Below are 62,431 nucleotides of genomic sequence, written 5' to 3' on the forward strand. Positions count from 1 at the left end.
AATGAGGTCAATGACATTGGACATGTGACTGGCAGAAACTTCCTTACATGAGGCATTTATATACAAAGTATGAAGCATCCAGGTCTTCAACCTTCTAAAATATAAAGCTTTTAAGAAGTTGGCTAAAGCCACTGCCACCAGATCACCACCCCTATGTCCAGCTTTCTGCAACAAAAGTTGCAGGCTTGGCAAAAGTACTCTTATAAACAAATGTAAGAAATGAAAATTGTAATGAACTAAGAGTATTTATTTATCAACTAGATTTGATTTGTATGTGGTAAAGATTTAAGTCATTGTTAGGTAAACTAGCTGGAGATTTGCTCATCAAGTCCTGTCCTTCTCCTGCCTTAGGGAAAGCTATCACATCTCTAATTGATGGTGTTCTACATACCACTGCTAACAATCTGTCTAAACCTACAAAAAAGTGAGGGATTAAGAATTAGTATTTAGTTTAAAATCAATGTGTGTGTGCTATTTTTTATTTAATGTAATTTTACCTTTTTAATTTTTCGTTATTTAGGCAATATTGATGGGGCTTTGATCATCATAACTTAATAGATATCAAGCATCGTCTGCGCTATGAAGCAGCTAATCTGACTTCAAGGATCATATATGTAAATTATTACTTATATTCTAAGTCATTTCTTTGTACATGTTTTAACCAAAGCTCGATTACATTTGTGACAAGGAATGGAAGGGGTTGATATACATGTAACTTGGTTAAATTGTCTATTTTAACTTTATCGTTATTTTGTAAATGTCAACAGTTCTTTTGGATAACTAAAATAAAAAAATTAACACAGAGTCCTGATTCCTAAATATTTCTAAGCTAGTCAGGCATTTCTTCAGATTCATTTTAAAACTTTTTTTAACTCACTGTAATGCACAAACTGTTGAAGGCAATAAGCTCAAGTCAATTAAGTAGCTAAGTTCCGAATTGAATATTTGCATTTGGACACAGATTCTTTAACTGACAACACAAGAATTGAAATGAAAACATTATTTGTAAGAAGATGGTGACATTTTCATTATAATTCCAATAAAACAGAGTTCCTACATACTTTCAGTTCTCAAAATTCTGAGTTGAAAAGGTTAACTTTGTTTCTGAAACTGAAATTTGATATTGAAGAGAGAAACAAAACATTCCTTTCAGCTTTATCATATATGTGCAGAAATACTCACAACATTGACAATGTGCAGCAGTAAAAATGAATATAGAGGAAGGATATTATTGAATACTTCTAGACTTCTTCAAATATCATTTCAAAATATAAAGAATAATATTTTCAAATTATAATTTAAATAAGAGCTAAATAGGCTGTTCTGCTTCACTTTTTTTCATAAAACATGGTATGATATTAAAATTTATGTTTTATAATTGCTGCAATTACTTTTTCCTTTGTGACTCATCACTCACCTAAAGCAATGCCACCATGAGGAGGGCAACCATAGCTAAGTGCTTCAAGCAGATGTTCTAAATCATCAGTTTTTTCCTGCAGCAAAAATAAAAATAAGAAATTACATTCAATAACACTTTGTAACCATGGTAACATCTTATCTTTCATCAGATTTCAATAATTTGCAGATTTTTAATTACATGTTTGAGGACACTTTATTTGCAATACTTATCCTATATCAATTTCTTATTTTGCAAATGATATTGCCTGGTTGATTATGTTGCAAAGTCGTGTGTTAGTAAATACTCCTCTTATATACTAATAACTAATGTAATCACAGAAACTATGGTCTATTAATTTATTATTTGTGTAAAAACACCTCTTGTGAAGTAGGTCAGAGAACAGAGGGCGAACCATGATCTTCCCCAGGAAAACTGGCCATTCATGTCAATAAAGATGGAAGTCAAAACACTTTTTCACATAAGCAGGGTTCGAAACTCACAACCACTGTGTTGATAGTCAAGTAATCACCTTAGACAAACTCAGATTACATGTCATTGAGTCCCAAAAACTTAATGTTGAATATTTCAATTTGACAATAACATGTTTCCCTTAAATCAGTTGAAACAGCATTATAGTATCTTCCTTAACATAATGTTTTGAACAAAGAGTTATGCTGGCTGCTTTCTCTGCTACCAAATTATCCCTATGTTTCACATCATGTGACATTTACTTCAGGTGAGTAAAAAACATCACATGATAATGTACTTATGGGACCATATGACCTGTGAATTTAAATATGTTAATTTATTAAAATTAAAACTCTATCTGGGATCTCTTAAAATTGTAAATATCATTTGACATCAAATATGATATGAGGTAAGTATAACAAGAGACTGTCAAAATGAAAACAGCCGAAATCAAAAGTTTTTAACTGCATATATGTAACACTCCCAAACGTGTCCTTTCCCCCGAACGTGTCTGATTCCCCCAAACGTGTCTATTTCCCCCAAACATGTCCGTAAAATTCAATATCCCCAAACGTGTCTGATTTCAGAACCCCCAAACATGTCCAATAATTGATATTCGCCAAAACACGTCCACTATTACACGCCAGAACGTCTCACGTCTTTTAGCGCTAATACATGTATCTCCTAAATGAAATCGCTGATAACATTTACAGCAATCCTATTGTGGGGGACACAGGTGATGAAGTTGTCATTTATTAGCATTAGTTAGTGCAATGCCGGTTTATAATGATTACTATATAGTATCAAAATTCCAAATTTAATCTGTAATTGTAAATTAACTTTAAGACTGAAATTGCTTATTGTTCAGTTGCAAGTATTTCATACTCATTTAGAGCGAACATACAAATAATTCTAGAGTTGAATTAATTGTTAACCTTGTAAATTATTTTGTACTTATAAACTCTGATGATGCTTTTTATATTGATCCAAATATTGCACGGCTGGCTTTCTGCAGCATTTTTTTTCACTTTTATCAACAGTTATCAATTTGAATTATGTATATTTTAAAAGCTCACCAAACCATATACAAATGTACGGTTTTTAATAAATTTTAATAAATTTTAGGTTTCCACCATCACTAAAGACACGATCAAGAGGCAAAACGTCCAGTGCCATATATTTCATGCATTGGTTTTATAAATTCTTTTTATTAATATGATTGTTATGTGATCAACGTCGATTGTTGATGATTACCGTAATTGCAAATTTAATTTGTACTGCTTAAATTAATTTTAGACTGTTGATTGTGTATTGTCCAGTTGCAAGTACTTTATGTATATTTAGAGCGAACATATAGTTTTACAAGTTTTAATGTTTTTACATTTGCTGTATAGATTAACTTTAGACTGTTGATGGCGTATTTCCAGTTGCAAGTATTTCAAAAAATTGAGAATGGAAATGGGGAATGTGTCAAAGAGACAACAACCCGACCATAGAAAAAAACAATGAGGGGCCTTTAATACTGATATAATTTTGTAGGATTATCTATTTTCCTGGGCCTGCCTTAAGGTCAATTAGTTTAAACATATTTATTTATTCATTCATACTCTCTGGACATTTCTGCTTCCTTCATAATTTAAGCTGGCCGACATGACAAACTGTAAATTCAGAATTTATGTGTGAGGTTTTTATTAATGCAAATAATGCAGCTCTGATATCAGATACCTATATATTTCTGTATGGATATATTCCTAAAATTGCAGTAATTAATCTCACAATTTTGTACAGTAATTCTGTAAATGTAATCATGGTGAAAATTATAAATAACAGTTAAACTTTATTTTTATTTTGTCATCAGATACAACATACCAATCGGAAGGAGATCTGTCATTGAGGAAGTAAAGAGGGGTATCTGCACGGAACGTAAAATAAAATTGCCATTTCACAATGAACAAACATTTAAAAATTTCTTGCACGTTAATCTTTTTACTTATTTCACGAAACACAGTGAATAACGAACCTATTTCACAACTGAATGTAAAATAAAAATGGCAAACATGTGCACAAATATAACCCTTTACCACCCTAATTATTACGGACATGGTTGATTAATCACATAAACATTTTGGTGTATACTTTTGAAAATATTACCACGAATGCATTTGATTCTGAAACTCTGAATTTTGTTTTTCTATTATTTAGACCAAATTCAGTTTCTATTACATAAAATTCAACCATAACTTGAAATCCTCTGTCAGAACATATCTCTGTTAGTGTTGTCACCATGACATTCAATTGAAGCATACCTTAAGAACCTCTGTCAGAACATATCTCTGTAAGTGCTCTTGATGTATACGTATAGATCCTCCTCCTATCTCAAATCCATTTAACACTAAATCATAATGCTGACTTCGTACCTGCAATTTATTAAGCATATTCGTTAGTTTTCTCGTTTGAATTGTTTCACATTGTCTTATAGGGGCCTTTTATAGCTGACTATGCGGTATGTGCTTTGCTCATTGTTGAAGGCTGTACGGTGACCTATAATTGTTAATGTCTGTGTCATTTTGGTCTCTTGTGAACAGTTGTCTCATTGGCAATCATACCACATCTTCTTTATTTTATCATTATAAATTTGCATAATAATATATTTAGATATTTTTACGGCAGGGAAGATTTCTTAGTTTAATGTGTGCCAACACAGCCAGAATCTCATGCCTAAATCTTATCAAGAATCAAAACTACCTACACCTTGAACAATGGCCATTTACTAGCTATATATATATATATATAGTGAACATCATCATTAAAGGTAAAAACTCTTTTAAGGCGAAGTGTACGTAATTAAACTTCACAATGGATTTTTTTTAAATTTCACATACGAATTCTGCTTGTAAAATTACACCAGAAAGTGAAATAAAAAAAGGGGGTAACCGTTTTCGTTTTTGAGATACGAGCCGTTGAAATAAACTACACGATACACCAAAATTACAAAGGATATATAGGAAAAATCATCAAAATTAGCAGATATTTTTACATTGGCAAGCTTTTCTATTTTGTTGGACAATGGATTTTTTTCTAAAATTGATATACGATTTAAAAATGAAAGACGAATCCATCGGTGCAAAGAAAGTCCTTAGCAACCGTATTAGTTTTTACGCTACTCTCTGTTGAAGTTTAGTTTTTGGCCGGAACATTAATTATCTGGCGATGTCATTGTCTGCAGTAACGTCGCCACAACTTCTACGTCGAAACTCTATTATACCGTATAATGCGGTAGCAATGTCGTTCGTGTGTATTACCCATCTTCCTATGTATTACAAATGATCTTACGCTATATAAACTAACGAATTATAAAGAATATTTCTGTCGCAAAAGAAAATGCAACTTTGTAAATTAACTTACTGCAAATGAAAGAAATTTGCCATAGACTCTAATTTCATCTTTTCTATATTAGAGTGATTTCCGAACCTTTTTCAATGCTGGCATGGATTGTTTAGATTCTGTTATGAATCAAATATCGAGTTTGAATTTGTCACGGTTCACACAGTGTTGTCAGAATGAATTGATCGGCTTTAATACTTAGATCGGGTATACACCTCGTTTTCAATCCCTTACTTCTGTATGTTTGTATTTAAAAAAGTAGACCTATTTTCTGCATATTTTCCTGTTCGTCATTTCTGCATGTTGTTAATCTGAGGATTTGCACACAATATAGTCTACATAATAAACCTATTTCATTAGTCATGTTTACACACATGCTAAAGACGAATCTCTGCCAAAACATATTTTATTTTACAAAATTTCCAATCTCAATCACTTTCCCTTTTCTTTAATTAAATGACAAAGAATGATGTAATGTTTGCTGGATGAAGTTTCAGTAACATAAGAAAATATTTGTTTGTTCCATGCATTATTTGTTAAAATCCACATTTAAGGATTTAAATTGATTGATTGATTGTTGATTGCTTAACGTCCAGTGGAAAATATGTCATGCATGTTCAGGACGAGAACAAGTTTATAATAAATACAATAGGAAGTTTTGTTCATAACAGAGGCCATCCGGGATGATGGTCTGGGAAATTTGGAGTGCATCTAGAAAATAAGAGTACATGTATATTGGATAGGGACAGAAATTCTGCCGTGTGCAACAGTCCACATATTCAACCTTAAATTATAGTTGTTGCTATGGTTTTTAACGGGCATAGAGTGTGGCACTCTCTTTACACGAGGCATTGGATTTAGCGTTCCCAATCTGACCGGACGTGACTGCGAGCTTAATAAATCCTGCACAGCCAAACGGACGCTCCTCTTTGGCAAATATTTTACTGCCGGTCGGGAGAAGACCAAGCGACCATATTTCGTTTCCCCAGTCACCCTTGGGGAAACACAGATTTAAACAATAAGCATAACGCATACTATGGTTCTTCAATTATTTTAGTTCTTATACATCCGTGGCTTTAAAATGTTCTGCCTTTATTGTCCCTTATCTAGTGTAATCCAGAAAAGCGCTTCATTTCATTTTATCTTCAGAATTTTTTAGACCCCAATGAGGTTAAAAAGAAGGACTCGCTTATATATATACATTTTTAAAAAAATAGAAAAGATCGGAGTATTTGGTATAACTACCAGTCGCAGATATTTCATACATGTATATTCAAATTGAAAACCTTACACCTTATGTGATTCTTTTGAGATCGACGTATCTAGTCAGTGCAATAACGACCGTAACATACCCATCGGTGTTATGAAATACAATTTGTGTAGGGGAATGATTTGAATAGCGATGAATATAGAGTAACGCTTTAATTTAACTGGTGTAAAATTAATTATATAAGAATGCGACCTTATGAGAATTATCATGTTCGATGCTTTAAAAATTTACCTAATAAAATGTTACAAGAATGTACTCAGTGTAATGCACGGAGATTATTCATACTGTATTGCTACACGGGGTTACCTAGCAAAGTGCCGTACGAATATAGCCTCTGCATAATGAAAATGCATACCTTTCCTATTTATATCATATAAAACAATAAGGAGATGTGGTATGACATCCAATGAGTCAACTACCCGCCACTGGTTAAATGAAGTCGATGTAAGCAATAACTATTAACAACCAAACTCTTTTCAACAATTAAAAAGAGACAAAAACATAATGTGTATACTACAAAAACCCTGATATGAAAAATGCCAAAAATTTCCAACGAGAAAATCAACAGCCTTATTCATGAAAAAAATAGTTACGAAAAACAAATACCATGTTGTGAAGTAAAAGACTTGAACCAAAGTGAATAACAACCAGTAAACTATTAGTTCAATAATACAAATCTTTGGAGTTTGAAATGATTTATATTCAACGATTTTTATCGGATACATTTTTTTTGGGGGGGGGGGGGGGGTCAATGTTGATATTAAGAAAAGTAATATCCTATAAAAAAAATGTTGAATGTAAATGATATGAAACTCCAAATTCTTACATTATTGGACAAGTAATTGGCAGATCCTTACGGGAGTTGGACCCCCCCCCCCCTTTTTTGGGCCGATCAATGCATTTGAATGGGGTCATATAGTTGAAACCCCCCCCCTTTGTCCTGGGTTGGGGCCCCCTTTTTTAATGGCTGGATCCTGCTAGTACACCACGGGCCTCTCAGTTCTTGTATTATGATCTATTATCATGAACTAAGTGAAAGCATAGAGCTGACTGAGTGCGAGATCTTCCTGGGTAATCATTGAGGTCGTTTATATGCATTCCTTGCAGTAGACTTCCGTTAAATTAATAAAAAAATCTTTAAAATGCTATCGAAATGTATAAAATGTCTGAACTTATTTCACCTCTCATTCCACTAAACACTAAATTACAGTTACAAGTGCCACAAAACTTTCCTGGCCTCTTTTCTTTAACCGTAATGATATTTTCTACTCATTTATAATCTTGAATTGAGACCTATTAGGAATAACACGTTACTCAGTCAAAATTACATTTTTTTCTCTATTTTGAAATGATGCACACAGGCACAATATAAGAAAACAAATTTTGCTATCTCTTCGAAATTGGAATTTGAAAAAGAAGAAATGACGTGTTATATTTTTATCATACATGAATCATGTGTATTTGTACTTTCAATTTCAATTTGGTTCTTAATTTAGATTCAGTTTTCCAATAAATTTCGGACGGAATAGAAGACACCTGTTTATTTTCTGCATATTTTTTACTTATTCTAAGATAAATGTTTAGAGTGATCACTTTTTTAGTTTACTATGAGTATCTTTTTGGGGCCTAATTTGTTAACTTTCGGTCTTTGTTCTTCCGACTTGTAAGTAGTCGTCAAATTATATTCTCTTGGTATCGTCTTATTTTCTAAATTGATATAAAACATGTCCTAAAATTTTCATTAGCACAAAATACGAACATGTCAACGTTTTTTTAATCTTATAATTAATTTCACATGTAATTCATTAGTTGTTCGGTAACCTAAAACTGTATGTTGAGTACTGTGTGTTTTTGTTCAAAACTACGGCTTTTAAAAAGATATTGTTGGCAGAGGTGGATTTAGGGGGAGGGCCCAGGGGGCACGGGCCCCCCTTTTTGGAAAAAAAATTGGTTGCTTATATATAGGGAATCACTGTTCAAGCGTGACTAGAGCGGGCCCCCTCTTAGGTCAGTCAGTGGGCCCCCACATATAAAAAATTTCTGGATCTGCCACTGGTTGGGTCAATTCAGGTTTAATTTTTATAATTAAATAATTAATAATAGAAGTAGAATCGTCACATGTTTATTTATTTATAATTCTGTTGTGAGGCATTTTTATAATCTGTTGATATCATAAGTTTTTACACAAAATGCCTTTCATGTCCCATGCGCCTGAAACAAAAAAAATCAACTAGTATTAAAGTCAGGCTGCACGAAACAATAGAATGCTTTGATTTCTAAATGGAGAAATTCAGATAATTTCTCATGATTAGGTTTTTTAAGACAGCAAGGGCGTGCTTGTTGGATTGACCGCACGAAGTATTTTCTCTTTCGTGTGTCCTTTCTTGGAGTAAGGGAGATAACTTGCGTAACTAACGTCGAACGTTATTAATCCCGCATTCCGCTAGGGGCGTGCAATTACGTACACTTTGCCTTAAAGAGCTCATTGACAATATCAGTCATGTTGACCTATTTATAGTTTTTTTCTTGCTAATCATGTTTAAGTTTGTTCAAGTTTCTATTTATCTATTATAGCTTTCAAGATAATATTTGAAGATGCAAAAATTTGGAAAAATCCTCATTAAGGGCAATCTTCAATAAGAAATTGAATTACAGTTTTGGTCATGCTGACTTACTGTACTTACAGATGTTGTCTTGCTTATCTATTCAAAGTTTCTATCTATGACTTATAATAGTTTTAGCCAACCGTGCAAGGGCTGTATAGTCAGCCAAGGTGGTTAAGAACTTCCATATATATCATAGTTTTCAAGATAAGATAAAAATGGGAAAAATCATCATTTAAGGGCAATAACTTTAATAGGGTGAAGACAGATATTCTCGATCATGTTGACTTACTTAAAGAACTTGTCTTGCTGATCACTTTTGTTGTTTAGTGTTCTTGTCCCTCTATTATAATTTTTGAGACAAAAGGCAATAATGAAAAAGACATTAAAAACACTTGTTGTTTGAGGGAGCATTTTTTTTTATTATCATTGATGACTGTGGTCAGGTTTTATTAAATTCGACCCACAATTTCAGAGGAGATGATCTTTGTAAAACAGACACCAAGTGATGTGAAAAGCTCACACGTCCCTTCCATGTGCTTACGCTTATTTTTTCGTTATCCTTTAATAACCCTTGATGAAGATTATTCCAGAACAGAAACACATGTTTAGTCACAAGAATCAATCATACATTTGTTTGTAAATCATGTTGAAGGAGGCATTTGAGAAAACTGAAACAGCACAAACACATAATTGGTGAAACATTTAAAGCTTGGTATCTTATCATTTGTTATTACTACAAATGAATGGATCATTTCTTATTACTACAAATAAATGGATCATTTGTTATTACTACAAATAAATGGATCATTTGTTATTACTACAAATAAATGGATCATTTGTTATTACTACAAATGAATGGATGTGCCTTATGATGAACTGTAAGTGCTAGTGGGTATTACTATTTAGGTAGCTAGTACTTTGTACTGATAGATCAAAAGGACATGCATTATTGTGTTTAGAAAGGATAGGTAGTGATTTTGCTAGCGCTCGTCACTTTTATTATTTACGAAACAATTTTCGGATTGCAAAGTATTTCAAATCAATTTCATCACTTAAATTTTCAAAGTGTAAAAATATTTTCGTATTAAAATACTATTAAACTACCTGTCTTTATGTTTTTGACAAGTTTATGACCCCCAGATAATTAACAGTTGCAACAGGTGTTACAAGTTGTGATTACAACTAATCCGCTTATCTCCATCGGATGGGTCACTAATTCATAAAATTAAACCTCATAATTGACCATTATAATTATTTTTCCTAGGAAGATCAGGCAGTCGGCATTTCATAAACCAGGAGTAGTTTCAAGATTTGCATGCACAAAATTGTTTCCCCCCTGACAATTCACATTTGAATTTCAATATTTCTCAAACGATCACAATTTGAAGTTCATTTGTCGTAGATTCAAAAGCATTTTCGTCATAATTGATATAAATTTTCATCAAAAACTTTCAATAATTTCGTTCGACGGTTCCAAAAAGAATTTTATTCATTTTTAACTTAAAAGAAATGATTTCCAATTATCTCTTTAGACGTTTTATAAGGATAATGATTATGCAGTGAGATAATGATTATGCAGTGAGATAATGATTATGCAGTGAGATAATGATTATGCAGTGAGATATTCATTGCAAGTTAATTTCTGCTGTGATTCCTTGTTTATATAAAATGGAATCTAACTTTTGTTGATCAGGAATGTCCTCTGGAACAAACTGAAGAGAAATTGTGAACTAAATTTCAGGATCCCATGTCACAATCTTTCATAATAAGGGCCAATACAGTCATATCATACAATAACTGCCAATCATGCCTTAGTCCTTTAAAATCTGACAAAGTCAAAGATGTTGCTAGTAATTATACACATCCTTGGTCCCTTTCTGTTTCACAAAAAAGGTTGATTTCAATAGCGTGCAAAAGTGACTAAAGCCCTCAAAATCTTACCTTAAACCCTGCGATAGGGGTATCATAATTTGACTGCAGAAATACATACCAATTCTGGATGTGTTTTTACAAGTTCAACATCATCTGGATGTGGCGCTGTGAAAGGATGATGGGCAGATTCTAATCCTTCTATAAATAGAAAAGACATGTATAGGAATTATATCTGTTCTAGTTTCTAGTGAGCATGCAATATATGTAATTTAAAACTTGATCCAGTGTAAAACAACTACAATAACAAATGCCAGAAAATAAGGTTATTCTAAATAACAGTTTTCTAACATTGAGCCAATCATTCTAATCTTTCTTTAAATATGTAATTTATATGCAAGAGATGAAGTCAATAACAATTTTAAAATTAAATTCCCCCAAATGGCTTCATTTGAATTTTAGTTAATTCATTTGTTGGAATACAAAACTATTTGCGAGTACATTGGAATGTCACCACTTAGGAGCTCGAGTTGTTGTCATTTTAAAACAAATTCAAGGTGTTTTTTTCATTGATAGTAAATTTTAGTGTGGTCTACATAAATATATGCCACCTAATGTGTGTGTGTTTTTTATTCGTACTAAAAATAAACTTTCATTAACAACACATTACCTCCTTCTTCTTTTGGAAGAAATAATGGGAAATCTGTTACCCACAGAAAATCAAATTTATTTTCATCAATTATTTGTACACCTGAAATGGAATAAAATATATAATACATCATTAAAACAACTGACAATTTATTTAATGAATGGCTGTTATTTATTTTGAATTTATTATTAAACCATAAAATTAATTTTTGACTCTTCACATTGAATAATCCGCGAAGCGGATTATGTTAAATGTGAAGAGTCAAAAATTAATTTTATGGTTTAATAAATTCAAAAAAAATTATTGCCATTCATTATAAATAAATTTCTATCAAAAATAAGGCTCAAAGATATATATTAATATGAATAACAACGTACACAGATGTTTGCGTATGAATACACAACGTTAGAATGGGCGTGTCTTCATAAAAATTGATAACATTGAAAATAAAGCTAATTATTTTAACCAATCAGAAGACAGTAAATACACCAAATTTATTTATATTCTGTTAATTCTTCCTTAGGGGTACCAAGCCTTTAGATTTTCTGTGGAGTTTGGTATATGTTAGTCATGTTAACCTAAACTCTCAAATCTCATTAATTCATATATGTTCATATATTTATGAATATTTTAGAAATTCATCACCTGTTTTTAAGCACTTTTTGAAAATAACATACTTTTCTATTCTACAGACACCAGTTAAACAACAAGAAATCAAGAAGTTTGCTACATTTAATGGCAGCTTTCATCTAAAATAAAGCTAAGAATCCAAAAATAAGTTAATCAACATCCAAAAAGGCATTTTCTAGTATTCAATCCATCAAATCTCTATATTTACATACAACTACAGCAAGGACAAAATGTTAATGTATTGTGGATTCATTTTTATTTGTGAGATTTCAAATTTATTGGATTTATTGGGTGAAGGAAACCATAGATTTAAATTTTAAATGAAGTACAAATTTTTTGAAAGGTCAGTATGGAGATCTTCGCTAAAACAAGAAAACAAATATAAACGAAAATAATTTTTTTCCAGGATCAATGAAAACTCTTATACACAAAAAATAAATGAATTAACAGTATTTTTTCAACAACTCACCTTTAGATTGTAAAGCATTGGCTACAGTTGTTCTTACTTTTCCAAGTGCTATATGCTAAAATATAAAGTTTGACCCTCTTAGCTAAAACCAGGAGTACAAATTTGCATTAAATTATGAAAGGTCCAGGACCATTGGAATTTAAGGAGAAAGGCACTCTGTATGAAAATAAATAGTATTCTTCTTGTAAATAATGATTATTGTTTACTATGCTTATCAGGTAAAAACATTGCAAATATGAGCTGTGTCTGATATAAATTGTCCTTATGCAAATAAATACCAAATCATATTTCAAATTGAAACAAGAATGTGTCCATAGTAAAGGGATGCCCCATCCTCACTATAGATTTTTATGTTAATTGCATAAGGTCAAATTCTATCCGACGCAGCTCATGAGTAAAACTATGAGAGCTAGTTTAAACTCATTTAAATATTTCCCTGCTCAAGTGAGACCGTTATACAGGGATCTCTTAGTATGGGTTATTTAGGTATTCATATATCAGGAATTGCTTAAATAAACACGTTAGTTTTTCATTAATAAAACTAACAATTTACTTACTGGATAGTGCCCAGTGCCATGTGCTAAAACAACTATATCATTGGCTTCTATATTCAGCCGAGACGTAACTTTATCTTTGGTTTCCTCTTTCAGGTATTTTTGGAAGGAACATTTCCATGCATTTCCTTCATTTACTTTTATACTAGTAACTTCCTGAAGTTATAAAAAAAATATCTGTTAATAATTTTGGAAATATTTATCTGCTATATAAATATAGATTAACTACTGTGAGTTCCTTTATTTTCTTGGATACTAATGTTCCTTGATTCAATGAAAATTGTATTTCACGGATAAGATTTGCAAACAATAAAAAAGATAACTTTAACAGAACAATTAAAATATCAAAGGACAGGTAATTTTCCACTGTATCCAATGCATATAGATGTGGAAGAAGAATTGACTGTGGCAAACTTTTGGCTTGAATATAAATTCTAGGTAATTCTAAGCATAGACATATTTCTAAGGATCTGGAAGCCTTAAATGAAGATATAGTTAAGGATACAAACACACAACTACAGTTTATAAACACCAGCTGCTACAAATGCCAGAAAACATATTGTTAATCCAGTATTAATGTCTCTTTTCATCAAATATTTTTTTCTACACATGAATGAAATCTGGCCTCCTCTCCCTCCACCCCACCCCCAAAAAAGAATCAAGCATCACTTCATAATAAAGCTTAAACAAGTATGCTACCTTTTCTGTGAAAGTAAATATCATATCTGCAGCATCGTTATAATGCCAATGTATAGAAAAGACATTTTTTGAACATTTTAAAATTCAAATGACAGATACAGTACTACACTATATATATAGCTACATATTGCAAACACTGTATAATATATTAGAACAAAGATGTAACTCATCATGTACCTTGAAATGCATGTGTTACAGGTGTATCACATGCAAGACATGCATGTTTACTGCCACTAATGTTTTTTGACACACATGCATTCACATGTGTGGCCATGCATGTGAACTGCAATGTCTCAAAATATGTATGTGCCATGCATGTAACAGGCATGTGAAATGCATAATTACATGCAAGAATGTGTATCATATATGACTTTTCAACACACATGTCACATGCAGGAAATTTTTCAAACATACACACATATGGTAACTCATGTGAAATGAATGTGTAAAGCATGTGCACATGTGTGGCATTTTTGTTGGTGATATAAACCTTCAAATATTAATATTTCCCAACATTCATAAACCTTTATCAAATGTACCATTCCCATTATATCTAACCCTTAAACAAAATGGTGTTCTTGTTGTGAATAACGTACAATCTGATAAATCACCTACGCTATTCCAATACATTTATGATAAATCCTGTACTCACACATTGGTCATTCATTGATGGACTATTGATGATTTCAATCAATTCTCTATTTGAAAAGTTTTTCTGAAAATAAAAATATTCCCATAAAAATTTTATTAAAAATTAAAACACATCTCTCTTCATCTTTTAATTCTTTATTTCTGTTTTTTGCTCTCTCTCTCTCTCTAAAAATAATTCTATGTAAATAAAACACTTGCGGTAAAATAAAATGTCAAATGACTTTTTGTTATCTTTCAAAAATATTTAAATGAAAGCAGCAATCTTTGTTGATAGATTCTGTTATTTACATTGGAGAAAACATTCACCTGGAATATTTGGGGGCTTTTTCTCGAATGTTTCATTTATTTATTTTAATTAACTACAATTATTTGTTTTGGGTGTATCAGTATTTTTTATCTTTACTTAAATCATCTATCATTATTATTATTATTATAGTTTATGAAAGATTGTAAAGATTTATAAACTTAAGATATAAGGAAATTCAATTAATCATCCTTAAAACAAAAAGAAGGAAAACATAACAATCAGAAATTTTAATGTTCACCCCCTTATGTCATTGATGATGATTATTTAAAGTTATAACCTAAAACAAATATCAGTAAATACCTACTGTTCCTTTTGGTATTCTAAGTCCAATTATCTCCCCTTTATCCTGCTTCAATGTGTTTTCAAAAGAATGTATACCACTAGATGAAAAACTTTCTGATAAATTTACAAGCTGAAAAACAATATAATTCATTTAGGTACTTTGAAAATTTTAAAACCCTACGGGGCAAATTACAGTTAAACAAAAGTACAGATGGAGATCATGACTGGAAGTCTGCAATGATTAACATAATATATTCACAATGTTTTGTAATTTAGCATAAGTAATAAAATAATATTCAAGATACATGTTCATTTTTACAATTAAGACTGTGTAATTTCATCAAAATGCATATTGCTGACTATTAATCTCACCTTCATGTCATATCTTGTATCAGGTTTGTCTGTTCCATAGTTTTCCATAGCCTCAGAATAAGTCATCTGTGGAAATGGAAGAGTTAGCTCACCTTCTGGCCAGCTATGCTGTAGTAAATCTTCTATTAAGTCCTGTACTTCTCTTTTTGTTGTAAATGACATCTCTATATCAACCTTAAACAATTAATAAATCTAAAAATGTCTACAATTTTCCTATTGAACATTTTAAAATAAACATTACATTTTCCCAATAATTAAGGTCTTGTTTTATATATTTGCATTTATAAGTGTTCCAGATAAGTTATAAACTGCACTTTAAAATCCTAAATCTAGGTCTATGTTTAATATACATGCCATATGTGACAAACTGTAAATCTATGATCTGTTTTCAAGTTTTTCTTTTTTCTTTGTTTTTCATTATCATGTTTTAAGAGCACTTTCATTCCATTTTTTTTTTAATTTCAATATAACCATATTCCCTTATATTATCTAGCCATTACATGTTCTTTTGTTCAAAAAAAAATTATGTATTTTGAATGCATTTTACTCAAAATACGAAACGTCACAATATGTGGTTATTATTATTCTATTCTCTTTGATTTTCTAAATAATCATAACTTATTTACATAATTGCTTCCATCCATGTTATTTGAATTCTGGTGGATAGTTGCCTCATTTGTAATCATATGATATCTCCTGGTTTCTATAACATATAGTTTTGCATGCATGTATGAAATATGTTTCACTTTGTTTTTAAGTAACAAATAATTGATAAGCAAGCAGATTGAATTTTTAATTCAAGATAAGAATCTTATTTTTGGTAAAATCAATTTATTCATTAAACCTGCGTTGTCAGTTAATTTTCAATCAATGAGTTTGACTATATATCCCTCTGGTATCTTTCATCCCTCTTTTATACCTGTGTGAATTCTGGTTGCCTGTCAGGTTTACTACTCTCATCCCTATAGCACTTAGCTATCTGGAAGTACCTGTCTATACCACCAACCATTAATAACTGTTTGAACTGAAATAAAAAAAAAACAAAAAAAAACATCATACATTCTATAACCAAAACTGTGTTCAATGAAATAAATACATTCACTTCAGTAACTATTGAATTGAATGCGTCTTTTTATCATTTTATTCAGATGTAAAAGTTGCTTGAAGTACTTACAGTTAATATACCATAAATGGGTGAAATTATGACTGAGTGAACATTGCAATTGCATCAAATAATGTTTAACTTTTGTCAGTTGTCATGTTTTTACAATAATGAATGAAGTTCAATGAACACAATTAGTTCTAAATTAAAAGTCCTTAAACTAAAGTTGTATATTTATTTAAATATTATTTTCACCTTGCTCAAGTCAGGAATAAGACAGATATTATCCCCTTGTGTATGGCTAGTGTTGTCTTGACATTTTGACTTACAACATTTCATTTAGATCTGTCAACTCACTCAAACAAACAAAAATGAAATTTCTAAACTGTATCTGTACCTGTTGTGGACTTTGTGGTAAGGTATAGAACTTTCCCTTCTGTCTGGTTGGCACGACAAACTCTTTTGCTCCCTGGAAATTTAAGGAGTTTCTGTATCAGTATTCAATTACTCACTACTGTGAATTCATTAATATTTGTGAGATACCAATTATTCAAGGATTTCATGGGTATAAGATTAAACCATGAATTTAAATCTTCAACAAGTTACACATTTCCCAAAGGCTTCTTCACAGACTTTGCCAAATCAATGAAATCAAGTATCCACAAAAATACACGTACAAGTTTTCTTCAATCCCCTAAAAATGATATCCACAAAATTAAATGAATACACATACCAGTAATTCTTATTAGTTTATACATGCCATATACTGAATCAGCATATGGCACTTCCTGATATCGCAATAACCAGTTATATTTAAATGCATATATCATCTAGTCATTTTTGTGTAACTCTTGAATGGTTTTAACATTGTATTCCCTTATTTTCATGTTTTGATCTATACGTAAACCAATCTGTTGACCTTCAGTTTTCTTTGTTTTACTATCAAAATGTGACATCAGTTTTTGTTTTGTCAGCTCCAATTTTCCACTCTACTGAAAAATGTGTCTAGAAAAATGACAATGCAGATGACCAAATGCAAGACAGGCTCTTATTATAGCAGGTTTTTTTTTAATTCAAGTATATCAAACTCTAAAATTATAAAAAAAAAAAAAAACATAGACATTGCAGAAATTAATGTCATGAATGTTTTTTTGTTTCTCAAATTCATTTTTAGTCATCCAAATTTAAAAACTTGAGAACTGATAAGAAATTAACGGCATTGTCACCACTGAAACACCCAATACTTTGACAATACTATGAATTAGCTACCAATCAAAGCACTTGAAATAATCAGGGTTTTTTGTGCAAGACAAATTAACCAACATGTGATTTCAAATGTTTTTAACCACCTGGATGTCTGTTGTATAAAAGGCTGTTAGTTATCTCTTTGAATTGTTTAACATTTGTCATGTTAGGATCTTTCATAGCTTCTTATGCAGTATGGGTTTTGCCAAATTCGTTGTTGATGGCTGTACGTTGACCTATAGTTGCCCAATTCTATGTTATTTAGTCTCTGGTGGTAAGTTGTGTAATATGCATTCATACCATATCTTCTTATATTGTAAGTTATCTGACATGAATATATAAACAATACTTACACCTGGTGTTCTTCTAAATAAAGTGGGGGTCTCTACGTCAACAAAACCTGTAATACATATAATAGCTTCTATCAGAGTTTTAAATAAGTGTTAAAAGGAAAGGAATATACAGTCGATTCCGGTTATTTGCATAGCCTTTTGTCAGACAAACTATGCAATAAAGCGGAGTATGCTTATATTCAAAATGCAAAATTATGGAGTCATATAACATTGATACTGACGATAGAAAAGATCAGTCATCAAGTGTCATATATAAATGTTATTTATTTTGTATTCTTTCAAAAAAGTATTAAAAACACATTTTGTTTTAGTTTATTTGCGTACCAACGTTTCCTTTACCTAGGATACGAACCCCTTTTTTTTTGGGACGATCAATGCATTTGAATGGGAACATGTAGTTGGAACCCCCCCCCCCTCTTTGTCCTGGGTTAGGAACCCCCTTTTTTAAATGGCTGGATCTGCCCCTGTGTGTAATGAACTGCCTTTGATATGCAGTATTTACAGCTTGCACAGTGTAAAGATATAAAGGAACTATTATGAATAAGGATTCAAATAAAATTTTCCATTATTGATCCATGTTTTTGTAATAAATTGACTAAGCTCATCATGCTCATAGAATCTTAACGGTGGGACTGCCTCATTTTATGATTCCAAATTACTGAAATTCTGGCTTCAACTGGCCAAGATGTAGGTATGATGTGTTTGATATTGTCAGGACTTTGATGGCCAAGAGTATAAGTGTTGCATTTTAGTATCACAGCTGAATCAGTATCAAAAACCATTTGGGTCTAATATTTAGTAATCAAAACTATCTACATGATCATTACTTTTTTTTGTACTTTGAAAAATGTTTTTCAGTTAAGTGATTACCTAACATCTCATGCATCTTAAAAACGTAAATCAAGTACTCGGTTGCTTGTTTTCTCGTTTAAGGTGGTACCTAACACCTGAACTAAAATTAATTTGGCTCGTTTAATTTTCTTAAAATTTTGACAAAGTATTTACTTTGAACTTTTGACAAAAATATAAAAGTTTCAAAAAAATTGAACCAACCGTTTAATCAGAAAAATTACACTGGTTATATAACAGTTTTACAAAAACTTATTATGATCATTGAGAAGCTTAATATTCCCTTAACAACACTACATCATTTTATACATTTAAATTTCTCAAAGGTACAAAGGTGTTATTGCCATAATTCCTTCAAATAATCAACAGCATTTATACAAGAGTTGCTTCAAAAACTGTTACATTTTGATAACCGTCTAGCTTTTTTAATATAAGGAAAGTAACTTTGATGATTTAACTTAAAGATAACATGATGAATCAAAGAACTAATCATAAAGGACAACAGGTGTCAAAACAAATGTTAAAAGATTCTTAAAAAAAAAGGGCAGGCCAGCATGAAAATTTATTTGGCACTACACCCTTTCATATCCTCCAGTAGGAAACACTATGTCAACCTCACAATCACTATACACCTAAGAGTGTTAAACAATTTCTTAAAGTGTCAGAGGAGATGAAGTAATTCTGAAATTTCAATACAGATGGATATGGTCACCTTGCAATTATTCTATATACCAAATAAGGTTGGCCCAATATATATACCAAAAAATATTATTTACATTTGTAAGCTATAAATTTAAATCTAGAAAATGAGGTCAAGGACAACAGACATATGCCTGACAATAACTGAGCAACAAACCATCTGTTAACCAAACATGTATTATTCCAGTTCTTTTACCTACTGTAAAATAAAGCTTCAATAATGACTGCCACATGTTTGACATCTCAATGTCTGGCAAAATATGACATTGGGTTTTAGAAAGATAAAAATCATGCATTAAGTGGAAACATGAATTCTTCTTTTATTGGACACTGTGAAGATAATTACCATGGTCATTGCACAGAAATTCTCTTATCTTCATCACCATTGTAGATCTGGTTCTCAGATTTTTCTGCATAAATTTATTTCTTAAGTCTAAATATCTGTATTCCATTCTAGTTGATTCCTTGGACTAAAATAGTAATATAAAACATAAAATATTCCTTCATAATGTATTTTTAATTTACAGAAATCTTATGGCCTTTTTCTTTGACAAAAAAAAACAAAAAAGTTTGATCCATGATCCTACAGATTTTGTGTGCATACATATCATGCATATTTACTGTTTTTCTTACTTTTTACATAAAGTCACAGTGCATTTGCTCTTCAATTAGTTAGGGTCATAAAGAGGCCAGGTAGGTCAGTATGAAAAAGGAAAAGTATGATCTGAAAACTATTCTCCAGCATTTAATTTCAGAAGAAAGTGAGATTGCTGTTAGCCACTCAAATTAATGTATCATAATGAAAAATACATGCAATGTAATTATTAATTAGTGAATATGTGTATGAAGTTTCAAGTTAATGTGACCAAAAACTACCTTAATTAAATCAAAACTATGGAATATTTAAAACCAAAACTTCAACCTGAATTAAGCAGAACTATAACAGATGGAAGAATGTTAGGACAAACATACCATCATAACACAATGCCCTGCTTCTACTGTATATGCAGGCAAGGCATACAAACTTGTAGTGACTTTTTAAAGTGACAGCTCATGGTTGTCAGTGATGAACACTATCTTTCATAGCATTAAATAACATAAATTGACAATGCAATAAATCACTGTGCAGTCATCAAACAATAAACAGTAACACCTGTTGTCTTGAGTGTGAAGTTTTATGCATTAATCATAAATAGTTCCTGAGATACGGCGCAACATGTGAGCCCTTTTTTTACAAAAAACTCAGATACTCTAAAATAAATTATGAATCATCACCAAAAAGTAAACAGATCTTCAGACTAATATAACTAAGAAGTTTTTAGAAAAGTTTAAAGCAATAATCATAAATAGTTTTTGAGTTAGAGCACAACATGTGAAAACCTCCATTTTTTTTTACAAATAAGAATGTGTCCAAAGTACACAGATGCCCCACTCACACTATCCTTTTCCATGGTGCATGGACCATGAAATTGGAAAATAATCTAATTTGGCATTAAAATTAGAAAGATTAAACTACAGGGAACATATGTACTAAGTTTCAGGTTGATTGGACTTCAATTTTATCAAAAACTACCTTGACCAAAAACTTTAACCTGAAACTCCCACTTTCATTTGCTATGTTTAGTGGACCGTGAAATTTGGGGTCAAAAGTCTAATTTGGCTTTAAAATTAAAAAGATCATATCATAAGCAACAAGTTTACTAAGTTTCAAGTTGATTGGACTTCAGCTTCATCAAAAACTACCTTGACCAAAAACTTTAACCTGAAACTCCAACTTTCATTTTCTATGTTCAGTGGACCGCGAAATTGGGGTCAAAAGTCTAATTTGGCTTTAAAAATAGAAAGATCATATCATAAGCAACAAGTTTACTAAGTTTCAAGTTGATTGGACTTCAGCTTCATCAAAAACTAACTTGACCAAAAACTTTAACCTGAAACTTCCACTTTCATTTTCTATGTTTAGTGGACCGTGAAATTGGGGTCAAAAGTCTAATTTGGCTTTAAAATTAAAAAGATCATATCATAAGCAACAAGTTTACTAAGTTTCAAGTTGATTGGACTTCAGCTTCATCAAAAACTACCTTGACCAAAAACTTTAACCTGAAACTCCAACTTTCATTTTCTATGTTCAGTGGACCGCGAAATTGGGGTCAAAAGTCTAATTTGGCTTTAAAATTAAAAAGATCATATCATAAGCAACAAGTTTACTAAGTTTCAAGTTGATTGGACTTCAGCTTCATCAAAAACTACCTTGACCAAAAACTTTAACCTGAAACTCCCACTTTCATTTTCTATGTTCAGTGGACCGTGAAATTGGGGTCAAAAGTCTAATTTGGCTTTAAAATTAGAAAGATCATATCATAAGCAACAAGTGCACTAAGTTTCAAGTTGATCGGACTTCAGCTTCATCAAAAACTACCTTGACCAAAAACTTTAACCTGAACGGACGCACAGACGGACGAACGGAGCCACAGACCAGAAAACATAATGCCCTTCTACTATCGTAGGGGGGCATAAGTGGGGCATAAAAAAGTCAATAACTCTAAAATATAATTTGGAATCATCAACAAAAAGTATACAGATTTTTAGATTGATATAACTAAGAAATGTGTACAGTTATAAGCAATAATCATAAATTGTTTTTGAGATATGGCCCGACATGTGAAAAAAAACACCCCCCTATTTTAGTTACAAAATACTGCAACTCAAAAATTTTAAATCTTATTTTCACCAAAAAGTATACAGATTGTTTGACCAACATAAGAAACAACTATGTTAAGTTTCATGAAATTTGGATAAGTTACGGTGCAACATGTTTACGCTGGAAAGAACCTAAGTGATAATATAATAGAACGGCGTTGGAGATGGATTGGCCATGTACTAAGGAAAGATACCAACAGTATATGCTCAGTTGCACTAACATGGAAACCAGAGGGAAAAGGGAAAGTTGTACGTCCCAAAACCACCTGGAGACGGACTGTAGGGACTGAAAGAACATCACTTGGATGGAACAGCTGGGCTACAGCAAGAACAGCAGCTAAAGACCTAGTGGAATGGAAAAAATGTATCAGGGCCTTAAATGCCGCCCAGCATGAAGAGGATAGGTGAGGTGAGGTAATGTTTATGCTGGACAGACAGACAGACAGATGCCAGACATTTGTATACCATAATACGTCCATTCAAAATTTTGACAGGCGTATAAAAATGATTCATTGACGTATACTTCCAGTGAAAGAGATTTTTAATTGAATTATTTTGTTCATACTGTAGTGCACCTCTATCTATATAGTTCAACGAGTTTCTACATTTATATTCTATATTAATACTAGTACTTACTGGTTGGAGATGATCTCCCAAACTGATAGGTAGTCTTTCCTTACACTGGTTCAATATATTAATCTCCCTTGCCTCAACTTCTATCTGTCCTGTTTTCATGTTCTGTAATAAAATTTAACTTGTATAATTCCTCAACTTGAAATATCTATTTGAATACAGATTGATACAGCCCTTTAAACCAATTATTCCCCTCTTACATACATGGCTTCAAAAATGGAATAAAAAGATAAAAAGATGTAACATAGAAATAAGAAGATGTGGTATGAGTGCCAATGAGACAACTCTCCGTTCAAGTTGCAATGTGTAAAAGTAAATAATTATAGGTCAAAGTATGGTTTTCAACATGGTGCCTTTGTTCACATCAAGCATAACACCATAAAGGGTCCCAAAATGACTAGTGTGAACAATTAAATTAAATTGCAGCAGTTCTGAACAAATGTCAGATTAGCAAGATATTCTCCTCAACTGCTTATCATGAACATGATGGAACAACAACCTATTAAATATGAAAATTATATGACATAGTGAGACACTAAAATAATATAGTAGATTTAAAATATGTTTACCATAATTCAACAGTAATCAGCTGGTAATGCTATGACAAATATATTTTTTTCTAATACAGTGCTCCATTGTTTAAAAATACTATCATTTCAACCTGGCAGGTTTGTACGGCTATATATCCAAGTGAAGTGTGGCACAGTGGCAGTATATTGTTTTAAAAACAAATAAAAATTGGCAAAGGAGCTGTGAATGGCTGGCAGGGCTAAAATAAATCAACAAACCAGACACCTGGGTCTGGAACATTTCAGTCCCGGGCAATCAAAACTAGTTATCCAATATGTAATACGGACTAGTAAACAAAATGTATTACATTGTTGACATAGCATAAGAGCTGAGCATTTATCTCTTTTATTGAAATTGCAATTTTGAGAACGAGCTGATATACACAAATAGTATATACTATTGGAAAGTGCAAATGGTGTGTTTCTATTGACAACTAAAGGTTGACAATGGAAAAACTACAATCATTGTGTTTGTCATAGATATTATTTTTTAAATTCAGTACATGATGTTATACGTTCACTTTAGGAAACATGTCTACATTCATTCTGAGTCCTTGCATGCAGGGAACACTCTAAAATCAACAAATCCACCTCAGCAATTGATATCAGGAGTCGGTCTCTCAAAAAACTCAAGATTAAGATTGATCTTAAGTCATGAACAGTTCAGGATACTGAAGATAAATCTTAGTAGTAGGTATTTTTTGTGAAACTGACTCCTGATCATTTATATGAATGGGTTTGTGCACTGAATGGAATTGTCCAATCAACTCCTATGCAAACTTAATAAGTAGATTTAAATCATTTACAGAACTTAAAGTCTTTTTGACGTATACATGATATATATGCATACTTCTATACAACAATGACACAGATATTGATTGTTTTTATTCAGCAAATTACTGAATTAGTTCTTATCATTAACAGCCAATTTTTTACCATGAAAATATGAGTACACTTGCCTGTTTCTCTTAAGGTGTTTAAACATATAATGATTATATTTATTTACTGTACATATTACATAATAAATGGTTACTGGTTAGAAAATCTATCATGTATATTAATTAGAAATAATCCTAGATTCATATGCATACTACATATACATGTAAATGTTTTGATTAAGTCAATTAACCTTATTTTCCTGTCCCTCTGGTCTTGGAATAACAAATCCATTTACTTCAACAACACTCTCTAATGCCAGGCCATTTAAGTCAAGATCTGATGATGTCTGAAATATAATTTTATATTTATATAATCCATATTTCTGTCGATCCATTCTTTTAATTGAGTGGGTACCAATTTTTGTAGATAATTGATTTCATGGTTTCGACAAGTCTGCATATGTCAATAGAAAATCAGAAATAGGTTGAGCTTTTAACATTTGTAGTTCCCTGTAACCAAAAAATCAATGAAAATTGATATTCAAAAAAAAATAATGAATTCACAGTATATCTGATACTATACATGATTGATGTAACAAATATCAATATCAACAATTGGCCCTTGAAAAGGACATTTTTTGGGTGTACTGATCATGAAATGTTGCTGAGCATTATATCTTATATATAATGTACATTTCACTTCGGATGTTTAACTTTCTTGTTTTTCATTGTGTTTTTTTTATAGAATTATTACCGAAGAGTCCATAACTTAAACACTGTAAAGGAGTATGTTCGATAAGGTCCTAAAATGGCCCCCTGTTTTAGCGTTAATTTCAAATTCGGATTTATTGACCAATATCACAATAAATTATAACTAATACAGTGACTAGATAGGAAATAAGCCATTTTGTTGAAAATTTTACAATTCTGCGTTCCATTATGACGTCACAAGTTGTACTCATATTGATTTTTCACCAAAAAATCAATAAAAATGGGTAAATTTGCATAGATTATTGGACAGGAAACATAGAGCGCATACTTCGACAACAAAGATCTTTTGAAATGATTCGTTTGTGAAGACAATTCACATATCTTGTTTGAATATTAAGTTTGTTGACGCCTGCGCTCTATGTTTCCTGGTCCTTAATTTGGTTGAAATGCAGCTGATTTTGTCAAATTTCACCAAAATCCCTCATCTTGACCTGTTTGGGATGTAAAAATCAACGTGTTAGAATTAAACTTTGACAAAAACAGTTCTGTTTAACTTTCTCACGTGTCTTAATGGCAACTTAAAACATTTATTGTCTTACAACTATGAACTTTATAATTTGGGCCAAATATGGCCCTTACCGAACTTACTCCTTTGTGCTCATGCATGAACATTTGCAACTATATATTTATAACAATAAATCCTTCAACCTTTTTGTCATTTTGTTTATTCTTTTACCGCAAGTTTAGTAATATGAGTCTATACAGTGGCACATACAATAATATCATATGCTTCAGATATATTTGAATTTAGTTGAAAAAGAAAAGAACCTTTTCTGCAAGGACAACTTGAACAATCCCTGACCAATCCCTAAGAATTAAGAAGAGTCCATGGAATCGATGATACTGTATCCAACCACATAATGTCACCTCCTGGCCTACATTGCCTATAGTCAAATGTCCACAAAGGTGGCTTCTTTTAGTATAACTTGTAGGGTTTCCAATGTCTGCAAAAGAATAACATTGCTATTAGCAACGATTAGTATAACATGAACATGATATGATTGCTTATATATATTTGAAATCATAGGTCATCCACACTGCTCTGCTCTTAATAAAATTCCATATCATGGCTTTGTGATGTCAAATACATTAGCCCAGCCTTAATATTAATAACTTAATGTTTGATCCGATGTTGATTATAGTTTGACTCAAATTTATCAAGTCATTTTCCAGTTTGTTGATGAAACAAAGAAAACACTTCCAAAAGACACAAATACAGCCCGATAAATCAATATCAGGTAATCTGATGCTTGCCACAAAATGAACGCTTTTTTATCTCGATTGCTGAGCTCACTCGACAAATAGTTCATATTGTGACTTGCAGCTGATATTTTAAAAAATCAATATGCAGACAACCTGATAATCCAAACTTATAACACTAAGTTTTAAGAGTTCATGGATCAAATTTCTTAAAATGTAATGATTGATCTATGATATATACACCACTTATCATATACGTTTGTGTATTTACAATGTTACTAGGCATTTCACTTGCACATGCATAAATGTACAATAAACATGGTTTTTTTTAATAGTTTTGAGTCTATATCATAATTGTAGATTATTGATAAATTGATAAATCAAAATACAATTCTATGAATTATATCACTATACAGTACTGCAATGCAATTACATATGTAGGGTTCTAGTTATCATGGTTATGAGACTCATAACACTTTTTAGAGTGGGTCTTGTATTATATCTGAAGCTGTAATAATGTGTAAATGATTATTAAGAGATGAAACCGAAATAAAATGATTGTCTGGTCTTGTCCACAGTCTTTGAAATTCTATGTAATTGGGGTCTCACTAACTAGCTACAAGAAGCATCAAGAAGTAACAAGACGCGACTTAAGAAGCGTCAAGAAAACTATTAAGCAACAAGAAATTTAAAAAATCTTATTAAAATACTTATTGAAGAATTCAACATTGGTTTTAGAAGATAAATGTAGCAAATGACTAGTTGTATTTAATATAAAGAATATGATAAAGTTAGTTTATGTACTGTTTTCAGCAAAGTCAGAGACTGAGTATAAATAATTACTGATTGATAAATCATAGGTAAACCAAGACGCGTTTTGGATTCTAGCAATTGCACAGAGCACCTACTTTTGCAAGACTAAGACCCAAATGCTGACAACTTTATTCAAAACAAAAATTTTGAATAGCTTCAGTCAGCTCATTCAGTGGAGTAAGCTTGAGGGAAATGCACACGCTATTTAATGTTAATCAAAAAAAAGTTTTTTCAACTTTTCTTTGAAGAATTTATTGAAACAAAAACATGCAATATCATTTCCTTCCTAACAGTAAAAATTTATCGTTCTTGATAGGAATATCATTTGATATTGCTTCACACCAAGGATTTGTATAGTAAGAGACTTGCTACATGTATACATCTTTATTCACACTAAGGTAATAACAGTACACACAATGAGAAACATCAAATGAGAATAGTGATAAGTGTGTCCCTTGTTTTATTGCTACTTAATAACATCCAAATAACACCTTTAACTTTGTACATGCATGCATCAGACTTTACAATTACACGTGGCAGAATATACAATCATTGTATACATCAGTCAGAGCTCAGACATAAATAAGTCTGGATCTGCTTTTGACTCATAGAGGTCTAAATTTGTAAGTTTTAGGATTTGTCTCCCTTAAATGCAAGACAAAATATGACTTTAATAACTCAAATATTGTTAAGCAAGAAATAATTGACCAGAATCAAAAATTTGCAAATATCGACTCCTACCAGTCGATAAGTTATCAAAATTGGTTAACTTCAAGACCCACGCATATATATATATATCTATAAAAAGGTCAGGCATCTAAATCAAATAATGACAACATTGAAAGACAAAGAAAAATATGAATGAGAGTCTAAAATTTCGGAGATAATGTTAATTAACCTTACAATGCAACCACCTGGAACCACACTTAATTAGGTAAAACATCTGTATTTAGTACGGATGTTCAATTAGATAATTAAATTTATGGATAGCTCAAGTCCTTGTTAACTCTCAGACAGGTTTTTGCTGTCATAGGTGGTGTGCTTTGGCCACCAAGTAAAATTAAGTTTTTTCATCAACATTCATGTAAATAGACCTAAACAAGTCTTTTATTTTCTGACTTAGATAAGTCTAAAATTGAAAACACATTTTTATAATACATACATGGTTTGACTTCTTTAAGCATGTTAAGTCAAAAACAAATTTGACTTGTCTGAGCTCTGACTGTACATGCAGCGAAAACCTGTTGAAAACTCAACATTATCTTTGATTATAATTATGGTTTACTGTAACCTTACCTACCCTAATGTTTTTTTGACCATTTTTTATCAAGCACTGTCATTACTGTTAAAGACAAAATGTTGCTCCCATATACATGTAGACTTAATGTAAAAAAAATATTAAAACTAAAAATAAATCCCTACATGTATCTACTGTAACCCTATTTATACACCTTATCGCTATTTGTCTGCCATTACTGGACATTACATAGGTTCCCGTAAAATTTTGACGCCACAATTGAAAATTGAGATTGAAAAGTGATTGTTGTATTACCAGTCAGGGGTGCTACTTAAACAAGTGATTTCATTATCACCTATTTCAGTGATTTTTTATATTCAGTTATCACCTATTTAAGTGATTTTGGTGTTTTCTTTGATCTTCAAATGCTAATTTCATTGATTTTCCATATTTTCACAAACTTTTCTATAATTTTCCTACCTAAATCAATAATCCCTTTTTTTTAATATCAATTTCCCCAGTGCGCTTGGGCAGTAAGTTAGTGCACAAAAGCTTTTAAAAGTACCCTTGGGAATTGTTCTGTAATCAAATATTCATTAACTACTCTTATTTTTTTACTATCAGACAAAGGTCAACAATATTAGGTGACCTGATTGGTTTCCTTTTAAATAAGAATGATTTATTTTATGGTTATGTCCTGATCTACAAATTATTCAAGATTTTGCATATTCAAATACATTGTAAAAACTGACAGGCTTTTCAAGAAAATGACAATTTCTGCATGTACAATGTACATATTTGTTTTTTTCAATGGAATTTTGGTCTTTTTACCAATAAAAAAATCAAGCTTGTGGGAAAAATATCAAAAAAATGTTTTAAACACTAATGGAAGTGATTAAATTTGAACTTCTCAAATTACTTGTTTCAGTGATTTTGAAAAGTCTGTGCAAAAATTTTACATAATCACTTGTTTAAGTACCACTCCTGACTGATTAAGTCAATAGTTCAAACGGGACAGATTCTCGGGTCAGGCGGGAATAGCGATAAAGTGTATTGTAGCATGTACATAGTAACAGTATTTAGGGAACATACATGTGTACTTTTTTGTTTTGCCTAAGCAATTAAATTTTTGCATCTCATTGTTTTATCATGTTTATTAACTAGGTAGTCCTATAACATATGACCTCGGGGGCATTATTTACTTTTTCTATTTACTGTTCTGATATAAAAAAAAATTACTATCAACTGATCAATGTGCCACCCATTTGTCTAATGCTTGTTTTTAATCATCATCTAAATGATTAGTACCAAAATCATTTAGTATCTGTTGTTTATGAAGTTCAAAAGCGTATAATAAGTAACTCTAACCTGTGGCTGTTATGCTCTCATCTGATGTACATGTATGCTCAGGTGTCAAATTTGATTTACACGTGATAGAACGGACGAAGTCTAATTGATTTCGTTCCCTCGATAATTTAAGACAGCATAACTTCGTCTGAAATTGTTTTACAGCTCTTTTTAATGTTTTTAGTTCTGACGAAACACGCCTGGATGTACATCTTAAAAACATTTTTTTTTGTATTTACAGGGACGGTTTAAAGAGAGGGAGTGAAACGACATTTTAGTTGTTGGGTAAAGAATTTGTTGTTTAGTTTCTCCTAATCAGGAGCACCTTATACATATAAATGTGTATGCATGCTTTAAACAATCGTCTTTTCTTATGCATCATACCATTAAAAGATATGATGTTATTGTGAATATGTAAGGTTTTTTTTATTAACTTGACATCACTGTGATAGCGATTATTCCTTAATACAAAAAAAGGACGGACGAACGGTTACCCTTATGTCATACATTACTAAAGTCCTGACATGTAGGACACAGTGCTGCTGGGTTGTTTAAAAATGAATAAATATTGTTCATTGACAAATGTAATACATTTTTATGTATGACGTTGGTCAAGTTAATAATTGTGATATACAGTACAGAGGCGGATCAAGGATTTTTGAAAGGGGGTGTAATTCCATATTATACGGATTACACAGGGGCAGATCAAGGATTTTGAAAGGGGGGTGTAATTCCATATTACATGGATTAAATATCGCCGAGCGTAGAGAGGGGAAATACATTTTGGGTTCGTTGATGCTAATTCAAAGTACTGAAGTACTGAACATCGGAAGACTGCAAGTTCGGGTGGGTGGTGACAGGTCAAAAGCACTTGTCTCAGAAATAATATCATCTCTATACCTATAAGTTATGTTAAGGGACCATCTTTTAAGGATACTAGATACATTTTTGCTGAGACAAATTCGTGTGTGGATGATGAACACATGACAGGGAATTCAACCTCACCATAATAACTGTTATATTTTAGAGATATAATCATTTGTTATCAGTATACTCCAGTTTGTTGTTTTATATTATATTGATATTTATATAACATTTATATATAATGTTCATCTATTTGTATATCATTGTTCTAATGATAGTGCAGTGCAAGTGCACGCTGGACAATTTTCTGTAATAATTCGTTTTTACAATAGATTGGATTTGAGTAAGCATTCATATTTCCCCCTGTTCATTTTGTTGTTTGTTACAAAACGTTCTTGAGATATTCTTCCGTATGCGGTAACACAAACTTTCGGTATTCCTGATTTGTTATTAATATATATATCACGACAAAACATTTTCATATCATTTATCTATGGTCATAAAATTTATTTTCATGAATATTTATTAAGTGAAATCAATATATAATTAGCGTTTTTGTTACAAAACGTTCTTGAGATATTCTTCCGTATGCGTTAACACAAACTTTTCGGTATTCCTGATTTGTTATTGATATTTATCATATGTTTAGTAGTAAATACAGTAGAATTGCATATTTGATAAATAGCCTGCTGTTTAATCCATATCGCGCAACTTTGATGCGCACCCTTTATCGCATATCGTTATCGCATACCCTTTATCACACCCCTACCCTTTATCACACCCTACTTTTTTTTATTTTTATTTTTTACATAAAGTCAGTTTTTATTTATGTAAAATTAAGTATTTTTTTTCTCAAAATAGGTCTAATAGAACGGTCATTCGGGCGTGACGCAATTTATTGAATGACGTCAATGTTTGGTTTGTGACGTCACCAACGTCAAATTTTCATAATTTTTGGCACACTAATTGCAACTATAAAAAATACAAAACACACAAAAAAATACAACAATAAACAAAATATTTTTAAAACAACAGAATGCAAATTGTAAGGTGACCCAGGTGCTTCGGATAAGTAATTGAGCAGTTCTTTTAAGGCTTTTCAAGCAAGACAAAAGAAGAACTGAAGGTAACCCAGTGCTATGGATCAGAAAACAGTTCATATAATAGGTCATTTCTGGAATCATGTCTTTCACCGGAAAAGATCGTCAATTTCGCACGACTTTATGACGTCATTTACCATATAGAAGGCGCGCCTGTATCCCTGCTCTATTGAAAGTTTCCAGCACTTTCATAAACGTCATCATGTAGGGTAGTATAGAAATAATTAATGTTCCGCAAGTACATAATCGTGATTGTTGTATAACTGAGGGATGGTGACCATCCTTTTAGATTTTAATTTACCAAATATTTAGTGCAGTATAAGATAAAACTTTTTCACCCGTTTGCTCAACATGTGTAGGAATTTTCTATGCATACATTTTTGTCACGTGGACTGGTGATGGAAGTACTAGTCACATGACAGATTCGTCTGAAAACCGTATCCCGGAACTGGCCTATATAATACTCTCCTTTTGAAATATATGATAAAGCGTATAAAACATGGCAAAATCCGTATCACATGCCGTATCACCCTCGACCAATATCATCCCTCGGGCCTAAAGGCCCTTGGGCTGATATTGGTGTCTCGGGATGATACGACATATGATACGGATTTGGCCGTGTATTTTTTTCTATAGATATATTAAGGAATGCTATCTGCACTCGATAATATCCACGTAGTAATTATACGAAATACGTTCGGTTATCAGTCATAAACACAAGTCAGGTGGACAGAAAGGTCCGTGGCAACATAGCACCGAAATTTCCTCACATTATATATAATATCTACTATCATATATAAATCTGGGGAAAATATGATAATTTTTCTAGCTACTAAAAAAAGAAGAGGGATACTCCCTCTGCAACCTGTATTCGTCTTTGATGTAATATCACTGTATCGTTTACCATAATAAAATTCTACTGTGTGAGCTCATAGCGCATTTACTATAAGACTATATAATGGAATGAGTTAAGCCTTTTGTAACGGGGTTTTATCGTTTGTTGTGATGTGCTGTTATCACTTTTTTTCATTTTTTAGGGGGCTCACATGTTCACCCCACCCCCTCCTTCCCCTTTCCCCATCCATATAACATTTTTTTTTCGTTTTTTTTTGTTGGGTACATAAATCAGATCGTTGATTTTCTCGTTTGCTTTATGTACATTTCTTTTTTCATTGTTGGATAGCATACAGTGATCTATTGTTTTGTTAACTTTTACGCCATTTGATCTTGTGTGGAAAGCTGGCTCGTTGGGCATACGATACAGTTTTGATCCCGTATTGAAAATTTGCATGTAGGATATTGTTTACCTGATTAAATCAAATATGTAACAAAAATATATCTTCATGTGCTACTTTTTGAGTAAATTGAGGTTCAAATTTCAGATATTTCCTCAAAATACGGATTTGTGGACGTATTTTTCCTTTCGATAGAAATACATGATAACTTTTTTTGTTAAAAAAAATAAACAAGATCTGTTTTTTGTTAAATTGTTTGTAATTTATGTGTTGTATAAATATTGCATAAATTTGTACATTTTATTTTTACAAATAACTCAAATTTATCAAATGATCATGAATGTCGGTAAAAACCATCATTTTTTGCTGTATATAAATCCAATTTAAAAAGATTGCACTACTTACGTTTTCATGAAAATTGGTACACATAAACTTCTTACGTAATCAAACCAAATGTCATTTTAAAAAAGAGGGTTCCATGAATTCGTTTTCAAGATAAATCAGTTGAATGATCAAAATCAGCCGAAAACTGCATCTTTTCCCGATAAGTCATCGTTTACGTCGCGTCATTACCTTCCCTGTAACTGTACCGTATCGTAAATTCAAGACGTAGAATAGTCAAAAGTATGTTTGTTTATTTGGTAATAGTTTTGCCTCCAGGTGTTTTTGTCTTCTCTTGATGTAAACACATACAATAAATTTTTATAATTTAATTTGGTTGAATATATAGCAAATTTCTGAACAGAAAAACATTATTTGTGTTTATCTTGTGAAAAAATGAAAATGATCCACAAAAAAATATATAACCAAATAAACAAATACACCTGTTACAATTCTGCTTTTATTGGTACCAAGTTGCTTAAAATCAAACCAAAAATGAACCCAAAATTTTTTTTTTTTAAATGTAGTTTTATATACAATATATAGCGAAAAATCTCAAGTGACAAATACTTAGGGCCACACTCTGTCTGTCTAGAAGATACCCAAGAATGGTTGTCTAAAATGTCAAAATCATTTCTTCCATCAATTTTTTAAAGTCTTTTATCACTCACTCCCACAGACTAAACGTTTTTCTTTTTTTCAAATCTGCATGCAGTGTTAATTGTTTACCCGAAGACATTGAAAAGTTAAGTTCCCGGAAAAAAAAGTAAAACTTAAAAATAGTTTTTAAAAATTCCCTCTGTTGTATAAGTTATAACAGTATACATATAAATATGCATAGGTAACATTGTCAGGTAAAATTGACACCATGTTTCTGGTCGAAATTGTTTAAACTGCCAACCGAAATTCATTCGAAATAACGTGTTTCAATTAGCGGAATTAAAATCTTTCCAAAATGCCAGTACTGTCCTACCTTTTGTTGTTATTGCACTGTATAATCCTGACCTTCACATTGCCCAAGACTATTTTCCATTGTGAATCCGCCATCGTGGTTTCTATGAGGATCCTTTATTTTCATAACATTCGTTGCTTTCAAAAGGGTTTCATTCGTTTGCATGATTATTATTCCCTTTGAACGTGTCCCCATTTTAAGGCAAATAATGCGTAATTGGACAATATTTCGTTTATTTATTTTTGAAATTAAACGCAACATTCAACACTTCTTTTTTGTGATGAGTTCCATCAGGCGAAAAATAAACACAGACTCGGCAAAAAAGAAAAACTTGCCTGACTATCCAAGTAAAATAAGTTCGGAGTCGAAATCACCTTCAAGCAAGATATTTCAGATTTCGTTGAAAATTAGTACGCATTTATATAATTCGTTGGAATCATCAGAATATCAAAAAAAATGTAAATACGAAGTTTTTATACTTCCAACTTTATATCCATTACGTGCTAAACGCGTCAGAGAATATGCATTTCCCACTTTAAATTGATTTTTTTCCAAAAATCTGTCCACAGAATTCTATTAAAAAATACATAATCTGATGTACAGTAGTTGTCGTTTGTTTATGTAATATATACGTGTTTCTTGTTTCTCGTTTTGTTTATATAGATTAAACCGTTGGTTTTCCCGTTTGCATGGTTTTACACTAGTAATTTTGGGGCCCTTTATAGCTTGTTGTTAGGTGTGAGCCAAGGCTCCGTGTTGAAGGCCGTACTTTAACCTATAATGGTTTAATTTTTAAATTGTTATTTGGATGGAGAGTTGTCTCATTGGCACTCACACCACATCTTCCTATATCTATATAAGATATATATTAAAACATGCCTACATGTTAACTGGAAACCTGTATAAAATTATTGAACAGTTCCCGAAAGAAATTGAAGAAAAGAGAAAAGTACTTTATCATGTGATAATGAAGCAAAAAACAAGGCAAAGCGACCGACTCTTGTCGTCGTACGCCTTTTCAATAAACGGGACCAAATATGATACTAATACAGCCAACATAAACATACAAAGTAACCATTGAAGAAATAAAAAGACGCTCTACTGACATCAGCTGACAGAGATAACTAGTCGAGTCAGTTAAGCAATACTACCGATCGATATCTACATCTACGAGTACCTTGAACTGTCAAACTTGACCAATACTCAACGCTTCCGATGGGCGCAAGCAATAGAGTAATTTTGTAAGATAACAATTCAAATTTTTCAACTTAATTGTCCTTTTTACCTTCTCTAAAAGAGAGTTGAATTTATTTTTGTTTTAGTTCAACTGGGTTTCCGCCTGTTTAGTGAAAATTTGTCTACAATTCAAAACTTTACAAATATCTCGAAGCTCGAAAAAATGTGTTCGATGACCCGGCCAATAAACCAAGAAGGCTGCCATGGCTAAACATAGAACATAGGGGGTAAAATGTAGACTTTTGGCTTATATCTCTTAAACCAAAGCGTTTAGAGCAAATCTGACATGATAAAAATTGTTAATCAGGTCTGCCTTGAAATTTTCAGACAAATCTGACAACCTGTTGTTGGATTGCTGCCCCTGAATTGGTAATTTTACTGAGGAAATGTTTCAGTTGTTGGTTATAATTATCTTAAATATCATTATAGATAGAGATAATCAGTAAACAACAATGATATTCAGTAAAATAGGATCTACAAAAAAGTCAATATGACCAAAATGATCAATTGACCCCATAAGGAGTTATTGCCCTTTTTAGTCAAATATAACCATTTTTCATAAATTTTTGTAATCTATTACAAAAGTTTTCTCCTTAAACAACTGAGACAAATTTAACCAAGCTTGGCCAAAATCAGCAGTAGGGTATCTTATACCTCTGAAACCAAAGCAAAAGAATAGGTGTTGCATTTAATATTTTATGCATCAATTGTAAATAAAGATATCATGTGAGCAACACAGGTTCCTTGGAGCCTCTAGTTACATTCTCTAACAAAGAGTTGAGTTTATTTTGTTTAAAAGATCAGCTGGGTTTCCGCCAGTTTAGTATCACAAGTCGGTGATTTTTGAGATTATTGTTGTGCTGCACTGTATTTTTTTTATATCTTTAGTATTACTGATAACAGTTATCCTGTATTGATTTTTATTTCAAGCAACCGATGTGAAAAAAAAATACAGAGGACAAATTGAAGGTATCACATACACATTGAGAAGGGTAGGAACTCCAAATGGAGCGATAAAGAGTGCGTCGACAGCGTAAATATAAAAATATGAAAATGTGGTATGATTGCCAATGAGACAACTCTCCAACAGAGTCCAAATAATACTGAAATTAAAAAAAACAACTATAGGTCGCCGTACGGCCTTCAACTATGAGTGAAATCCATAAGTTCTATCAAATGTCATTTGTCCAGATAAAAGGGGGAAACTATTTTAAACCTTTCAGAACTTTCATATTCCATCTAGCGCAAATACGTGAAGTCAGTGTTGTCTTTAGTTATATCAAAATTCAATTTCGAAATTCTTTGATAGTATCTTTTGTTAAATCTAGCGATTTAAGCGATTTACAGAATGGCATTTTTCTTTATAGACACATGTCTGATGTTGACTTATAAGACTAAATATGCATGTAAAAAAAATCTTTTTTTTAATCAATATTTCAAAAGTACATGGCAATATCTACATGATCTACAAACTTATAAATACACTTTTGAAATTAAGATCTTATAAAGAATTTGTGTGGTGTACATTTTATATACTTCAGAAATTCACACGCATTATAGGGACACTGCTTAATTGTTAAGTTTTCAATTTTAGAATAATGGTACAACGAAAGAAAACATACATTTTTTTCAATATAAACATATTTAAACATAAGATAAAGGTACATTTTTTTTATTCTCAAGCTGCACACAAAAAAGTCTCTAAAAGCTTAATGTAGAATACTAGTATAATACATATTTAGAAACATTTGTATCATTCAACAATAACATTTAAATAAAAAATATTTACACTTGTTTTTTATAAATAATATCACGGTTTTTGGCAAATGTTTATATATTGTTTTATGCTAAAATTCTATTATATAAATTATATAAATATTGAGAGTATCAATATACATATAAAACTTAAATTTCTTGAAAGTATTTACATTCTAATATATAATGCATTTCATCGCCAATATCATTTTTATTACATAGAAGACAAAGTATATTATTTCTAACTATATTATTACATCTACCCTGTTCAATAAAGAGCTTGTGATTTGTGCTCCTATATATAAACTTTATGATAGTTTTGTCTCTTTAACAGAGTTTAATATCCCCAAAATGAAATCAATCTAGTTTTTATGTCCACGTATATGGGATATTTCCCAAGCTCCCCATAAATCATGTAAGAGGGTGTTGATGTTTTCAAACTTAAATATTAATTTACCTAAATGCAGGAGAAAAGAATATCCTTTATAAATGTGAACGGTAGAGATATAATTTCCAGCTTTTGTTTACAGAAAAATATTTTTGACGGCATATATAAGTCCAATAATGCAAAGTCGAATTCAAAGACGTAATGAAATGACAAGCTTTTGGTGTCTCGAATAAGTATTTAAAAGTTCTTTTCTGTTAGATACAAATTAAGTTTTACAGATCGGAGCCAACATAGCTCTAATTTTTTTAACTCTTTAATCTATACTTCTCGTTTCAACTGAGCACATTACAACTTTAGATAGCTTCGTATGTAAAATTGTATAACCGTGAATTAGAATATAACAATGTGCTATCGACCAATGAAATCATAGAATTTGGTCTTTTTTTATCTTGAAGAATTGATAAAATCATTTCTAGGCAAGGGAATATCTGGCTATTGTTGAAACCTACAAGTGTAATTTACAGTTGAAAACAAAGAATGTCCATAAAGGAGTTAAAACTGACTCGAAGCAAATTTACCACCTTGAAAGAATTTGTGATTGAAAGTAACTTACAGTTGGTAATTTTAAAAAACAAAAAAATCAAAATTGCAGAAACATTGGAGAAGTTTACTAGAGCAGAACCATCGGAACCGTTCACGCTGCTAAAATATTACATGAGTTACATTCATACTCACAATCATATAAGGCAATATCATACTCTTGCATATACATAAAACTCATTTGTATATGATTCATGTAACGATTAACAGTCTTAAAATATTTTTTTTAATTCGTTAAAGACCATACCATAAAATGCAGCGATTTAGCAACATTTTTTTGCACCTAAATGACACTAACATGTCACATGAAGAATTCTGTCTAAATCTGTTTTGTTCATATTAGTTGTTAAATTTCAATTCATACAGATACACAAATGTGATGTAAAAGGCTATTACATGTATTAAACACCGGTATCATACTATGGAAAATTCACAGGGTTCTTCATACACGTCGGTTCATACCATTGTGACTATTTGTGATCAGTTAGTTCCATATATCTCAACTTTTGTTTTCTGTGTTAAAGTTATCCTCAAGGTTTTTTAAGATAATCGGGCAAAAACATTGATCCAGTATCGCCTTGGCCTTTGTTCTGTGAAAAATAGGAAGTGTTTTGAGATCGCTGCATTTCTGATGCTGATTTTGATTGATGTCTTGGATTTGGACTGGTAAAAGCCACGGGAGGTGTACTCGGTTGCTGCCATGTAAAACCTCTACCTTGAGATGAATACTGACTTGCACTATTTGGACCGCTGTATCTGTTTCTAATTATTTGTGAGAATGCCATTCGTGTATCAGTTGGTTGCCGATAACGTGTTGGTTGTCTAACAGGTATATCAGTGGGTGGTGGAAATTGCATTTGTTGTCTCCATTCTGCTGTTGGCAGTAATGGCGGTCCAGGTGCTTAAAACGTCAAAAGAGAATGTTTTAAATTTCCCAAAATTACCCATAGAACAAAGTCCAAATCATATGTTTACATATGTTTACAAATATGCACATAGACCACACAACCACTTAACTACCAGTACATACATTTATTTTTAAAGTGTTAACTCAAAAGACTAACACAAAATTAACTGATTGACAATTAAAGTGTCAACAAATATGTACATATGGTTCCAATCAAATACTTGATGCGCTTTTCGAATAATCTTCCATATATGAAGCCACGATCTAAAGTCTTGCGAGGAAAATGAAAGCGTCAAAACTAGAATCGGTCATGAAGAACTGACATTTGAAACCTAATTTATTTTGTCTTTATTTCAATTAACTTGATGGGCAATACTGAAACTAAAAAGAGGTGGTATGCATTTCAATGAGACCACTATCAACAGTAGACAAAAGGACATGGACAAAAGCATTCATAGGTTACAGCACGACCTTAACAATAACCCATACCTTGTATAAATATTAACATTATTATTTTTGTAACAATTCATTGTTGAAAGAGTGAAAAGTGAATAAATCGCAAACATTATTTGACGATAACAAAGTATAAAAACACAAATTTGAATAATGTAATCCGAACTTAAAATCTTCATAAAAGTTCAGTTTGGCAAAAAACCAAGAAATAATGATTGTGCTTTATATTCTAACAGTTACGTACCATGGAAAAGGGGTCTTAAGTTGAGCGTTGTAAGTTATAACGTCATTATTCAGACCTATAGTTAAGGTATCGTGTTAGCTGGACCTACATTTTACACTTCAGAGAATTTAATAACCAGAAATGATCATGTCTTGCTAAATAAAAACATGATTGCGATAACTTATGTATATTCAATAAAACAAATAAGACAAATACGGTTTAAATTTGTTATGTTTTCAATTTCATTAGTTGAAAGAAAGAGTGAATATCAAGAGAAAATCATAAATTGTAGTTCCCAGACCCCCCCCCCCCTTCCCCATCCCCCCCAAAAAAGAATTGTTTAACATCAAACCAAAGTTTCCTGATTGGTACAATTAAAAGTGTAGATTAGCAAATCAAAAAACTCGGTATATTCGACATAATTGTCATTCGATAATATGATGCTTCAACAGTTGTTGTAGTTAGTGTCATCTATTCAATGACAAAACGATTTTGGTCGTTGTTAATGCTCTTTGATTATTTAGCCGAAATGTTCATAAATCAGCCTATTTTTTACGCTCTTTGATAATTTAGCCGAAATGTTCATACATCAGACTATTTTTTAACGTCATTTTAGTTACAAAACTCAAACTGTATCATAACGGTATAGCTAATATTTGAAAGTTTTTATATTTTCTACTTTCCAAATTCTGTAGCGAAAGGAACGTTCCAGCAAATCAGAATTTAGATATGTTAAAACAAACCATAAATTTACCCATATGAACTGTAATCGTGATCCTTTAAGACCATCTCCTTGATAGAAGAATTTATTACGGAAACCATTAACACGAACAGATGTTCTCTTTTTGTATTGGCATAAACCCTCTCTTCGAATCCGCTATTTCATTTGTCGATTCTTATGGAATTAACATTTGTCTGTCGAGTAGTGTTCAGAAAAAACAAATTAAGGTAACAAAAATTTAGAGTATCAAGTGAAATCAGTAAGGAGCGAGTTTAGGCTTTCCTCCTCACAACTCTGCTTAATGTTTAGTGACAGAAGCACATCGCTGTTAATGAAATCCTAATGCTGAGAAAAGCCAACCGATTGGACAAAGGATAAGATACTCTCTCAAGCAAAAATTGGCTTTTGTGTTCCTTTGTTCATATATATAGCTTTTCAATTGTGTCGGTACTTGCCTTTCAAACAAGTGAGCTGAACGATCCTGATGAAATTTGTTTCCACAGAGCACTTCGGACGCATTAAAGTTTTTCAAATCTATTTTAATTGATTACTGTTGAAAAATGGGAAGTAATATAAACTAGACTAATACTGTACATACGTATAACTTCTCTTGAAGACGGTGTCTTGAGATGTTTGCACGTTATAGTTTTAATCTGTTGTGTTTATGATATTCGTGAATGATCGCGACTACCGTAGCACTGTTTTAACTTCAAAACATGCTAATGTTGAATGCAAGAAATCTTGTCATTTGTCTTTCAAATTTTTTTTCTATTGACCCTTTTTTTTGATTTTTTTTTTTGTAATATCTTGTCATGCCTTGTAAGAACTCGACTTAGATCTTGTTATATTACTTAGGAGTATATAAAGCGTATGGTAGTCTGTAAATGTAAATGATGTAAAAGTGTTTATCTACTTTACACTCTACCAAGTCAGGAATATGACAGTTGTTTCCTATTCTTTATATGATTTTGAACTTTTGATTTTGCCATTTTACAAGCGAATTTCCATTTTGGATATCCCTTGGAATTCGGTATTTTTGTAATTTTACTATTTATCAATATTTTGGTTTAGTGGTATGATAAAATATTGTGCATTTGAATGATATCGGGGTTTTTTTTCTAGATTATTAAACTTACCTATTTGTTTGGCTGGTGCTACGTTAAATCGGTTTCCAACGGCCTTGTTGAAATGTTGACCCGATCCTCCAGCATGTTTGCTTTCTCCTTGCTGTTTCTGCATAGCCATATTAGTAGGAGTTGATGAAAACCTTTCCCATTGGCTATGTTTTATTTGCTCTGGTAGTAAATCGCCTGATTTTGGTTGTTTTCCTTGTGATAAATAAGACGACTCTCCTGTTGTCCAGTGTTGTAATCTTTGACCAGATAACATCGGTTCTGTGTTCTTCTGTCCATGTGATTTATAAGGATGTGCTTCTGTTGTCAAATTATCATATTGTGATTCTTGATAAGATGGTATCGGCTGTGTGTTCCTTAATTCTTGTGATTGATTCGGATATTCGCCTGGTGCGGAGTGTTGTAATCTTTGACAAGATGACTTCGATTGTGTGTTCCTCGGCCATTCTTTAAAATTATTTATTCCTTGATTTCTTTGGGAACTATCTCTTCCGTGAGAATACCGCTCGGGTGCGTTTCCCATACTGTGATGTTGCCTTTGTGAATACTTTTTCGAAGAGGATTTATAAAACGTTCGAAACGAACTTGGTTTTTCGAGCCAATCTGCCCTTGGCCCCTGTAGTCCAATACCTATAACAACTTCAGTTCTTCTGTTGTAAAGTACATTTCTTCCCAATCTCTTAAAGAATGGTATCTTTAAAGAGTGGCCCTGTTTTGATTGAAAAGAATGTATAGTTAGGTTTATTTCTGTACCATTGTCGTTGACTATCCCTTGAAATCTGGCAAGATTTGAAATAGAAGATGAACCTTCAATTCTAATTAGACCAGGATATTGTTCCTTATTTCCAAGATAAAAGAAAATCTTATCACTCCGTCGTTGTTTAAATGATCGTTTGCTATCCATTTGCAACCATTCAGAAACTGCTTTTGACCATACTGAATATGGACTTATTCTACTATCCCAGTTTTGTCTTGAATGTAGTGGCCAGTGAAATACTGTGAAATACAAATAACTTTCTAATTTTGCTAGTTCGCTTTTTGAAGAACCTAAGGTCTCGTAATATTTTCTGCTTAATAAAAGCAGATCGTTGGGGTCAATGGGTATCATAGACGGATTCCACAAAGAAACTGAAAAGCACATAGCTAAATATATTCTCAATTGATAATGTCGTAACTCGTTCATCTGTCGAGACATTATTTGAATGGTTTTCAACAATCCTTTCATATCTGCGTACCGTATTGCACTTAGGAAGGACCAAACATTCGCAGGTACAAACTTTTCATTTTTGTTTAATGTTAATGTGTTGTCAACATCAAAGTGTTTAGCTAATTCTCTCTTATGTCTGTCCAGTTGTTTTTTCTCTAACGTATACAAAGATCTTGAATGACTGTGAAAAATGTGTCTATTTGTACCGTGAAGAATCCGCTCTAGTTTTTCAACAGTAATGTTGACAATTGCTGGAAGGGCTTTTAAAAATGAATAATTTTGCTGAGAAATTATTTCTGGTCTAATTGACCTTCTCATGACAGCACTAAGAGGTTTCAGAGATGTGCATTGATTTAAAAGTCTAAGAAGTTCTATTGCCATCAAAATTTCACTTTCATATCCTGCGGGGTTCTGCTGTGACATATCTTGGCTTTCGCTTAGACTTTGAGATTTCCTGTAGCATGCCATAGCTTTATCAGTAAGTCTGATAGCTTCATCGACATTTGATTCGGGGAATGTTCCTTCTTTATTGAAGGATGAAAAGGATGTCTGCATCTGATCTTTATAAAGTTGTCCTTTTGTATGAATTAGGTATGAATTATTAGGTTTCTTATTTATTGCATCATCAATTGCCTGATGAGCTTTTTCCCAGTTCCCTACTTCTGCATTTAGTCTAGCTAGTTGTTGCGCTACTAATGGATCATCTGTAATTTCATATGTAGTTGAAACTATTTTAATGGCTTGATCTGTATCTTTTTGATCAAGTAGTTCAGTTATTAGTGGTGAAAACTTTTCTAGTTTACCTTTGTTTGCCTCAATTCGATCTCGCTTTTTCATAATGTCACCAAGAATATTCATCAAGATTTTATGTTCATGTTTATAAAAAGAAATCCTAAAGCAATCTGAATCCATGACTTCCAACGCCAACTCACCTACTGTAGTCTGACCTTCACCTAAAGCTCGTTCCCTTTCAATATCTAAAATGGTATTAAGAACAGGTTTTGATAGTCGATAATTTGACATTCTTATGGCAGAGTTGTGTCCTCCATATCCTTGCTTTCGACAGAGGCTAGTCAAGACTCGAATTGATGGATTGAGATGTTTAATCCATTGAACAGGTGGGGCCATTAATGGATCAAAACAACTAATCGGAACAGACTGAAAATGTAGATCATATGCATTTAAAAATGAAAGGTGTTTCAACATGTTCCTCTGTTTTTCTGTCAGATCACAAATAAAATCCCTAACAGACTTTTTTATAGATTCCTCGTTGAAATTTTCTTTCATTATGTTAAACGCAAGCAGCGTTTTGGGGTTGCATCCTCTATTTTGATTATACTTTGTAAGCAGATTATCATAACTTTTCTGAAACCAGCAGTGTTCGTCTTTAGAGAGAACTTGCCGTAGCATGACATACTTTGCTGGTCTATCTAGTGGTAACGCTGACACTCTAAAACATATCAGTAAGACACAAAAGGAATCACAATTATAATTGTAACTTTCGTTTTCTAGATCATCTACGAACTGGGCAATGGCATCTTCGTTATTATCATCTAATAGCACAAGAACTGGTTTTATGTCATTTTCTTCATCATTTTCCTCTCCCATTACTCGAAATCGTCCAATCTGATCACACGTCTGGTTTGTTATTTTGTTGACAACACAGCATCTGTAATCTTGTCTGAGGTTCCAAAGAATTTGCCTGCTAGTTGTACTACCGCCAGATCCAGGTTGATGATAAACAGCTACCTTTTGGACTGCTAGATACTCTTGGTCATAAAGTTCCACCGCATGTCGGATATGAGTTTCAAGTTCTTTGTATACATCTCTTTCTAACACCTGATCTTTAAAGAAAAAATTGGACCACTGAATGCAACCGCCTTGGTAATATTCTTCCCTTGCTTGTTGTTCTTTTAGATGCTTCTCCTCGTCGTCTAGATGTTCTATGTCAAAAGACTCATTCATGCTAACGATATCCAAATCGGAAAGTTCGTTTACGGTTTTCTTTTCGACAGTGAATGGTGGGCCATTCGATCTTGGTATTTGAATTCCATGTAATTGTTTTGGTAATTTTATCATTGCATCTATACATTCATTTATTTGGTTCCAAGGTAATCCAATTAGGAAAAAATCATCTATGGTGCTCTTTGGTGGGAACGTATTTGGTCTGCAACTAAGCTCATGCCAACAAATACTAACAATTGATTTACTAGGGGATACAACCAAACACTGCTTCTTAAAGGTTAAGATGAGTTGTGTAATTGCTTCCGTAAATACAGAATTACCTTTTTCAAAAATTGGAATGCATATCCTCCCTCTCCTATCTGGAATGATATCGTTATAGAACTCAAGAACCTTCTCAAAAACTTTGGATTTTTCATGAATCCATGTCCGCGCATCTTCATTGCTTTCTTTCTTACCCGAACCATTGCAATATATCCAAGCAGGTACAGATGATTCGGTTATTTCATCCTTTGTCTTTTTTAGAGTTTTATCATCTCTTTTGTGGTGACTGAAATCTTCGATGGTATGTGTTATGAAAACTTTACCATGTACATTTTCAATAATTTCTTGAAATCCATTTTCATCGTCTTTTTCATTAAAGTCCAGAACAGCTCTCCAAGGGACACTTTTAAATAAATCCCCATTAGCGAACTTTGGCCTGTCAATCGCTTTCATGTGACTTAAAACTAAGACTGGATAAAGACTTTCTTCAAATTCATTTTCTCCACAGCAAAAGAAATCTTTGAATGTTTTAGTCAGATTTTCTTTCCTCGCTCTGGTTTTTCTTTTCTCTGCTTCAACACGTTGTTCTAATAGCACATTTCTTTCTCTGTCAATATACTCACCTATTTCAGCGGGATCAAGTTCTTTAACCTCACAATCTAGATATCTATAGAACAAATACATTCCTTTCTTTTTTCCTTTAACAGAAAATGTCTGGTTACAAACAACTGCTGATTGGGGGACAACATCAATCTCTACTACATGTTTATTATCAATTTTGGAGGAAGCACTGATGACTTCAATACATTGAGGAGATCTTATACATTTCAGAACGGTTTCTACTTGATATTCTTTAAAGTTTTCCCTTATTGCTTTTGTAACTGCTTCGTCAACTTTATCTATGTCAATGATGCTTCCAACAATTTCACCTGATTCTGAAATACCGGCATGAAAAGTCCCATTCGTTTTATCATTTAAACATGCAGCAGCAAATTTAATGACTTCATCAAGAAATATATTAATATTCATCTCTTTCCTTTTGGCAGCAACCTCAAACATGAAATATTTGTGAACAGGAAAAATCAAGTTTCCAGGTCTTCGTACTCTTTTTGTAACAATACAACCCTGTTTATATTTAATTCTTTCTGAAGCTGGACGATCAAACTTTCTCAGGCGTTCAACTTGGTTTCGTGTTCCACCAGTCCGACCAATTTCGCTTTTCCCACTTTTGATGTTTTCCCATTCCATATTTACCCTTAAACGTTCGCCCAGTCTGGGTATCAAATCTTCTTTATCTTTTTCTGTCATCATATCGTATATTTGACTATCAATCTTTTGTTCTCTAATGGTTTTCGGAATTCTAACGTCCCAGTCCTTTACGTTTTCACTTAATATTTTTTCTATTAAATTTGCAAAATTGTCATCATCTAAAAAAGGGATTGCTGGTTTATTCGTTCCTTTATCATCGGCACAAACATCTAAAAGGTAATAGGTACATTATGCTTTACTACTTTTAATATTTAGACTTATCATTGGGAAAACCCTTGCAATTATATATGTCTGTACAGGAGTACTCTTGTCATGTTTGTGAGAAATAAAATATAAATATGTATGTGATTAAAATGTAATCAGTTCGATGCACCGAGGTTCCTAATGTGATTTGTCGTTCTTCTTGTTCACACCAGGTTTGCTAAGGATTTAAGTATGGGTAATGGTTGTGTTCCATATGTGAATTAGGTGTGTAGTGTGAACTATTATTTAATAATCTTTGTATTTCTGTTTTTGATTTTGATTTTGTATTTCAATCATGAATTATAAATCTGTATGATGCATTGCATATCTTTTACAATTATCACAGGAACCATTTAGAAACTTCACGAAAAAAAGTCATTTAACAAAACAAAACAAAAACGGCACACAGGAAGTTGATCATGATGTTCGATAGATCAAAATTGTTATCAACCGATACAGCTTATCACTAACAAGCTAACTGAGGAATAGGTGAGTGGAATGCAATATAAAATTCGCCCTAAAGTAGAATTATACACAAATAGTTATGAATACATCGCGTGAAATCGTTTTCAATGTAATTTTATTTTAACTTCTTTTTCTAATAAGCAAGATTCGGTAAAAACTGTTTGGCACATATTGAAAATACAAAAAAGAAGATGTGGTTTGATTGCCAACGGAACAACTCTCCACAAGAGACCAAAATGACACAGATATTAACAACTATAGGTAACTATACGGCCTTTAACAATGAGCAAAGCCCATACCGCATAGGCAGCTATAAAAGGCCCCGAAATGACAATGTAAAACAATTCATACGAGAAAACTTATGGCCATATCTAAATAAAAGATAGAATGAACGAAAAACAAATATGTAGCACATAAACAAACGACAACAACTGAACTACAGGCTCTTGACTAGGGACAGGCGCATACATACATAATGTGACGGGGTTAAACATGTTAACGGGATCCCAACCCTTCCCTAACATGATATAAACCTTTCGATATGAATTAAACATACCTCTGACATGAGTTTAGCCTGAGAGATCTTACAATGAAATTGTCATCAGAATTTATATTTCATAATGACATAATAGCTGTAAAGAGTTCATGTCGTAGTAATTGTCATACTTGTCAAAAACTATTATACTATGATTTTTTTATATAAATTTGTAAATATATGAAAGCGTAAGAGTGCATACAGTGCAATCGTCTATTGAATTTCCATTTCCATCTCGATAAAATGGCACCGATTTTAGAACTTGTATATAAACATTTGATAAAAATGGACAAATTATTCTAACAAGAAATACAGGACACAAAGAGCATGTAGAGCTTACAATGAAGTACTCCATGTTTTGTAGATTCATTTATTTTCGTGGATTAAGGACAACTTGCATCTTCATGGATATTTGATTTCGAGGTTTTGAAAATATCTGTATACAAAGCCTTCAGAAATTTGAAGTTCGTTGAACATTTAAATTCGTAGTTGATTGCTTTTTTTTCTCTGGGATATAAACCCTTGAACATATTCATAAAATTCAACAGGAAATGTAGGCTTGAGAAGAAATAAAGTGTAATTTCCCTTGACAACAGTTGATCATTTTGAGACATTGCTGATTCAACCTTTTAATCAAATCAGATTCCCTAAAACTTGGGAGCAATGGAAGGACCCCCGGTTTTTAAATATCCCCTTCAATGTGTCCCGGTGATGAGTATTTTTAAAGATCGCCAACGTCTGTAGATTTTAATTTTTAAATATTTTGACAACAGACATCAACTATTGAGATACATTTATTGTCGAATTGTGCAGCTGTTGAAGTAAAAATTTTATCGTGTGGTGATATGATATAAATTGATACATTTAATCTTCACTACGTTCATAACAGCCTCTTAAAAATGTTATAGATTTATTGATACCTGAGTCGTCTGAAGAATCGCTGGCTGTACCACTATCGACATTCTGATTTGGTGGCAAAATAGTTTTTGCAATTCCAAATATGACAACATTCGTGAATTCGTTTCTCGGAGATTTGCTTTTCTTTCCATGTTTACTCTTTGCGGGAAGTTGCTCACTGAAAGTTGTTAATTGTATATAGTATTGTTCATTAGCCGAAAGATATTATTTTGGTGTTTATAAGCAAACCATCTTCTATATGTAGTCATTCATTTGTAAAAATTACACGTTTTAATTTTTTAAAAGTTGCATAAACTACTTTAAAAAGATATAAACTAAAAACAAATCAGATAAATTTTTAAAAAGTTGCATAAACTACTTTAAAAAGATATAAACTAAAAAAAATTCAGATACACGCATTTCGTTAATGCAATAAAGGATAAAAAAAAAAGATATACTACAGCATTTGCTGGATGTAAAATGAAATAGAAACTGAATCAAACTGAAAACATTACCTGGATTCCATATACTAATCATCTATTTCTGCCGATATGCTTGTCTTTATGCCATTTTATGCTTCTTTGTTACATATTTGTTAATAATTTATTCGTTAAAATGGAGATTACATTTTCAATAAAAAACAGTTTTAAAAGTATTCATTGAGTTTCTTGTAACATTACTAATATTGGCATTGATTTTAGTTGGAGCTGCTACTACTACTATTATAAGATAGAGGGGACAAGAATTATTACTGTCGCTTGAAATGAAAATACGTTGAATAGGCAGGAATAAATTGCCTTGAATTGTTGCAACCTCGTTCGTCCTCTATATATAGCATGTGTTTAGCAATACAATAACTTGTATAGTTGCTATGCAAAGAGCATCTTCATCTTAACTGCCTCCTTAAAAATTAATGTAAATGTTGTTTGCCGTGGTAAAAATCTCAAATATCGACCAAAATGACACAAATAAGCATGATGAAGTATATCGAAAAGGTAAACATCTCCTAGCACAGATGCATCAACAGGCATATGTCTGCTTCAGCCAAAGAAAAATCATACAATCTACTACTGTGAGTTTCAATAGGATGAGACACACGAAAAAAAAGAAAAAATATGTAACTGCATTTTAGGAAGATAATTAATGGTCGAACGTTTAGGTTGCACTTCTGTAAATATAGACAATGCAATTTTAAATAAGAACTTCGTTTACGAATAAAAGTGTGCCACTACTACTATGAAGTTTCGTTGAAAATTGTATCCTTAAATCGAAAGTGGATATGCAGTACTATTTTATTCAAAACATAGGGCTATTTTTCATATGTTCAACATGTATATGCCCCAACTTGTTTTGTACTATCCCCACCCCTTTTCTTCAGAATTCAATTTTCGCCAATACCATGTGTATTTATTATATATCATTCCCAAGTAATGTCTCGTTGAGATAAAACAAAAAGATCATATCTAGGAACCAGTCCCAAACAAAATGTTTATTTAAAGTCATATGAAACGAGTGACTGGTGAATAATAATGTTAACTCAATTCTGGAACCAATGCATGCATATATCATAAACTTAGTCTTCTATGCATTTTGTTCCAATTTTTACGCATCCATATCGTATATTCGTCAAAAATATTTCGCTCAGGTCTGTTTTGATGTTAAATTATGGCAGCTAATTAAAGTCGTGTTTTTTTAGCTGAAGTTACGAATTATCACATTTGTAAACAATACAAAAAAAATCATGTATATTGATGTAAGCACGTGTATAACTTGTACAACGACAAATAGTATTTTTCGATGACAGACAATGAATATTGCGATCAACGGATTTTTCGAAAAAGGACGTGCTGAGCCTACTGCATACGGAAAACATGTCGGCTAGTTATTGGCTGGAAAGCCAATAATTGAAAAAAAGTAAATTTCTTCTTAATTAGAAGTTAAAGAATTGTCTTGAGAAAAGAGTATATGTACATAACTTTTATAATACAAAGTAGCAATTTAGTTATTAAAAACATATGCATCCTTTTTTTTAAATTTGAAGTTTTTAATATAACATATTTTCCGAAAAAAGGTGTAAAACAGCTGTATGTGCGAATTTCAACATATGTATAGTGCTTTATCAGAAAAAAATATATATTTTCAAGCTTAGTTGTGGAGGTCCGGGTTTCACCAAATGTGGCTGTCATAATTTACTACAAATTATATAATGAATTTGCATAAACAAATGTAGAATAAATGTGTAACAGATCCTGCCGTTTAAACGTTGTATGAAATATCAAATTATTGCGAGTTATTTGCTTGAAAGAATCTTAAAATAATTCAGAAGAATTTATTTTTGATTCAAAACTCTTTCAAATGCAAGCTTCAAAATTCAGTTATTATCAAAGACAAAACTTGTCTACTGTTCAATAATGTCAATGGCTTACTTTTTTCTAATATTTCGTTCCATAAACGAATTTCAGACATGCTTTGAAATATGCATTATGAATTATATAAAATGTCGGGATTTTATTTAAGATTTTGGGGCTATTATAAAATGCCTTAATTCAGAAAATGTATGCGTTTATTTATAAAACATTTCCTCTGTGGTCAGTATTCTGGCATTTGCTTGTACTGTATTCCTGTCATGTAGTGTTGTAATTTTAGCAGTAATTTAACATTGTCATGTAAGCGGGAGGTATCTACCACTATTTATACCTATCCCATAAATACTAAAAGTTCAGGAATGTATATAAACTCATCAATTATACCAGGAATAAATTTTGGTACGCTAGCCTAGACGTGCGTTTCGCCGATAACTGACTCAAGAGCGTTACATTAAGCTTAATTTTTCCAGTTTTGTTTATCAATATGAAATTATTTTTTTCAAAATCAACCGTCATGATGTCTTTTCCTTAATATGAAGAAAAAAATCCCAGAACAAATGTACGTTCATGTTTAATAACACAGTTTAGCAGATCATGCTTTTAAAATGTACTACTTTGGCTTCGCTTTTATTTTCAAGCAGTCTGTTTTCCGAGGTAACACCTTGTTTAATATATGAAGCATAACTTATTTTATATTTACCGCTTCTACAGCTAACATAATTTAATTGTGTATTACTTTCATTTTAGCGGTAATATTGAATCGAATTGATTAACTTAAAATTGACCTGAAATTTTGTGAAGGCTATTCAATTAAGAGCATTCTGAGTTTCACAAAATTGAAAGACAATCTGTCGATTATGGAATATTGTCCAATTTCAAGAAAGAATCATAAACAGCTATACCCCATATCGGCAATCTAAACTTAAACTATCTGTAATATCAAACAGCGTCACATCGACATCATGTGATTTTAACATCATTAGCAGATATCCAGTCTCGTGTATCAACAACTGAACAAGTATTCAATTCGTACAAGTTTGTCAGACAATGAACAAAGAAATGATTACTTACACAACAGATTTCTTTTCAGCGGTAGGAAAAGTTCCAATAATACATTCGGTCATGAAACCTTCATCTAGAACGCCTATGAGTGTATCATGGTGTTCAGCAGATGCCCTTACATGCTTCAGTATAGTGTTCTGGATGTCATCAAAGGCCACAGACGATTCTGAATGTTCATTAAACCTGGTACTCAAAACTTGTCGAAGATAGTCGCTACATTCACGGCAAGCTGAAATATATTAGTGATAATATCAAATCCGAGCACATTAACCCTCATTTTAAAAAAATGTTTTCGTTTAAATTTATGTTTTATACATTTGAATAGTTGAAATGCAAATTATCCTAAGAGGTTAGAAATGAAAGTAATGATGATCGAAACCAACGTTTGAATTTTAAGGATTAATTTGATTTCGTTTACAAATCTTTTAATTTTGATATTTATGTGTATTTGTGTTTGAAATTTGTAATTGGATTTGCTTTTTGTTGCATCATATTTGTAGCCAAAAAAATTAAGCAAGTTATAACTATTCATTGTGTTTCCATATTCTTATATTTTTATTATTTTATTATGTACATTTGTGTACTTTTGAAAAAGAATACCGTCAAAACTTATGGTAACTTTTCTGTGTTTAGTGACTACATTGTAGCGTGCAATGGTATAAACTCTACATGAGGGAGTTACATTTATTAGTTTCATAGAATTCCATCCTTTTATGAACTGGAGATCACATTTTTCATTTTCAGTATGCGTGTGCAGATGTAATGTCCACATGGTGAATGGTACATTGGCATTATTTCAACAAAAAAGGGCATGAACCCAAATGTAGTAAAATACTAAAACATCATTTCTGTAAACTCGAAAGATTGTATATACTTGAAAGTGTTTCGAACCACTATTACTCTTACATTATGACTTACTCAATTTTGAGCGTAAATAGTTTTTGATAGAAAAAAGTATATATGTAGATTTTGCTAAATGTATTCTCACTTGTATGACAGTCGCATAAAATATCAAAAAAGGGGTATAGCAGTCAACATTGTGTTATAATCTTAATCACTGTAAAAACAAAAAAATATGTAACAAAAAAAACCCAAAAGGCATATGGACAAAGCATATAAGTAAAAATGAAAGACAAGAATACAAAGGGCATGTGATTCGAAGTAATCAGGCTTATAATTAAGATCGTCAGACGAACGTTTTATTTATACAAGACTCACCAGTGACGCTCTAATCAAACAAGTTTGATCAAAGACGAAATTGAAAATCTAAAACCAACAGAACTAATAATTTCCTAACACCAGTTTTAACTATTTGTACTATACTAACGATTTTCTAGTTCGATTTCCAGTCTTCTCATTTTTTCGACAACAAAACGGTACGATTTTTCCAAGCACTTCTTGAATGATTCATATTTGGCATCATCCTTGACGATCAATATACGAATCATACATTCAATCTTCTGTCTCGGCGTCTGTTGTATCTCGATATCCTCACTCTCAGCAGGGTCAAACGTTTTATTGGAATGAAGTTCATCTAGAATCTTTCCATCATCCAAATAAACATTATCATTTAAATATGAGGTCTTCAATAACTCAATGAGAACCTTTTTGTGTAGCAGTTTCATTCTACAAAATATAATTCTAAAGATTAAATAAACAAATTTCAGAAACATTAATATTCTACTACAGTGTTTCCGATTTATCAAAGGTAAAGTGTTGTTTTGAGCGTTTTGATAAATCCGGCCTCACGACCATAAGTATAATTGCAGCAAAAAGCAATAGCTTTCTCAAAAAGAGGGACGAAAGATACCAGAGTCAAACTCATAAATCGAAAATAAACTGACAACGCCAAGCTAAAAATGAAAAAAGAAAAACAGACAAACAATAGAACACATGACACAGCATAGAAAACTAAAGAATAAGCACACGAACTCCACCAAAAACTAGCGGTGATCTCAGGTTCTCCGGAAGGTTAAGCAGATCCTGCTCAACATGTGGCACCCGTCGTGTTGTTTATGTTATAAAACATCCGGTAAATAGTCTCATTCGGTAGGTCACATTCATGAAAGGGAAGGGGATTGTTGTTACGACGTAAGGAACATATCCGATAGCATTTGTGAAACGGTTATTCCATAGCGGTCAACCAACTTGTGATGGCGTCCTTAATATTTACGAAGCGATTCGTCTCATAGCTGATTAAATTAGAAAACGTCCTTGAACTGTAGCTTCCTTCATTCCGAAAAGCTGTGCATATAATTTTGATGGTTGCCAAATATAACTTCACGAGTTTCAGATCTCGATTTAGATAAATTAATGGCAAGGTTTAAAGTAAAATAACAAAAATACAGAACTCCAAGAAAAATCAAAAATGAAAAGTCTCTCATCAAATGGCATAATCAAAAGCTCAAACGAATGGAAAATAATTGTCAAATTCATGATTTGATACAGGCATTTCTTTATGTAGAAAATGGTGTATTAAACCATATTGTACATGTTGTAAAGCTGTCTTAACCTGTCACTTTGATATGTTGTATAACAGTCGAATAATATTCCATTATATTGACAAGAATCTTGCATATAGACAGAGAACATAAGCATAAAGGAAAACAAGAATATAAGGAATGACAATAGCATAATAACACATTGGCAGAATGTATAAATACCGAGCCACGCCAAACGGATCGTATCACAAATAGACTAAGCAATATATATATATATATATATATAAAACACGTTAGTAAAATGATAGACAATGTCACTACCTAGAATCTATATTTCAAGACAATCATGTATAATTTGTGAAGTTGACAAGGAATATATATCTAAAACGTCTTAATGATTTCCGATGAATTTACTTTAGAAAATGATTAATCATAATGCCAACATTTTTTTTTTGTCTCTGAAATATATTTATTTCTCTAAAAAAAAACAATCAATTAAAAGATTAAAAAATTAGAGGCTGTCTATTTTCATTGTAAATTGATATATCTTAATTCATTATTTCCACACACAAAATTAAGTGTTGATATGATCTCACCTACAGTATTCACAACAATTCTAACCGTTTGGGGTTACGAACTATAAATTCATTGTATGTGTTCATTTTAGAAGAACATACGTTAAACTTAAGCAATAAATACTTTTTTGTGTGTCGTTTAAATTGGTTTATTGTTTTATTTGTGTTTATTGTTTCATTATTTTCTATTCTGTACATTTTAATATATGTTTTTAAATTTATTTTTGATTTGGATAATTGATCATTTTGAATAACAATAAGTCGATTTTAAATATTCTCAACCAACTCACATACTTAATTATTTTAGAGTCATTCATTTTGAGGTCTATGCGTCATTTAACTCTAATTACATCCCAGCTCCTTTGTTCTAACAGGGGTGATCTGAGCCAGATCACCCCTACCAGATCACCCCAGTTTGAGTTTCTTTGTTATGCATGCTTTCCTTTGTTCTGTTACATTTTGGCGGGAATGTCAAATCCATTATAAAACTAATAATTTGGAAAAGACTATCTCTCAAAATTCACGTAGAAAAAATCCAGTGTATATGCTGGTTTTCGAACTCAAGACCTTTAGCATATCAAGCCACGACACATACCACTACACCAGGACGACTGGATACGAACTGATAGTAATTTGACATACCTAAAGGAAGCAAGATCTTTTTATAAATGGAGCGAGTTGTCAGGCGATTACTCAGTGGGGTTTAAACCGTTTTCGTTAATAAGTGAGTTTTCAGACTGATTGTTCAATTTGATTTTACACTTTTTCAAAAATGGGCCGAGTCGGTAAACAAGAGTCCATGGGGTGATTTTTTTTTTATAAAGTGGCGATATAGTGTAGGCCGATTGGCAAGTGGGGCGAGTTGACATTGTTTGATATCTACTCATCGTGTTTGGGGGTCATAAAGGGTATACATCATATAGTAATACAGAAAGTATATTGTAATGGTTGTTTGGCGTTCTAAACTAAATTTTTTTTAATTGTAAATGGTTTTTCGTCTAATCTAAAACAGCTGGGATGCAAAATAGTTATCCCACTCAGACTTGGTGTGTCAGTGTTAGATCACCCTCTGGCCTCCGGCCATCGGGGTGATCTTACACTGACACACCGCGTCCTTGTGGGATAACTATTAAATACCACATCTTGAGACAATGGATTCGAAAATGTAAAATATGACACTATTTAAAAGATGGCAAACTCTTCTAAATTAATACATCAATATGTTTTATAACAGCTATCAGACAGTGATCAATATTATTATGATCGTGCAGATATTAATTGTATCGTAACGACCCGATTTGAAAGGAGGGAATAACTTTATTATTAAAGTCAAACCACTGCAAAATGTAATGAAAATAACACAGGTATGTTTACAACTTACCTTTTGTAGTCAAATTGAAGTTTTAAAATTAAAATTTAAATGGGGAAAATGGTCAAACATTTTCTCTATCTTCTGGCACAATTCCATATTTTTTAAGTTTAACTGCAACAGAAAATTAAAAAAGTTACCTATTGTGAGAATTTATGATAACAAAGTCTACCATTAAGACAACATTTGAAACTTGATGGAAAATGTAAGTGTCTGCTTACATCAATATATTTTATATTATATCATTTTTGGGACATGTAAATCAATGCCAAAGCCAAGATCAAATTTCTATGAGGAACAGATAACACTGCGGCTTACATAGACAAGTATAGGCAACAACAGTTATTTGTAATTCAAGGTAATATACAAACTAGAGGCTCTAAAGAGCCTGTGTCGCTCACCTTGGTCTATGTTAATATTAAACATTGTACACAGATGGATTCATGACAAAATTGTGTTTTGGTGATGGTGATGTGTTTGTAGATCTTACTTTACTAAACATTTTTGCTGCTTACAATTATCTCTATCTATAACAGTAGTTTCTGTGGAAAATGTTAGTGAAAATCTACAAATTTTGTGAAAATTATTAAAAATTTACTATGAAGGGCAATGACTCCTTAGGGGGTCAATTGACTATTTTGGTCATGTTGACTTATTTTTAGTTCTTACTTTGCTGTACATTATTGCTGTTTACAGTTTATCACTATTTATAATAATATTCAAGATAATAACAAAAAAAACAGCAAAATTTCCTCAAAATTACCAATTCATGGGCAGCAACCTAACAACCGATAATCCAATTCATCTGAAAATTCCAGGGCAGATAGATCTTGACCTGATCAACAATTTTACTTCAGGTCAGATTTACTCTTAATGTTTTGGTTTTTGAGTTATAAGCCAAAAACTGCATTTTACCCCTATGTTCTATTTTTAGACGTGGTGGCCATCTTGGTTGGTTGGCCGGGTCATCGGACACAATTTTCAAACTAGATACCCCAATGATGATTGTGGCCAAGTTTCAATTAATTTGGCCCAATAGTTCCAGAGGAGAAGATTTTTCTAAAAGATTACTAAGATTTACGAAAAATGGTTAAAAATTGGCTATAAAGGGCAATAACTCCTAACTTGCTGAACATTATTGCTGTTTACAGTTTATCTCTATCTAAAATAATATTCAAGATAATAACCAAAAACAACAAAATTTCCTTAAAATTACCAATTCAGGGGCAGCAACCTAACAAAGGAATGTCAGATTCATCTTAAAATTTCAGGGCAGATAGATCTTAACCTGATAAACAATTTTATCCCATATCAGATTTCCTCTAAATGCTTTGGTTTTTGAGTTATAAGCCAAAAACTGCATTTTACCCCTATGTTCTATTTTTAGCCATGGCGGCCATCTTGGTTGGTTGGCGGGGTCACCGGACACAATTTTTGATCTAGATACCCCAATGATGATTGTGGTCAAGTTTGGTTAAATTTGGCCCAGTAGTTTCAGAGGAGAAGATTTTTGTAAAAGTTAACGCCGGACGCAGGACGACGACGACGACGACGGACGACGGACGACGGACGCAGGACGCCAAGTGATGAGAAAAGCTCACTTGGCCCTTTGGGCCAGGTGAGCTAAAAATGAGGACATCCCATGACCACAATCAAAAGGACACCGGATGTCGACAAGAAATTGCCTGTACTAAGTCAGGAACATATATCACTTGATCAATGGTAAGAATCAAGGCTAGCCTTCCTTTTTCTTTCGCCTTATTATAATTGTTAGTTTTCGTTTGATGAACAAAAGTCATTTTTTCTTTGTGTACTAATGAAACTTGTAGGTACTGGGTTTTTTTTCTGCTTCGGAAATAATTTTGACAACACAAAAATATAGCGTTAAGACAACAAATATTCCTTCATTCTTTATAAATAATAATGACTATTGTGATAACATTTTTATTTTATTTTACGAAATAGTTGAATCATAAAATGATGATTTTCAGAAAACCTAAACGGGAAGACTTTTAAAAAATCAATATATTATCAAGACGAATTGTGGACGTATCAATGTAAAGTATAAATATATATGTTATAGATTTTCTATAGACGAATTAGAAGCAAATATTTAGAAGGGACTTTTCATTGTACTTTCATTTTCTGTTAAAGGAAATGCCTGCACCAAGTCAGAAATATGGCAGTTGTTTTTTGTTTGTTTTATGTGTTTTAGGAGTTGGATTTTGTCATTTGATAAGAGAATTTTCGATTTGAATATTTCTTGGAATTCAGTATATTTGTTATTTTACTTTTCGGTATTAATTGTTGTCCAATTATGTTTCCTACAATATAATTAGATCGAACAAAGACGTTTACAAAACAGAAACTAAAACAGGTTATTGATTCACTTATAGGGTCTTTGTATCGGAACTAAACACATTTATTCAAAAACCAGTTGTTGGCATGACACGGGTTATGTTCTTCTCATATATGTTATGATGGTATGATACTAAACCCCTAACGTGAAGGATTGTGCCTGATATTCATATGATGAAATCATAATCTTCCAATCAGTTTAATTGAAGTCTGGAGCTGGCATGTCAGTTAACTGCTAGTAGTCTGTTGTTATTTATGTATTATTGTCATTTTGTTTATTTTCTTTGGTTACATCTTCTGACATCAGACTCGGACTTCTCTTGAATTGTATTTAAAATGTGCGTATTGTTATGCATTTACTTTTCTACATTGGCTAGAGGTATAGGGGGAGGGTTGAGAGGGTTGCAAATTTACCTTTCAAAGTATTCGTTGTCTACAAGTTTATTTGAAAATTACAAATTTATGTAATGTGCTATATAAATATAATGTATATTCATGTATATTATGGAGAAGACGGAACTAAGTTGAAAAACTTGTGTCTAATCCATTTGTTTTGAACAATAAAATATGTTTAAACTACAAGTTCATTAGGTTTCAAATCTGAATGTCATGCAGCTTCAAAGAAGAACCTTTGTTTTTAATTTTCACTGAATTTCACATACTCGCCAAGTAAGCTTAAAATGATAGACTACTTCGACTGTCTACACTTTTTATTAGTATGGAAAATGACAAAATTTATCTTTTCTAAGATTTTTATTTTCTTTCAAAAAAGGTAACATATTTTCAACACAAATGATGAGGTATCTTTAAAACCAAAAACATAGAAGTTTATTTACAAATCCATACAGACAAAACGTATTGATACTGAATTGTTATAGATCATAATTAGGAAATGAACAGTCTCCACTATATCGTAAAATTTGAACATTGCCATAAAAGCGAGAGGTGGCTATAATACCAGTTTCAACCCACTTTTTGTTTTTAAAATGTCCTGTACCAAGTCAGGAATATTGCCGTTGTTATATTTTTTTGTATGTTGTTATCCTCTTATAGTTGATGTGTTTCCCTCGGTATTAGTTCGAAACCCGGATTTTCTCATTCTCTCAATCGATTAATGACTTTTGACCACTGGTACACAACTGTTGCCTTTATTCAGCTAAATAGGTTTAATTCGTTTGTATACATTTCGAGCATTGAATCAGCTGATAAATATTAGACCATCTCTGGGTAAAAACTTGTCAAGTATATGGAACTATGATGCAGCTTCCTTGAATATAAAAAAGAAGATGTGGTATCAATGCCAATGAGACAACTAACCACAAGAGACCAACTGACAGAAATTAATAACTATAGGTCACCGTACAGCCTTCAATAATGCGCAAAGCCCATACCGCATAGTCAGCTATAAAAGGCCCCGAAATGAAAAATGTAAAACATTTCAAACATGAAAAATAACGGCCTAATTTATGTACACAAAAAAATGAACGAAAAACAAATGTGTAACACATCAACAAACGACAACCCCTGAATAACAGACTCCTGACTTGGGACTGGCACATACATACAGAATATGGTTGGGTTAAACATGTTAGTGGGATCCCAACCCTTCCCTAACCTGGAACAGTGATGTAACAGTACAACATAAGAACGAACTATAAAAAATCAGTTGAAAACGCTTTAACTCATCAGATGGATTCAAATGGAAATACATCTTACAAAAAACACAGAGTGCGCGTGGCAAGGAAATCCCTGGTTTAAAATTTTTCCAGTAATCAAAAATTAAAAACGTCACAACAGACACGGGTATTGAGAACGAGTTGTGAAATATAAACACCGTAAGATGGTGACAAAGGAACATCATTATTCAAAAAGGGAAAAATAACAATATAGAACAAAAAATCGTCCCTTTAGTCATGAATATTAATGTGGAGTTGCTCATGTAAATCCGAAATATATATATATATTTAGGAAAGGAAGCATGATAAGAGAAAAGGAGATTTAGTTTTTCGACAAACCGTAGTGTTTCATTCTTCTTTGGATTTCAAAAAATTGGTCGAACCCGGTTACAAAACCCTATTTTTTCCTTGTTCGTGACAAAACCTAATGCTTTAATGTCTGGGTTTCAACTTCCCAATACCAACAAGTAAAGCAGAAACCGCTGATCCATTTTGTATATATGTGTTGGCGATGTTAGTGTCTGTCATTCATACAATCGATCAATATACATTGAATTGAACAATTGATCAATATACGTTGAAAATATTGAAAGTATTCATATATTGTGTAGGCATTTTTATTAAGTGCTTTGCGATTTTTTCTTTTTACCTAATTTTAATAAACAAACAATTAATTAAATAACTAAACAGACAGAATGAATAAATACATACCATTATAGACGACATTTTGACAGGCATATCATACATGTTATTGTAATCAATCTGCGTTTCAAAAAACCACCTGTATTTTTTGAAAATCACCTGTGCATTTAAATACCCGACCTATATTTCGAGATAATATAGGTATTTTCCGAATAATCAAATCAATGTTTCCTATTCATTACATAATATTTAATGTCATGCAATGGATATGAAAATGTTCACTCATGAAGCATATCTATATTTGTACTAAGTAGCATACAATAAATATGCAATGGATAACGTATTGGTATTTTCTTTTGTTGTTTCGTTCGTTTTAAATAACATGAAAACTTATGTGCTGTGGTACTGTGTTTATGCAGAATTTATTCGAAACTAACTTCTTGACAATTTGCGTAAGGTCATTGAACAGATTGTTGGTTGCTAAACGTCCAGTGGCAAATATTTCATTCATATTCAGTACGAGAACAAATTAACAATCAATACAATAGGCAGGTTTTGTAGTAGAGGTGTGCTGGATTGAGATCGGACCTACGGATCTCACAAAGAGTTGTTGCAAGGGTTCTTAACGTGCAAAGAGTGTAGCACTCCAACGCTGTAATGAAAATATACTAGGATCCACGACTTCGTTTTATGTGTATTAGTGTATTAATCAATCATTTACCTATTCGGTTGTGGAAAATGTGAAAATAAATTTACGTTTGCTGCCAACAGCACGACAACGTTACGATTTTTGCGCCGTTTTTTTTTTTTTTTTTTATATATCTAGAACACTACTTTGCATTTTGCCTTAAAACGAAGTCAATGATAAAATTGAGAATGGAAATGGGGAATGTGTCAAAGAGACAACAACTCGACCAAATAAAAAACAACAACAGAAGGTCACCAACAGGTCTTCAATGTAGCGAGAAATTCCCGCACCCGGAGGCGTCCTTCAGCTGGACCCTTAACAAATATATACTAGTTCAGTGATAATGAACGCCATACTAATTTCCAAATTGTACACAAGAAACTAATATAAAAATAATACAAGACTAACAAAGGCCAGAGGCTCCTGACTTGGGACAGGCGCAAAAATGCGGCGGGGTTA

At 32.0% G+C, this 62,431-nt stretch overlaps 1 protein-coding gene across 1 annotated transcript; it reads right to left on the reverse strand.

Annotated features, from left to right (window-relative positions):
* Positions 1–246: 246 nt before the first annotated feature.
* On the reverse strand, positions 247–30,241 carry LOC134681533 (aspartate--tRNA ligase, mitochondrial-like). Its single transcript, XM_063541175.1, has 18 exons — positions 30,027–30,241; positions 26,177–26,352; positions 24,889–24,984; positions 23,194–23,295; positions 20,204–20,327; positions 18,310–18,356; positions 17,109–17,180; positions 16,529–16,633; positions 15,610–15,783; positions 15,260–15,367; positions 14,650–14,712; positions 13,302–13,454; positions 12,745–12,799; positions 11,667–11,747; positions 11,118–11,197; positions 4,174–4,284; positions 1,418–1,493; positions 247–414 (listed from the first exon to the last, which is right to left on the reverse strand). Exons 1-18 carry the CDS (start codon positions 30,226–30,228, stop codon positions 254–256), a joined length of 1,986 nt encoding a protein of 661 aa, XP_063397245.1. The 5' UTR covers positions 30,229–30,241; the 3' UTR covers positions 247–253.
* Between the last annotated feature and the right edge of the window lie 32,190 nt (positions 30,242–62,431).

This window comes from Mytilus trossulus, chromosome 8, assembly GCF_036588685.1.
Source record: "Mytilus trossulus isolate FHL-02 chromosome 8, PNRI_Mtr1.1.1.hap1, whole genome shotgun sequence".
Lineage (NCBI taxonomy): Eukaryota > Metazoa > Mollusca > Bivalvia > Mytilida > Mytilidae > Mytilus > Mytilus trossulus.

Bases quoted from the DNA above. Each gene is read 5' to 3' on its own strand.
- LOC134681533 (XM_063541175.1), bottom strand. From the start codon at position 30,228: ATGTTTTTAAGATGTACATCCAGGCGTGTTTCGTCAGAACTAAAAACA. The intron at 16,634-17,108 runs GTACAGATACAG...TTTTTATTTCAG, and splicing joins TACCACAAAGTCCACAACAG to TTCAAACAGTTATTAATGGT. The intron at 15,784-16,528 runs GTATAAAAGAGG...TAATTGTTTAAG, and splicing joins GGCAACCAGAATTCACACAG to GTTGATATAGAGATGTCATT.